This window comes from Podarcis raffonei, chromosome 14 (assembly GCF_027172205.1).
Source record: "Podarcis raffonei isolate rPodRaf1 chromosome 14, rPodRaf1.pri, whole genome shotgun sequence".
NCBI classification, from domain to species: Eukaryota; Metazoa; Chordata; class Lepidosauria; order Squamata; family Lacertidae; genus Podarcis; species Podarcis raffonei.
The window spans coordinates 34,023,493-34,084,440 of NC_070615.1; the positions used below are offsets into that span (position 1 = coordinate 34,023,493).

General features: G+C 45.7%; 3 protein-coding genes across 4 annotated transcripts; 2 read left to right on the forward strand and 1 right to left on the reverse strand.

Annotated features, from left to right (window-relative positions):
- Positions 1 to 22,810: 22,810 nt before the first annotated feature.
- LOC128402078 (ectonucleotide pyrophosphatase/phosphodiesterase family member 7-like) lies at positions 22,811 to 45,867 on the forward strand. The gene is made up of 6 exons (XM_053365895.1): positions 22,811 to 23,079; positions 27,820 to 27,965; position 28,041; positions 35,382 to 36,007; positions 40,966 to 41,297; positions 45,807 to 45,867. The coding sequence occupies exons 1-6, from the start codon at positions 22,824 to 22,826 to the stop codon at positions 45,865 to 45,867; spliced, it is 1,422 nt and encodes a 473-aa protein (XP_053221870.1). The 5' UTR covers positions 22,811 to 22,823.
- Positions 45,868 to 47,856: 1,989 nt separating this feature from the next.
- Positions 47,857 to 58,315, forward strand: EEF2KMT (eukaryotic elongation factor 2 lysine methyltransferase). 2 transcript variants are annotated; one of them, XM_053365177.1, is made up of 8 exons: positions 47,858 to 48,072; positions 52,065 to 52,127; positions 53,317 to 53,397; positions 54,329 to 54,430; positions 54,952 to 55,085; positions 56,196 to 56,506; positions 57,618 to 57,767; positions 57,995 to 58,315. In XM_053365177.1, the coding sequence occupies exons 1-8, from the start codon at positions 47,950 to 47,952 to the stop codon at positions 58,093 to 58,095; spliced, it is 1,065 nt and encodes a 354-aa protein (XP_053221152.1). In that variant the 5' UTR covers positions 47,858 to 47,949; the 3' UTR covers positions 58,096 to 58,315. The 2 variants fall into 2 exon arrangements, with proteins under 2 accessions (XP_053221153.1, XP_053221152.1); XM_053365178.1 differs by lacking the exon at positions 53,317 to 53,397 and having other exon boundaries at positions 47,857 to 48,072.
- A 700-nt stretch (positions 58,316 to 59,015) lies between these two features.
- LOC128401872 (olfactory receptor 2K2-like) lies at positions 59,016 to 60,614 on the reverse strand. The gene has a single exon (XM_053365423.1). The coding sequence runs from the start codon at positions 60,612 to 60,614 to the stop codon at positions 59,679 to 59,681; it is 936 nt and encodes a 311-aa protein (XP_053221398.1). The 3' UTR covers positions 59,016 to 59,678.
- Positions 60,615 to 60,948: the final 334 nt, after the last annotated feature.

Here is a 60,948-nt window from a genome sequence, read left to right on the forward strand (position 1 = left end):
GCAAACTGTGTTCCTGTTCCTTCAAGTCCCACCTTAAGGAACTATTCTCCTCCCACTGGATAAATTTGGCAGAACACATGCAAACACAGTCCACCAAATTTCTTTGCCTGCAAATAGGGTGGAAAATTCAGAGGGGCCCATTTGCACACAGATCTAGAAACTTCACTAGCAGAGTGATGGGTGCAGCAAGCGAGCCAGAAACCCAAGACACAACTTGGCCAGAGGTGCAAAGAAATGAACCTTAGACCGTAGTGCATTTACACTTACTGAAATCATGTCTATTATGTGATGTTTGGCTTCTGATCTGCAGTAATTAGGAATGTTTCCAAGGTGATATATTTGAAGCCAGAGAGAAGTGAGAAGTCTCGCTATGAGGAGATGGCCAGGCAGAGTGAAAACCCTTTGAATCTTCTCACACTGCCTGCTGCTTGGAGCCTCCTACAGAAAGACACACTTCCTTGGGAGGAAGCCCATTTCTGAGTAAGCATATTTCAGAGAGTGCTGTAAAGGGGGCAAAGAACCAGAGGTGGAATGCAAAGCATAAGGTTTCAGATGTCCAAAAGCAGCCAGATATAGTCTGGGAGTTGGAGAAGCTCCCCACAGAGGATATGTTACACTGCCAGACTCTGAACCCAGGACTGGCCGTCCAACTCTTTCAACGGAATAATCTGAATCAATCCGATCAGATCTGACCCAAGGGATTGTGTCCAGGTCTAGGCACCAATGTTTATGAACGATATCGACAAGCTAGAACATGTGCAGAGGAGGAGGGTGACCAAGATGATCAAGGGTCTGGAAAGCAAGCCTTATGAGGAACGTTTGAGAGAGAGTTGGGTATGTTTAGCTAGGAAAAGACTGAGGGGTGATATGTTAGCCATCTTCAAGTATCTAAAGGGCTGTCATAGAATCATAGAATTGCCAAGCTGGAAGGAACCAAAAGGACCATCCAGTACAAATTCTGCAATGCAGGAATAGCAGCTAAAGAATCCAGGATAGTTGGCCATCCAATCTCTGTTTGAAAACCTCCAAAGGAGAGTCCACCGCATTCCAATGTACTTCATTCTTTATGTATTTATTAAATTTCTATACCACCCTTTATCCAAGGATCTCAGGATGGTTTACAATATAAAAACACAAAAAAGCATACCAGAGTAACAAACAAAAACAATAACCCTTTCCCACACACACACATACAGTTTAAAAGACCATAGTTTAATTTAGCCAAAGGTAGTCCATTCTACTATTGAACAATTCTTACCATCAGAAAGTTCCCAGAGTGGTTTAACAGTCAATCGTGCTTCATGGGGAACTCTACAAATTGTAGCCTTGTGAGGGGAATAAGAGTCTCCTAACAACTGTCAGCACCCTTAACAAACCACAGTCCCCAGAATTCTTTGCAGAAACCATGACTGGTGTGTTGCAAAGTCCCTCATGGGTTTAGAGGTGGAGAGAAGACAGGACCTGCAGCCATACAGCCTCCCCTGACACCCACACATTTGGTGCATGCAAGAAGGGGTCCTACACAGCAGCAGTCAAAAGTCTGGGAACATTTGGACCTCTGCTTAGGGGAAAGACCACAATGGAGACAATACTGAACAAGATGGATCAACAGGAGACAAAGGGGTAGAGTGTCTGCTTTGCATTCAGAAGGTCCCAGGTTCAATCCCTGGCATCTCCAAGTAAGACTGGGAATGTCACCTCCCTGAAACCTGGAGAGTTGCTGCCAGTCAGTGTGGGCAATATTGAACTAGATGAACCAATGATCAGTTCAAGGCAGCGCCCTATGTTCCTATAGATGGAACAAATAAACAAGCTCACCAGTTGGTTTTGCCCTGTCCAGCCAATTGCTTCCAAAGCACAAATTGTTTGCACATTATCCCACCCTACTTCCAAAAGTGCAAATCTTAAAATAAGTACAAGGTCTCATTGCTTGAGCGCCCACAGCAGCAAACAGCTTTTGTCACTGGTGATTTGTCAAGTAAAGGTGAAGCGCACATAATGCTAATGGCTGTCAGAAGGATTCTAATTAACTCACCGGGTAACCTTGGGCAAAACACACACTCTCAGTCTACCCTAACTACCTGGCTGGCCTTAGCTACCGGTCTGTTCCAGAACCGCAGACCTCTTGGTCCCCACCTTGCTTGTTCCGTCACCTGCCCTGTGTAGCAGACATCATAATGGTTAAGGACAGTAAGAAAGTCTGAGGCATAGTAGACTGACCTAGGTCAGGAGTCGCCAGCAGGCCGCCTGTGGGCAACCACCAGCCCCTCTTAAAGTGCCTGCAAAAGGTATCAGTAAATATCCAGATCCACAATGCATGAGATAGAGGAAAATGCCTACACAGTTCTGTCTTTTTTAGATGTAGCAGTCATTGTGCACTATGCCACACACCCTGCAGCTTCCACTTTATGGCTGGCGCTCACGTTTTCCCAAACTACCAAACGCATATCCGATAGCTCAAAGAGTTGGCAACTACTAAGTCAACTACTCAGGAGCAGTCAGACGTTTCGGCACCTGAGGCAAAGTGCTTCATGATGTACGGGACAAACTCTGTAAGGGCTTCTCAATGAGTCTTCCCCACCGGGCCGGGGGAGCGGGGCAGGAGAAATATTTTCCATACTGCCCCTTCTGCAGCCCCACTTAGAATATGTACAAATCACACATATACACCGATTATGCAGCCAGTTAATGAGGTGGGGGAACTGGAGGCAGCAGTTTTCCGCTCCAGTCCTACAACAGTTTCTGCTCACAGTACATCCCAATTTTAAAGTCTACACTGTTGACTCCCCTCTCTGCCAGTTACCTCATACTTCCCGCATGGTGCTGCTATTGCATTCTTTTTATATTGCACGCATGATATGAAATACGGCTGCTCCCCACCCCCACCCCCATGAAGCACTATCCAGATCACCTTAGCAGAGCTGGGAAAGGGGGGGAGGGTTGCTGAGTTTTTGAACCGTACATAAATTCACACTGCAGGTGCCCATCAACACCACCAAACAGATGATTTCCCTCCTCCTGGCGCTTACAAATCTTTAAATACATCAACAGGAGGAGAAAGCTCTCCGCTCTCCCCATGCAATGCCATAAACTCAGTGTGCAGTCATCAAAACTCATTAAAGAGTCACCTTTGGAGAAAGGTGGGGTGGAGGAGGGGGGAGCGATGCCTATTAACAGCAAGAGCAATGTTCTGCTTGTGGTTTTTGTTCACAGATAACCATCCAGCCCTCGGGTCCTTATTCGGGTCAATTTCATGGTCAACCCAATGAAGGCCTTCTATTATCTTCACAGCATGGTGCCCCGTCAAGTTGACAACATCTAGAAAGATTTCCCATGCTGAAGGAGGAGTTGAGCTGAATTAAAGGCAGCGGCAGTGTGTGTGTGTGTGTGTGTGTGTGTGTGAGAGAGAGAGAGAGAGAGAGAGAGAGAGAGGACGTGGGAGACGAGGGTGCAAATTCCTGTTCAGCCATGAAACTCACAAAGTGGCTTAGGGCCAATCACTGTCCCTCGCAAGGTTGTTGTGAGGATAAACTGGGGAGGGGAAAGAACCACACATACCACGTTGGGCTCCTTGGAAGAAAGATGTAATATAAAATGTAACAAATACACTCCAGAGCCTGACATTTGGGAAGGGACCAAAGACTGGGAAAGGATCTGAAGCTCCACAAAAGCCTCTGTGCCGATTTTGCTGTGCACCCAAGAAAAAGGGAGGTAGCAGGGTATGATTTGAGGGTTGTGTACCTTACCTCTTGATGCTTAAGGGAAACAACCGAAGTGAAACAGTCCTGCTTGAGGACCCCCAACATTGTGGCGCCAACACTACCCTTTTTAACCTTATCTCCCATCCAAACACCAGTTTCATCCATGATGGAAATCAAAACAGCGTGTGCAGGAGTCCTATGTGATCTCCCATCCAAGAGCTGACCAGACTCAGATCTGCTCAGCTTTGGCAGACTTGTCATGTCATGTGCCTTCAAACCATGAAGCCCAGAGCTTCCTGCTGAAACAAAGACAGTGGGTTCTCTCAAATATTGGAATTCAAAATATTTTGAATTCAAATATGGAATTCCAAAATATATGGAATTCTATATTTTGGCCAATTCTGCCTTTTATTTTGCTTTGTAATCTAGTTTCTTGTCCTTTTACTATAAAGCTAAATTTGAAAATGCTTATATTTGCAAAAGATTAGTGGTGAAGCAGCTGGCACATTTGCACAGCTAAGCAGAGTTTGGTATGGTTTCAAACTGGATGGGGGACCACGTCTTGAGAATTCCTGCCTTGCAGAGGGTTGGACTAGATGATGCACTATGATTCAGGTGAACTCATCTGGGCTTTCACTAGTGAAAGAGTGGTGCTTTTCTCCCTCTTTTTGCAGTACTTGAACTTTTGGGGGGGGTAGCTGGTTATACACATGGATGAACAGCAAGGAAATGGCCCTATCAAAAATGGCAGTACTGTGTATTTAAGCCCTCTCTGTCCTGTGTTTCAGAGGGAGCCAATGAAATGGATCAGTGGTCCAGAAGGACATGATGTCAAGATAAGGCTGCCCTGCTAGATCAGGGGTGGGAAACCTGTGGCCAAGTTGACTAGGGGCTGTTGGGAGTTGGAGTCCAACAGCATCGGGAAGATTAGAGGCTGCCAACTCCTGTATTATACATTCCAGTAGGCAGTGGAGGCTTGTCTATTAGGGCAAATAGGACACTGTCCCTGCAACTTCAGTCTGCCCTCTGCCAACCTTCTTCCTTATGACGAGTCTAGGGGGTGGCTCTGCCCGCCATTGGTTTATATCGCCACCTACTGTTGGTCTCCCTGCCTTTCGCCCTATAAGTCCTAAGGAGGACCAGCCACCACTGATAGCAGTGGAGCTGGATTCATTTCATGCAACATCTAATTTTCCCCTCAACTCAACCTATCTCAGGGGCATTGTCGGGATCAAATGGGATAATGTTCCCGGTGTATGGTGTCAGGAGTGCCTTGCACCAAGGGCAGGCTAAAAATAATATTCTCAGGCCCAAGCAGTCCCCCTTTCCACAGTCCCCACTCCCTGCCAGTGCCCTCAACCTAAGAAAGTGTTTGCTTTCTTGGAGGACAGCAGTATTGCAAGAGGAATGCCTATGCCTCGAATCTTTGCATGCAAGAAAATATAATACCAGAAATAAATCTGCCAGATGTTCTCTCCCATTTATTTTTATTCTTGCCACATGGGGAGACATTAAAGTTGTCATAAATAAAAGTTACAAGCAATTGTGGAGGAGATGGGAAGAGGTTTGTCAAATTCATTAGCACTTTTAGAGGGGTCTCCCCCTCCTCCCTTCCCAAATTCAAACAATAGGATGTTGACACAATATTTTTTAACTACCCTGAGTATGAAATGCAAACTTTAGTATGAAATGTTCAGTGGTTCATGAGCACATATGAAAGTCCTCTTGGATCAAAGGAGAAGTCTACCTAGGCAGCATTTACCTGGGTTTATTCTATTTCCTTAAATCTTATATTCCATATTATTCCACTAATGGAATACAGTGCATGTTTAGTGCTCTATTTCTGTGTTATTTCATTACAGGGGGGAAAACCAGTTTGCATACCCCTTAACCCAGGAAATTGTGGGAGTAAAGTGATTAAATCTGAGGAGGTATAACAGCATATAGTTCTTTACCGTCATGGGGAAACAGAAGCAGGCATGTGAGGAAAGGGTGGAGGGCGTAGGGAAGTTGTCCAATGATGTTTGTTGTTGTTGTGCCACACCACACCCACCCGTGTGAATGAAATTTAGCACAACATACCAGTATATTGTTCAAAAAGCCACCGTTATATATACAACAGGTACTGCAGTGTGAAAGGAACATTATAAAGCTAGCACTTCTGTTCCATTTTATAATCAGGAAAACTAAGGCAATATACCCCACATGTGAATTCACCATAAAATGAAACCGTGGGGTGCAGGTTCCCTACCTGTACTCTTGAGCACAAATTGTTCTCTTGCCCTCTACTGATTGATTACCCCACCTACGGGATAGAGTTACGTAACGCCAATTAATGCTGATCGGATTTAAAAAGCAATAGCCTCTTACACACCTTGGAAAGCTGACTACTTAACATTTATCTGGCCATAAATTGGGGGGGGGGGGGAGGCTGTATTGTCAACTGTTTCAATCCACCCTACCAGTCAGCGACATTTCAGATAACACAAGGTTGACTCGTGTGCCAGATAATGATATTGCTGTTCGGCAATGTTAAGGAAGAGCTATAAACTACTCCGCAGCCAATATCTACTGGGCAAAGTCAGAGGACTGGTCCTTGGCAGAAGCTGAAGACAGTCGGAGAGAGAAGACCTTGCAGGGTGGAGCCAGTGGGGGGTGTTTGTTTGTTTGTTTGTTTGTTTGTTTGTTTGTTTTAAAGGAGCTGTCCTATTCAGACCTATCATATGCCTGGTAGCAGCTGGCAGCATTTCCTTGGCCCCAGTTGGGGCCCTTACCAATGCCTGCCCTGGACAGTCTAAGGACCACATTATCTCATGGACAACCTTGCAAGGGCCACATGCTAGAGGAAGGTGTGGCCAGAGACAAAAATGAATGGAGTAATTGATGAGACCTTTAGACAAGGAGTGGGAGAACCTCATGCCCTTTCTCTCTGACCCACATAACTCTCCCCAGCCATATAATTCTCTCCAGCCATACCCCTCACTGGTGCTCCTCATTTCCCTCAACAGTTTCCAATTGGCCAGAACATGTGTCCTTAGACTCTGATATTGCCTCTTACTTGTCTGCATCAGCCTTTTCCAATCTCAGGCCCCTAGCTGCTGTTAGACTACGGTACAACTCCCATCATCCCTAACCACTGGGCCTGCTGGCTAGTGATGATGGAAGTTGTAGTCCAACAACAGCTGGGGACCCAAGGCTGGATGAGATGGAGGATAGAGAAGGGTGTGCATGTAGAAACTAGTAGACTGCAATATTTACATTCATTGCTCCGCCCACCTTTGCCTCTGGCCCTGCCCACCACTGGCATGTGGCCATCAAAAGATCGCCAGAAGAGAATGCCAGAAGAGAATGACCAAAAAAGATTCCCCACACCTGCTGGATACAATAGGCAACATTCCAGTCACACAAAAGTCAGATTTCTACATCCACACATACCCATCTCAGAAGCCTTTATTCAGGCAAGCAAGAGGCATTGTCATGGTTAACAATACAAGGAAGGGGCAGAGCAGGACCAGTGAGGAGTGTGGCCTGGAGAAAGTCCCAAGGGCCAGACAGAGGCCCAGAGGGTTGCATTTCACTCCCGAGCCTGAGGTAAGAATCCACCTCACTTGGAACAAGCACCAGACCCCTGGGTCTGGGAGCTGCCATCTCATGGTGCCTCAGAAGGAGGCTTCATCAGAGGCACTGTGAGAAATTGCAACTGTGGTTGTCTGCTGCTCCTGCCACCACCAGATAAACCTGCTTAAGGGACCACTCCTGTTATGCCAGTTTGATCAAGCTTGGAGCTCATCCTGTGGGACATATATAAGGCCAGTGCAAACAGAGAATTCTTGCATGCTGCTTACAATCTTCTTGGATGTTCCATGCAAAATGAGAGCAGTGGTAATCTTGAGGTGCTGGCTCCTTTGCCAGTCTTGGGAGGGGGCAGCATGTGCTCAGCCATATAATTGTGGGGTTGGAAGGGACCACGAGGATCATCTAGCCCCCTGCAATGCAGGAATCTTGCCCATAGCCATCCCTGCATGCACTCAAAACATCCACCTTCTGGTAAAGAGCAAAACGCACCAACGCATTGTGCCACAGAGCCTTACGGTATTAGGGAGGTGGCCCTCAGCGTAGCCAGTGAGTTGTGCAGGAGCTAGACAGGTGGGTGGATACCTACAACCACCTTTGTTAGAAGCCAATGGCATTGCTGTCTGACGTCAGCAGCAGGATCTGACCCCTGTAACAAATCAGGCATGTTCCTAAGGCCACAAAGGCAAGACTCAAGACTGGAATCTTAGAGACCAGCTTGGTTGGGGGTTCACCATACAAAATCCACAATGATGACCAGGTCATCCTGTAATAAGGCATTCAGTAAAAGGCAACTAATAGAAATGTTTGGAAGAAAGACATTGTTGACCTGAGGCTGAAGTGGGTAACAGGACCTGCTGACCTGGTGGGGTGGAAACACTGACCAAACCTCCCAGCAGCTGAGTCACTACTACTTACCAGCAGGGAGAGGGGAAAGGTTGCAGGGAGAACACCATTGTGGGAGGGAGAGACAAGGCAGGAGTATTGGATTGGGTCTATTGATGTCTTTACATACCCCCCAACATTTCCCCAATGAAAATAGGGATGTCCCATCCCATAATGATAATTTTACTACTATTTATACTCCACACATCTTATTGGGTTGCCCCAGCCACTCTGAGCAGCTTCCAACATATATAAAGTCATCATCATCATCATTTATTTATACCCCAACAAAATATCAAAACACAGTAATGCATCAAACATTAAAAGCTTCCCTAAACAGGGTTGCCTTCAGATGTCTTCTAAAAGTCTGGTAGTTGTTGTTCTCTTTGACATCTGGTGGGAGGGCGCTCCACAGGGTGGGTGCTACTACTGAGAAGGCCCTCTACCTGGTTCCCTGTAACTTGGCTTCTCGCAGTGAGGGAACCTCCAGAAGGCCCTCGGTGCTGGACCTCAGTGTCCGGGTAGAACGATGGGGGTGGAGACGCTCCTTCAGATATACTGGACCGAGGCCGTATAGGGCTTTAAATAAAACATTAAACAAAAAACCTTTCCTATACAGTATTGCCTTCAGATGCCTCAGGGGTTGGATAACTCCATAACCTCCAACATTTCTCCAATGAAAATAGGGACATCCTAAGGAAAAGTGGGACATTCCAGGATCATATCAGAAACCGGGACGGCTTCTCTAAATCAGGGATGTCCCTAGAAAATAGGGAAACTTGGAGGGTGTCTGTTTACACCATGCTGGTCTCTTCCCCACTACTGTCATAAGCCGCAGAAATTCACCTGCCAAGATGTCAGGAAAGCATCCCCACCCCACACCCCCCTGGTGGGTAACCTGAACTCCCCTTTCCCTGGTAGAATGCTTACTTCTGGCACAGAGGTGTTTGTATCCCTGGGAGTGTGGAGTGCTCTTTGAATATCCTGGTACCACTCCCACCACTATAATCCCAACCAGAAACATCAAGCACGGAGCAGACATTGAACAGGCATTATTAGCCTAGAGATGAAGGCACATGCTAGCAACTTCAATTTTTAAGCAATATCATTAAAGCCAGAGCAGTGAATAAAACATGACGCAGTAATGATGATCATTGTGCGTGTCAACTCTGCAGAGGAGGTAATAATTGCTGGGGGGTGGGAAGCTAGACCCACTTCCCCCCCTCCCTGATTTCTTAGGCTCATTAAGAAATGAGCTAATGCTAGAAAGGGAATTTCCTCCAATGGGTGTGCTTTGTTTTCAGTTAAGAGTCCTCCCCATACAGGAATTTCACAGCACAGACTAGTTAACAAGGCCAATTCAATGCAGTGCCAATGCCTTCATGTATTGCTTTCAATGGAGTTTGGTAAAGATTATCATTATTATTATTAAATTTGTATTCTGCCCTTCATCTGTAGATCTCAGAGTGGTTTCAACCATGTGCAGAATGAAATAGTCTGATAAGACTGCTGGCTGGAAGGATAAAATAAACTTAAAGTTTATTACTTGTGGCCAACAATAGCTCTGTTGGTAGAGCATGAGACTCAATCTCAGGGTTGTGGGTTCGAGTCTCACTTTGGGCAAAAGATTCCTGCATTGCAGAGGGTTGGACTAGGTGATCCTTGTGGTCCATTCCAACTCTACAATTCAATGATTCTATAAAGTCATTTTGTGCATAGGTTTTACAAATGGCCAAGAGGAAAGTTAACACTAGCATATGCCAGCTCATATCAATGTGATACCAAAATTGGAGAAGATGCAGGAAAGAAGTAAAATATGAAAGTAAGTGCCAACCAGCTGTTGCTAAAAGGGAAGGAGTCAGTGAAGAGGAATAATAACAACAATGTTGTTGTTGTTGTTGTTGTTGTTGTTGTTGTTGTTGTTGTTGTTAATACCCCGCCCATCTGTCTGGGCTTCCCCAGCCACTCTGGGCGGCTTCCAACCAAATATTAAAAATTAGTAATGCATCAAACATTAAACGCTTCCCTAAACAGGGCTGCCTTCAGATGTCTTCTAAAAGTTTGGTAGTTGTTGTTCTCTTTGACAGCTGGTGGGAGGGCGTTCCACAGGGCAGGTGCCACTACCGAGAAGGCGTTCTGCCTGATTCCCTGTAACTTGGCTTCTCTCAGTGAGGGAACCACCAGAAGCCCCTCAGTGCTGGACCTCATTGCCCAGGTAGAACAATGGGGGTGGAGACGCTCCTTCAGATATACTTCCTGTCTATCACCGCCCCCCCAACACACACTGGTTCAGGTAACTTTTTGCAAGCACCATTGCTTACTCCTGACAACTTTAAGTGCCCAAGGAAAGTCCCAGAACAATTTACAGGGACAGCAGGGTACAAATTATATAGTAAAAAAAAACCCATTAAAATAAAACATCTTTAAAATTTGTTCATCCACAAAAATTACTCGGCAACAAAGTAACGACACACACCCCACCCAAGAATGATCACCAACAATCAGGGATGTGGAACTTCAGACCCAGGCGAAAGTTGTATTCCCACAGGGGAGTTATATACCAACAACTTATAGATTGTACTGCATTGGCTACTTCTAGCCTAGAGGTTTATCATCCAAGGTGACTGGTAAACATATATAATTAAAGGCCAAGGTCTACCCTGCCCCAAAATTTCACGACTCACAAAACACATCCCCCAAATTAAGGTGTAGGTGAGAGGAGACATTACTGCAACCCTGGACTTCCAATAATATTCATCCCTGCACATGAGCCCCCAATAGCTAAAACAGAAAAGGCTATTGAACATTTCTCTATTTCTTCCACTTATTCAGTTCCCCCATCTGTTAACAACACACGCCCTCTAGTCTACACACTCCAGAGATACTGTTTCTTATGAGCAGTCAAAGTGGAGGGGGGCATATTTGAAACAACGCAATCTGGGGGTGATCGGGTCACATCCTGAGCATGTAACCTTGGGAAAGAAAAAGATTCCTCCAATTTGCCAGACTCACATAAACGGTAATTTAAACCTAGTATTTATCGCCAACTTCACCTAAAATCTCCAAAGGCGTGATTTATTGAACATTAGCACGAGCTCGGATTCAATAAATTTCACTTTTTACATCATTAGCATTAAAAGAAAAAGAGGCCATTTGTGCAAGCCAGTCAGAAATCTTCACCGAAGAGGGACTTTATAGTCCAAAATCAGCTAAAGTGTACTCAGAATTACATTATCTGCATCTTAATGATTAGAAGTTTCATCCTGGTAGTAAATTAATAAAGATAATAATAAAAGGCTCTGACAATAGTTATATAAAAGTGAACAGGAGGGAGAGGGTCAAGAGCAGGGAAGACTGGAATAGCAAACACTCATCCGTATCAGGTTGGGACAATTCTGTGCTCCAGCGCAACACCCAACAACTGGGAACATTGGCAACCATCTTATACCAGGCATGCATGGCATGAAGAAAGTTTACAGAGAAAGGTTTTTCACCCTCTCCCTTAACACTAGAACTCAAGAATACCCAGAGAAGCTCAAAGTTGGAAGATTCAGGATAAAAGTAAGAAACTTGCTCCCATAGGAAGCAGTGAGGACCACCAATTCGGATGGCTTTAAAAGAGCATTGGTTAAATTAATGGAGGATATGGCTGTCAATGACTACTAACCTTTAGGGTTATTCCATTTCCAAGGTTGGAGGGAGTCAGGCTTTTGAATACCAGTTGGTGCAGGAGGAGGAATGCATTGTGCTTGGGTTCTGCTTGAGGGCATCTGGCTGGCTGCTGTGAGAACAGGATACTGGACTACATGGGCCATTGGCCTGATCCAGCAAGCTCTTCTTATGCTCATAGAATCATAGAATCATAGAGTTGGAAGAGACCACAAGGGCCATCGAGTCCAACCCCCTGCCAAGCAGGAAACACCATCAGAGCACTCCTGACATATGGTTGTCAAGCCTCTGCTTAAAGACCTCCAAAGAAGGAGAATCCACCACACTCCTTGGCAGCAAATTCCACTGTCGAACAGCTCTTACTGTCAGGAAGTTCTTCCTAATGTTTAGGTGGAATCTTCTTTCTTGTAGTTTGGAACCATTGCTCTGTGTCCGCTTCTCTGGAGTGGCAGAAAACAACCTTTCTCCCTCCTCTATGTGACATCCTTTTATATATTTGAACATGGCTATCATATCACCCCTTAACCTCCTCTTCTCCAGGCTAAACATGCCCAGCTCCCTTAGCCGTTCCTCATAAGGCATCGTTTCCAGGCCTTTGACCATTTTGGTTGCTCAAGTGAGTGCATCCAGCCGTCATAACTCCAGAGGCTCCAGTTACCCATTGCAGAAACTATAAACCTGAATGAAGTGCCCACCAATAAGAGGAGTGCTGTAGATGCAACACAGCACAAACAAACCAAGGTCAAATGTAAAGAGAGAAGCAGTCTAGGTCCAAACATGATCCAGAGGCAAAGGCAGGCAACAGTCCATGGTCAAAATCAAAGGGCTACGCACCAAGAAGCCAGGGATTTGTTTTAGTTCCAAAAAGCAGAAGGTTCTAGAAGGAGGCCTTATATACTCTGGCCTCCTAAACACCCTGATCACAGCTGCTGGCAGTTAAGGAGTATCAGGGATTGCCCTTTCACCTTGATCTGAAGTTTTTGGTGGCAGCACACCTGAAAAGTGTCTTCCTCCAGAGCTTCTTCATTAAGTACCAACCCAAAGATCAAGGGTATCTCAGCATTCTATTTGGGGGGCCATGCCTACTCAAGATTTTTTTACTTGTGTGGTATGCAGTTCATCCTCTGAGGACTCTGTCTGGTACCAGGTTGGGGCTAGGTATTGCCTGCACTGACTGGCAGCAGCCACCCAAAATTTAAGGCTAATTTCACTTCCAGCCTTTCCTGGAGATGTTGCAGATTGATCCTAGGCCCCTTTGGTGAGGACACCAGTGGGCTATGGCCCGTCTTCAAAAGCTTAGAGCCCAGCACAAAATCTGTGTCTTCAGCTAAAGCAAGGGTTGGGAAGCTTTATTGCCTGAGGGTTACAATCCCCTCTGGGCAACCTTCCACAGGTCACAGGCAGATCCAGAAGCAAAAGTGAGCAGAACAATTAAAGTTGATTTTGCCTTTGTACATACAGAGGACTAGTTTCTATGCACAATCATGCACGGCCCTCTCTATGTCATGGTCTGGTTCACAGGCGATCGCAGTCCCAGCTGGGGGAGTCAGGACTGGGGGCAAGGTGGTGGGGTGGGAGCAGGAACGGGAGTCCAGAAGCCAGGAGTTAGAAAGCCAAGGGTCAGGAAACAAGGAGTCATGAAGTTAAGGGCCCAAGGTCAAGAAGCAAGAAGTCAAGGAGCCAAACGCAGCAAGACAAGGAACATGTTGCTGTGGCAAAGAGCCAAAGGGAAATGCTGAACTTATATCCCTTCCCGGCTCTTGCCACCAGGTGCTGTGAGTTATCAATCGGCCTCACCTGTGCGGCTGCGCCTTGCCTCTTCAGAACAAATTTAGGAAGGCTCCAGTCCTGCAAAGTCCTGCTGTTGTTCAAGAATGCATCCCAGCCAAGCAGGAACACCTGAGGTACAAAACAAGGCCAAAGAAGGGTTGTGGCTTGGTGAGAGTTCCAAGGGCCGGAAAAGGAGGCCTTGAGGGCCACATTCAGCCTTCAGGCCTGAGATTTCCCTCTCCCAACCTAAAGTATAAAACTTTAGCTTATGGGAGGCCCTTTCTTTCTCTAGCAACCAGTGCGTGTGTGCACGCACACACACACACACACACAGGTGCAGAGGACTGGCGAAGAGGTTGTCTGTTGGCTATCACATACCCCTCAACCATCCAAATTTAAGCAGGACATTCTGGAATTACAGAAGCCATCCCGGCTTCTGATTGGATGTCCCATTTTTTTGTTCCATCGCTCTGGCATGAGTCACCTGGCTCACGCCAGAGCGTCAGACCAAAATAAGAGCAAGTCATCTGGCTCCCACAAGAGCTTGGGACCAAAATATGAGCCTCCCAGTTTTGATCAGCAAGATGTTAGAGGGTATGCTATCATTTTGCTAGTCAGACATGCTCATACCCACTTACTTTCACAGATCCAGCCAGACTCTCCTTATGTTCTTTTGAGGTTGATTATTGGGAAGAGTTGATGTCATGAGTCCTGTGGAAATGTCACGAAGGGTGTGGATTCTGAGAAGGAGGGTAAGATAGACATAGACGTAGAATCATAAAGTCAGAAGGAACTCTAAGGCTCATCTAGTCAACCCCCTGCAATGCAGGAATATGCAGCTATCCCTTACAGGGATCGAATCTGCAACCTTAATGTTATCAGCACCACACTCTAAACAACTTGGAACTAGATTGCCTGGGGGAGGGCCCAAGCAGGATCAGGGAGGCAAATGGAGACCTCAAGAAATGTCGGAGCTGTGAAGTGCGAGTATAATTATCTGAAAACAAAACACCAGTCCCAGCTCCTGCCCACCTAGCAGTTCGAAAGCATCCCTAAGTGCAAGTAGATAAATAGGTACCGCTTTATAGCAGGAAGGTAAACGGCGTTTCCGTGTGCTGCGCTGGTGCTGGCTCGCCAGAGCAGCTTCGTCACGCTGGCCACATAACCCGGAAGTTTCTCCGGACAGCGCTGGCCCCCGACCTCTTAAGTGAGATGAGCGCACAACCCTAGAGTCGGACACGACTGGCCCGTACGGGCAGGGGTACCTTTACCTTTACCTTTACCTTAAGTTTGTTCTTGGTATGAGCTTTTGTGTGCATGCACACTGAAGGAGAGAGAGAGAGAGAGAGAGAGAGAGAGAGAGAGAGAGAGAGAGAGAGAGTCCTATATTATGTTTCTACTGCGTCAGACCTACACGGCTACCAAGAGTATACTGTTTGTTAATGTAATGTTGGAAATATTGTGTTATAAAAGAAAGAGCTGGTGGAGGGGGCCAGTGATTCAGAGTGTCAAAAGTTGGATCCTGGAGAAAGTTCAAGCAGGGCGTCCCACTTCTGTGGGCACCTCCTAAAGGGTTCCTCCTATCACTCCTGTCACAGAAGGCAGCTGAGATTAAGCAGGCTACAAAACTGGCACTTCCACTGCCAGGCACGCAATGATCTTGCTGCCCTTTGTTGCTGTAGAGCAGGGGTGACAATGAGCAGTGTCCCTCCCGCACCCCCAGTGTTGTTGGACCACCACCCCTATCATCCTTTCCCATTGGCTGTGCTGGCAGGGGCTGGCGAGAGTTGTTCTCCAGCAGCACCTGGGGGGCCACAGGTATTCTCCACCCCCTGCAGTAGAGGATGTTGTCTCATTCACAGTGTTGGAGACTCAACTGGCAACCTTCTTGGGTTTGGAATGGGAGAGGGCAGCCCTGGCAGAAGAGCCCTCTTTCAACAATGCTGAGTGAGAATGTGCTTGGAATAATAGCAATCTTCTGGATTGGATTTGAAGGCTAAGCAGATATCCTTTATCTCCGTGATAATGAGAAGATCAAAGTCTGGCTCTTTATCAAACCGAGAGCTGAGGATCAACAACCGACACAAATTTGCTGGGTCAAACTTCACATCTCCAATGAACTGAGATAAGAACATGCAAAGATCCCGCAGGATCAGGCCGATAGCCCATCTAGTTCAGCATTCCCACAGTGGACAACCAGGCGCCTATAGCAGGACCTGAGCTTGCAGGTTCCTATAGATGGGGAACCTCAGGCTAGGGAGCCATAGGTGGCCCTCCAAGCTTCTCTATCTGGGCCCCTGGGACTCTCCTCATGTCACACCCCTCACCAGCCTTGCCTCACACCCTGAGTGAAGGATTCAGAGGGGTGCATAAGCACACATAAAAACTAGCCTACTCTATAACTGCTTTGAGGTTTTATTATAGGCAAGTGATATATATAAATGTTGCAAAGTTTAAAAAAAACATGAATACAGATGTCAAGGAAATAAACAACTATCTGACTTTTAGAAGACATCCTATAAAGGGAAGTTTTTAATGTTTGATGTTTTACTGTGTTTGAGGTTTTAATTTGCTGGAAGCCACCCAGAATAGCTGGCGCAAGCCAGTCAGATGGGCAGTATTTGAATAAGCAGGAAACATATTATTATTATTATTATTATTATTATTATTATTATTATTATTAGGTTTGCATCCATTGCTCTGCCCACTTTTCCCTCTGATCCTGCCCACGACTGGCATGTGGCCCCTGGAAGGTTGCCCAGAAGGGAATGTGGCCCTCAAGCTGGGAAATATCCTTCTCCCCTCTTTCTGCACAAGACCATCAAGTCCAGAAACTAATTGAAGCAATCTTGTTCAGAAGCTTCTTCCAATGTCTCAGGCTGAGTTACATCTTTCTTTCTTTCCTTCCCGCCCCCCCCCCACATCATCAAATTAGACCCAGAACCCTGTTTTAAGATTTACAAGTCTAATATTTAAAGAGAGAAGGGAATTGTGGCAGGTGGGGTGGGGGAGCTGGCTCGTCCTCAGAAGGAATCAATCACATTTATGAAATCTGGGAATGAGCGGCAATTTGGCAAAACAGCATTAAAATCAACAAGAGTGTGTGTGACAAGGGAGCTTTTGGAATAGGAAGGGCCTGGTGGTGGAGGTTAGTATTCTATTGCAAGATGCAAACCTTGGCAGGGGAGGAAGGGTTTTTAAAGACTTATTATACATACTTTTATTATTATTATTATTGGTGCCATGTCTGTAATATTTGTTTGTCCCCTGGTGCCACAGTAGGTGATATAAAAAGAGGGATGAATAATTTATAAAAAGAGCTCCATAGCCATCAAAGGATATCGCTTTGATGATGTAGTGTGCACATGAAGGCCTTGGATAATGGATTAGAGTCAAAAACATTAAAGAGATGCTTTTGGTGAAGAAGGTGGAGGGCTGCGCATGTGCTCTAAAGGTCCTTTTCCACATCCAGGAATTTCAGTAGGCTTTAAGCAGCGGCAAAGGCTGGTTCCCCTCATCCCCGTGACAACTGGAGAAAGCATCTCCAAGAAATCTTCAAAAGCTTGTTTCAGTTCTTTGCAAAGAAAGGGGGTTCGGGGTGGGAGTGGAGGAACAGATCAAAGGCAGCGTGTTGTTTTTGCTGTCTGGATGTGTGGCTGTTGGCACCGGTCATCTTAAGCAAGATCACATCAGCTATTTGCAAACGTTTTGCAAATAGCTGATGTGATCTTCCAGGAGCCAGCTCAAAGGGATTTGGGGATAGTGTTGGGATGGGGAACCACAGCCCTAGGTGGGGTCAAATGCAGCCGCCCAGGCCTCTTCATCTGGCCCTCGGAGCTCTCCCCAGACCACGCCCTTCACCAGCCTCCCAAACCCTGGAGTGTTTTTCCCTGGCTGGCCTGTGTCCTCAAACTCAGATAATGCCTGGATGGAGGATAGAGAGGTATGTGGGAGCACATGTAGAAACAAGCCTAGAAGTGGATGCTCTACTAGCTTCCTAGCAAGTTGCTTGCTGGATATGAGAGGAGGAGTATGCAGGTAAGTTCAGCGTGGTGCAAACACACTAGCAGGAGCACTGTCTTAGCTCGGCTGATATTTTGGTGCTGTGCTGGCTTCTCTGCCACTTTGACCCTCTGCTTTCCAGTAAGCCTGATGCGGAACTGGTATAGTGGCTATGCCCCACCTTCTGAACAAATTTACGGTACAAAGGTAAAATTTGCACTTATTGCCCTGCCCACTTTGACTCTTCATAGGAGATGGCACACAGAAGTTTGCCTAGGAGATTGTTGTTGTTGTTGTTGTTACTATTATTATTATACTCGTCCCATCTGTCTGGGTTGTGTAGTTCTTTCTCTCTTTGACATCTGATGGCAGGGCGTTCCACAGGGAGGGTGCCACTGCCAAGAAGGCCCTCTGCCTGGTAACTTCACTTCTTGCAGTGAGGGAACCGCCAGAAGGTCCTCGGACCTCAGTGTCCAAGCTGAACGAAGGGGGTGGAGATTCTCCTTCAGGTGTGCAACACTCAGGCTGAAACGGTTCCCACAACTGGGATAGCAAGACGAGGAGTCTCTGCCTTTTCTGGGTGTTCTGGTCTCTTTCAAACTCAGTGGGGAAAAGGATGCTGGCACAGCAGTGCCTACACAGATTTGAAGCAGTTCTCCAGGATTTCAGAGTCTTTTCCAGCCCTACCTGGAGATGCCACAGAGTGAACCTGACACTCTCCCCCAGATGCTCCACTACTGAGCTATGTTACTCTTCATTCATTCCCAGAGACATACCTGCAAATTCAACAACGAAACTTTGAGTTGGCCTCAGACTCCCCAATCCAGCTTGGAAGTTCTCTCTGGCCCATGTTCACCTCCCCACTCCCTCTGAATTCAGCTGGGCACGCACTGAATACAGAGGTAGCTCTCCTCCTCCCCTGGAACAGGGGTGGCATAACAAAGAGTGACAGGTTAAATGCCTTGATCTATGCAAAATGCAATCGGGATGGACAGGCCCATCTCTATTGATGTCAGGCTTATTGTCATGGATAGAGATGGGGCAGGGAGAAGTCTCTGTCTGCCTACTATATCTTTCCGGAGGGGACAAAAGTGTGACCCTTTCATTAATGATTAACCATGAGGAAGGCTATTTCGAAACAGATCGATAATCTCTGAAAAGTGACACTTTTGCCTCTGGAAAATCCAAGCACCATCAAAGTAAAGTTAAAGCTGCATTTGTTTCCCTTCGCTAAGTAAATTAGCAGGCTCCTTGAAGAGAACCTTGAGAGAGAGAACAGGCTGTATTTTAAGTTTAATTAAGGTCAGTTTCAACATCCCAGTGATGACCATTTGGGCATTGCTGGTGCAGCCCTGAGTTTGGAGGGGCTGGTTACATCTCAGCCCCTAAGGAGGAAAGGAGGAATCCTTGGTGGACCACATAGGACAGTTTGCAAAACACTTTACTATAGAAGCTGCTTTCATATTAATATATGACCATTGAAAGAGCCTGTCTTATCCAGCATTCTGTTAAACTATGGTAATGTTTTATTTTTCATTTTATATATGTGTGTGTATTTTATTGGTTTTCAACAGTAACACCATAAACATAACATAAAAACAAAGACAACTCATGGAGTACATGTTATTGGATTGTCAGCAATAAAACGTAACAGTAAGGAACATGCATAATAGGTTCACTGATTAATTAGTCCTCTCCATAGAGATACATGTGTTTTGGGGGCCGCAATAACTGTGCTGACTTATTGATGTGATCAATTGATAAAGACCACAAAAATTTATTATTTGTAACATGTATATCCCACCTTTCCTCCAAATACTTCAAGGCAGTGCACATGGTTCTTCCTCAACCTGCTTCCATTTTATTCTCACAACAACCCAGGAAGGTAGGTTAGGCTGAGAGACAGTAGCTGGTCACTGAGAGAGCTTCATGACTGTGTGATGATTTGAAGCCTGCTGGTCAAAGCCCTAATTCAACACTCCTAATTCAACACTCATGAGGTGCCTCTGGGAATTTCACAAGCAGGACATGAGTGCAACACCCCTCTCTCCCTTTTTGCACCCCAGAAACTGATATTCAAAGAAATTCTGCCTCTGATCCTGGAGTTTATATATAGTCTTCAGGACCAGTAGACCTTCATGGCTCAGTGGGAAGTCAGAACTTAGTCTCCCTGGTCCTAGTCCAACCACAATCCCAAACTGAACCTCTTTTTGCTAGCCAAAAGCTAGACTACAGTAAGATGTTCTCTTTTGGGGTTGTCCTTGATGCCTGACTTCAATTCCACAATGAGAGCAGGTTCTAGCAATGCATCATTGGGATTTGCTTCTCCTGTTTTGATGGCTTCTCAGCAGCTGATATTTACATAGCACAATGTTAATTGCATTCATGCAATGAACATCACATCTTATTGGGTATTTACTCAACCCTTCTTTATGGGTTGGAAAGGCAGGGTTATGCTATATGATAAGTCATTTGATTAGCCCCTAATATTTTCACTGTGATCAGCAGACGGCAAGCTAATGCAAAATGCTCGTGCCTTCTTGGTACATATAGCCAAGCAAAACATTACACAGATTACAAAGGATGGTACATATTCACTTTTGGCAAACCATACCAAATGCATCTGGGAAAAGCAATCCATAATCTACATGGATGCTTCATCTTGGTCTTCCATCCTGTTCCCACTGGCAAAGCGATAGTGTGCTTTCAGTTTGGTCTGACAGTAATGGATACATAGCACAACTCTGCTGGCTAAGGTGGCCGGGGATGATGGGAATAGTAGTCCAACAACATCTGGGGAATTCAAGGTTGATGTATTTGAAGGGCTGCCAGAGGACAATCCTCTATCTGAAGGAGTAATCTCTTTCAAGGACTGCCTAGTACAAGCCCAGTTTAAAAATAAAGAAAGCTAAGAATGGAGAACCAAGAGGGCTTTGAAGTTGCCTATCAACAGTGAGCAGCCGGACAGCAGAACAAAGAAGCTCTCAGGTCACCTGGCTGCAGTCTTCCTCACTAGGGTGAAATGGAGTCTATTTCTTTTGAAAGTATGGTCAGTGATGGGTGGAAGACAGAGAGCCAAAACAGTAGGTGGAGCCAGAGCCAATGACAGCCAGGGCCAACTAATTCTAATATTGTCTTCCTCCTTGCTACTGACTTCTACAAGGGCAACACTGAGACTTAAGAGGAGGATTCTGACAGGCACTGCCACCAGCCCCCGGGGCTCATTGGAAGTAAGGAAGGTGGCAGGTGGGGGCCAGCTGAGCATAGTAATTCTTTCTAAATGTGCATCCATAAATCCATTAGTATGTGCAAATTTGCGCAAATCCTGTGTCCTCTGTTGTCCACTATTTCAAGGCTATTGATGACTACCAGTGATGATGGCTATGCTCTGCCTCCATGGTTGGAGGCTGTAATGCTTCTGAATGCCAGTTCCTGGAAATCACAGGAGGGGAGAGGGCTCTTGTGCTTGGCTCCTGCTTGCCAGTTTACCAGAGGCATCTTGGTGGCCAGTATTAGAGCAGGATGGTGGGAAAGATGGACCACAGCAGACTTCATTTGCCTGTTGTTGTTGTTGTTGTAGTTGTTGTTGTCCTTCTTCTTCTTCTTCCTCCTCCTCCTCCTCCTCCTCCATGCTAAAGTGGCTAACCTATCAATTCAACTGTCCATATTGTCTTCTCCAAAAAATATCTCCTGCCCAACCCATGGTTCTTCATCTTCAGAGCTGGATTCTTCTTCTTCACACTTGTTCTTCTCTCTCTCTCTCTCTCTCTCTCCTCTTGTTCTTTCTCTGTTAAAACTTTAGGCTTCAGAGGAAATAAGGAAGCATTAAGCCCCTGTTCAGCATCACTAATTCCATCAAAGATTTCTCATTATTCATTGTTGGCAGTTTAATTTTCTTCACTCTCCTTCCCTAGAACAAGTGATTGCCTGAATTACTGACCTTCCCATCTTCCAAACGTGGGAGACTCTCCCCTGCTCCCCTGGAAGGCCCATTTGGCATGCAACTGGTGTAGCCAGTCAATGATGGGCTGTGGTGGCTGGCTAAGGCATCAGGAATCAGAGATGAAAGCCTGGGGGGTCAGAGTTCCAGAATCTAGAGAGATCTGGAGAGCTAAGAGAGGTCATGGCAATAAGAGTGTGCGTTCTCAAAAGGCCAAGCTTAATTTTGGATAACTGAAAATCAGCTGCAAATCTAATTTTTCCCAAATGGTTTATGCCAATCTTCAATAACCTGCTGCCTTCTAGATGCTGTGCACACCATACATTTGAAGCCAATGAGTTCCCCTAAAAATCCTGGAAGCTTCAGTCTGTATAAGGTACTAAGCTATACTTCCCAGGATTCTTTGGAGGAAGGCATGGGCTTTAAATGCACTTAATATACATGTAGGTAGCCGTGTTGGTCTGACGCAGTCGAAATAAATTAAAAAATTAAAAAATTGTCCACTAGCACCTTAGAGACCAACTAAGTTTGTTCTGGGTATAAGCTTTTGTGTGCATGCACACTTCTTCAGATACACTGAAGGGTGAGCTTCTCTGGGGAGAGCATTGCACTAAATAAAGCTTTTTAAAAATGCTGCCCAATTAATCAGGACACCCAGCCTTCACCAACGTGATGGCCTCCAGAAGCTGTTGGGCAACACTTAAGAACATCAGAAGAGCCTGCTGGATCAGACCAGTGACCCATTTTGTCCAACAATGCTCCACCCCCAGATGCCTGTGGGACACTGGCAAGCAGGACCCAGGTACAAGAGTACTCTCCCCCACTGTGATTTCTAGCAACTGGTATTCAGAAGCATTACTGCCTCTGACTATGCAGACAGAGCACAACCTCCATCATGGCTGGTATCAATATAGCCTTCTCCTCCATTAATTTGCCCAGTCCTCTTCTAAAGCCACCCAAGCTGGTGGCCCTCACTATCCCCTGTGTCATCAGCCACACCCAGCATGGCCAATGGCCAAGAATCCATCCTTACTAGCAGCTTGCTAGTATCATTTCAGATTTCAAAAGATACTTTTTTATCTCGTTTGCATTTGGCATGGTTTTCATTTCATAAAAACTGGTGATAGTAAGAAGATGAGGATGCAGCTATGAATAGTCTTATCTGTGCTGAACTTTACTCTGATCAGCTCTAGATATATGTAAATAGGTATGTATTTTTAAACCATGCTAGAAAAGCAGACGGTAAGATAGAGAACTTTCTTTCGACTGCTGGACATCTCAAGATGAAGATCACAAACTTCCTTGCTCTGGTGTTTGCCCTCTTGACAGCCACTGCTTGTTACCCTGTTACACAGAGCAAGGTGAAAGCAAATACCCATAAACTCCTCTTGATCTCCTTCGATGGATTCCGGTGGAATTATGACCAGGATGTCGACACTCCAAACATGGACCACTTGGTCAAAGAAGGGGTGAAAGCGGAATATGTAACTCCTCCCTTTGTGACCATGACTTCACCATCCCATTTCACAACCATCTCAGGTAAGCCCATCCCATATTCCCCAGCTATCTGGCGTTCATCTTTAGTAAAAAAATGTCTATTCCATTTATGTATTATTTTGTTTATGTAGCGATGGCAATCAACTTGGATGGCTTTCGAAAAGGTCTGACAAAAGGCTATCAGTTGCTACTAACCACAATGGCTATGTTCTTTCTCCGCTGTCGGAAGCTGTTGCACTCAAATCTTGCTTGTCTGCTTCCCATAGAAGCATCTGGGTGACCACTGTGAGAACAGATGCCATCAGGCTCTTCTTGTGTTTTTAACTGAGTATGTGTCAGAGACTGGGCAGAGGAGAAATGGTGGAGACCACCTCCCCAGCCTGACTCTTCCAGAGAAGATGACAGTTCAGAATTACAGCAGGGCTTTGAGAGAGGTCACAGCTCAGAGGCAGATGAGGGGGAAAGCTGGGAAATAATGGGAGAGGAAAAGGAAGCACCAGGAGGGCAACAGCTGATGGACACAGCGTCTTTAGAAAGCATTCCAGACACCCCTAGAAACCGGCAAGCCTTGAAAGTAGTAGAGCAAAGGGCTCAGAAGCAAATGGTCCTTAACGCCACCCCTAGAAGAGATGATGAATGAGGAATTGGGAGGGAAAGGGGGTGGAGAGTCACTCAGGACAATGCCATTATTACGAGAGGCTGCATTCCCAAGCCTCTTTCTGTGAATATTGAATAAAAGCAGATGGTAAGGACTTTTCCTTGTCGCATCCGTTCCTGGCAACCTGCCATGGGGGTTGGTTCCTCTGCCGCCTGGCAGTATGCCTCTGAATGCCAATTGCTGGGAATTGCAAGTTGAGGAATTCCATTTGCTGGGACCAGCGAGAGGCTTTATCAGAGTTCAAGGGCACATTCCTGCCAGGCAAAAACACTCAAGGAGGGGCAAAGCAGGGCTGCTGAGGGGTGTGGCCTGGGGGGAAAGGTGTGGTTGAGAAGGGGTGTAAGTTCAAAGGGATAGAGAGGTCTGGAGAGTTACACTTGGCTCCCAGGCTCCAGTTCCCCAAACCTGACATAGATGCTAAAATAGCATTGTTCTTGCATTTATAGTTCACCTTTCCTCAAAGGAGCTCAAGGTGGTGTAAATTGTTCCCTCCCACATTCATTTCATCTTCACAACAACCCTGTGAGGTAGTCTAGGCTGAGAGGCAGTGACTGGCTCAAGGTCATTCAGTGAGTTCATGGCTGACTGGGGATTTGAACCCTGGTCTTCCTGGGTCTTACACCCTAGGCACTACAGCATACTGGTATCAGAGATTTATATCAACTGCTGTGGTGCCACATAGGCAATTGCTATGGGGTTCAGGAAGAGCTCCACCTTCTGGAAATGTTCGTCCAGGAAGAACTGAAACCATCATATAATCAATGCTAGACAAATGGTCCAAAAGGATAACAAAATCAATGGCACAGCATCAAAAACAACCAAGGGGTCTAGAAGAACTAACAGGATCACAACCCTGCTGTCCGTTCTCCAGTGTAACTCATCTGACAGGGAGAGGTCATTGTTACAGTGAAGCTATGTGAACAGAACAGGTAATAGAAGCAGGGGTTTGGTACAGGGAGACAAAACACTGCTTCTTCTACTAGGAGATCTAGATTCAGGTAGGTAGCTGTGTTGGTCTGACGCAGTCGAAATAAATAAAAAAATGTCTAGTAGCTTTCTGAAGAAGTGTGCATGCACACAAAAGCTTATACCCAGAACAAACTTAGATGGTCTCTAAGGTGCTACTGGACAATTTTTAATTTACTAGTAGATCTGTTCACATAGCTTCACCATTCCAATGAACTGATTTCACCAATAAAACAAGAGTGGGGGGGTGGAATAACGCTTCTGGTATATGACTCCTGTGACTGCCTCCGAGGAAAGAATAATCTGTAAAGGGTGTGTGTATGTGTGCATGTTAATCAAAGTCCTTATCAGATACCAAGAGATAAACCTTACATAACTCAAGATAAAATCTTATCTTCAAGTTCAGGGACCAATTAAGCAACTACCTTGTAATGATCCTTCTGCTCTTTGCAAAAAGAAAAAAAAATGTTAAGAAAAGGGGCATCTCTTACAAAGGGGGATGGTGCAGTCGTTCCAGAGGCCCCCAATTCAACTTTGTTTCGGCTTCAGCTTTGACTGACCTTGCTGCAGTTGAACACCTTACAGAATTATCAATGGGGAAATTGTATAGTCTTTTGGAAAAATCCTTTGGGAAAGAAGTTTAAGTTGTCATCTTGTTTAATTAGTGTTTATATTATGTTATTGTTAGATGTTCCATCACAGTAGTGAGCCACCTTATAAGGTCCGTTTCCAGGACGGGAAGGTGGGTGCTTTGATTAATTAATTAATCAATCATTGCCAACAAATAGCTTTGAAAGCTGAGGAAAATTGATAATTCTTATTGCACATAGATATGCTGGAAGTCAATCCTAATTAATTGAAAGCATTCAAGGCTAAAAACTTTATGTGTGGGGTGGGGAGCAGTCAATGGAACCCGTGAGGCATTTCCTCTGTGCCTACAAAGCTCAGAACCCTACTCAGACGCATGACTGTGTGTGGATTTTAACCCTGGTCTCCTGGGACCTTGTACAGCACACTAACCACTACACCACACTGCCACTGTTCTGGCTCTTGATTCAAACCTGGCAAACATTTGCCTCTATTGCCTGTGCCATTTGGTTGGCAAATGGCCCAATATCATGGGACGTCTATTTCCAGCTTCAATATTTGTTGCTTAGAACTTTATTCTCCAAGTCCAAAGCTGTTGTTTTCTCTCTTCCCTGCCAGATCCTGTGACTCATTCTCTGGGTAGATCATTATTTATAGTACAGCTGAATACTATAAGCTTTGGCCTTTTGCTAAGAAGTCTATCGCTCAGCAGTTAATTTAGCAGAGGCAGTGCCCTGTGCCCACAATGAATCTGAACTCTCACTTCCCTCTGCTGATTTCTGCCAAGGCTGGTCCCAGGCTTCTCTCCCCACTACCACCACTTTCTTCATGCTCCTCTCTCTCAGTTTTTAGCCTTTTCTGTTATTTCAGACAGAGCCTCTCTCACCCTGTTCAAAGCCCAAATCGAGGGTGCCCACTTACTCATCTCCAAAAAATAAAGAGTGCATCACTAGGGATCGAGAGTGGCATATAGAGTTGAGCATGCTAATCTGTGAGAGAAGAGGAGCCCCGCTAGATCAGATCAAAGGCCCACTTAGTCCAGCATCCTCTTTTCACAGTGGCCAATGAGATTCCTCCAGGAAGCCCACAGGCAATAGCCCTCCCCTTGCTGCTACTTGTAAGAACACAATAAGAGTCCAACTAGATCTGGCCAATGGCCCATCAAGGCCACCATTCTGTTTTCAGAGTGGCCACCCAGATGTCTCCTTGAGAAACCCAGAAGCAGGACCCAAGCACAAGAGCAACTCTCCCCTCCTGTGGCTTCCAGCAACTGGTCTTCAGAAGCATTGCTGCTTCCAACTATGGAAGCAGAACATAGCCTTAGTGGCTGGTAGCCATTGATAGCGTCTCCTCCATGAATTTGTCTGATTCTCTTTTAAAGCCATCCAAATTGGTGGCCATCATGACACAGAAATTGCACACACACACCTGGTCTCTATTCTTATAGTTCTTTATTATTAAACAAGGCATGGTCCTGAAAGTCCTACCAGCAGGGGGACTGTCCTCTGAGGTACCTTCCAATAGAGGACTACCATCTATAAAGTAGATCGCATGACCACCCAGGTCTGAACTCAAGGCAGGCAGCTGTGGTTCCAGGGAGAGTATCTTTGGAAGTTGCCTTTCTCCATGAAGAGGAGAGCCCAGGAAGTCATGGCTGAAAGCATCCATCCTATGGTCATAAAAGAAGTCCAGTGTGACCAAGTGATGGCCAACCTGCCTTATGCATGTTGTTGATATTTCCAGGAAACATCCATGATTATGATATGGAAGACTGATTACACAGGGATAACAGAAGAGCACAGGAAACTGCCTTATACCAAGTCAGGCCATTGGTCCCTCTAGCTCAGTATTGTCTACACTGACTGGCAGCAGCTCTCCAGGGTTTTGGGCAGGAGTCTTCCCTTGTCCTATCTGGAGATGCTGGAAACTGAACCTGGGACTTTCTGCCTGCAAGGCAGATGTTCCACCCTTGAGGTTTAAAACTCAGAAACAGAAAGGTTTCTCCCATATATATATATATATATATATATATATATATATATATATATATTGCTATGTTCAACACAGCTCTAAAAATCTGTAATTCAATTACATGTTTATATGGTCTCATTATTTACTGGGAATTAATTAAAACAGACAGGCAGATATGCTTATATGCTTACCAGCCATCCAACAGGTTTTAATTAATATTCCTCATTAAAAAGAACTTCCCGTAAAGTAAATACATTACTCAGATAATGATTTAATTAGTATCTGAATGTGATTGGTTAAAAAAGATTATCTTTGCCAGAAATTCATTCTAGGATGCAATAAAGTGTGCACTAATAAAGTGCGGAAGTGGTGAAGTGTTCAGAGCCTGAAGTCTCTCTCACTGGCTCAGTATCAAAAATTCTTCTGTATTCAAGATGGCAGCAGAACAAATAGGTCTAGAACACTCAAGTAAGTGAGTCAAGTATCATAGTATCACAAGCAGGGGAGATACTATCAGGAGTCCAAGTCTCCTATGGGGCAGTGAATCCACAGTCACAACAGGACACCCACGTTTCATCCTTTTTCTTTTCCAAACCTAGGCCGCTGGATCGAAGACCATGGTGTCATCCACAATATGATGTTCAACACAGAGACTCTGAGAAAGTATGGCCACAAAGAAACACAGAACAAGACCGAATGGTGGGACAATGGAGTTTTGCCACTGTGGATCACAGCTCAAAACCAGGTACTGGATCCAGAGCAAGGATTATATTGCTATAATGAATTGTCTGAGGGCATCCTCGAGTTTCTCTGGATCAAGGGTTGCATTTTCATGGGGAAGCTATGTTCTGCCTCCACTGTCAGAGGCATTAATGCTTCTCAATATGAGCTGCTGGAAACCACAGGAGGAGAGAGGGCTCTTGTGCTTAGGTCCTGCTTGAGGGTATCTCACAGGCATCTGACTGTTTGAACAAGAATTTGGACCAGATAGGCTTTTGACCTGATCCAGCATGATCGTCATAAGTTCACGTGATGAACAAGTGGATGCAGACTGAAGGATGATCAAGGTTAAATCAGCAAAGCCGTTTACTCTGATGGATGGTCAGAGGCGATCAAAGGGTAACCGGCACCCAGTGCAGGGTGTTGGGGGCGGGGCAAACAGCCCGGCAGCTCATGCGCATGCGCTGTACATACAGAGCATGTGCGGCTGCACTACATACAGTGCATGTGCATGTGCTGTACATAGCAGCATTGCATGTGCGCCGCCAGGCGGTTTGCCGACAGCGCCGCGGTGGGATCCTCTGCTCGCGGTGGCGGTGGAGGGGTTCTCCGCTTGCGGCTGCAGCGGTGGCGAAGGGATCCTTTGCACATGGCTGCGGTGGCGCGATGGTGGCGGCTCGTGTCGCCACTCCCAGGACAGCTGAGCAAGTCTCCCACAGGGTGCCTTCTTGTCACCCCCCTCAGAGATGGCACACAGGGTGGACCGCCCCCCTTCCTCCACCACTGTGGATGGTGTTCACACCTTTCTATACAGATAAACCTAAGTATCTGTAAACAGCACGACTGAATCAGCATCATTGTGGCGTGTCTTGTTTTTTAATGAAAAACTCTTGTGTTCCTTAACCTATAAGAAGAACCTATACATACAGATGGCCTGAAAGAATCTTTATGTGGATGTGGTCAGAGGCAGTAACACTTCTGAATACCAGTTGCTGGAAAGCACAGGAGGGGAGAGTGATCGTGTGCTCAGGCATCAGGGTGGCAACTGTGAGAACAGGATCCTGGCCTAGGCAGGCCACTGGCCAGATCCAGCATGTTATGTTCTTATGAACTGAATTTCTCTCCCATCTCTACACTCAGTTTTTTGGCCGATTTCTTGCCTCTGACACAGCTGAGCTCCATATTTCCACCTGAATCCCTCCTCTTCTTCGCTGCTGAGCTTGTAAACACTTGTAAAGAAAGCACACTTAATTCTGGGTAAATCCAGCTTTCCAAAACCATCTCTCATCATTCAGTAGTCCAAAAGATTGTCATTACTTCTTAATCACATTAACAATGACTAGGCAATGCCCATTTTAGGAATCCCAAGAGGTTACAGCCTGCTGATAGATGAAGATCAGCAAAGCGATTCACCTTATATGGCATCACCTACATCATTTTCAGAGAAATGTTGACTTTGCATGCGATTTGGACAAAACTGGGTTTATTAATCATCAAGATACCAGTCCCTCCCACTCTGCTCCAATTTGGGCATGTTTCTGTGGAGATAAATGTGTTACCCTCTAGCCACGTCTAACGGTTTTTCTTTGACAGAATCCATGCTGCCAGGATTCCATGGGAAACACTGGAAAAGAAATAGCTTGGTGTGGACTCATGTAATGAAGGGCTAAGTTAACCCAAAGAGGGTGATCCGTTAGGGTAAATGTGCCCTCAGCCAGTCCCCACCTTCCTACCTTCTTTCTTAACTTACAACTAGTCATGTAGTGGCCAAATCAGAAGTGCAGGGTTCCTTCACGATCGTCACAGCCACACCAGAGGCAGCCTCTTCCACTGTAAATTGCACTTGCCATTAGAATGCTATTTTGCAGTTTGCCTCAGGGGCCAAAATGTACTGGGCCCTGATCGCTGTGGAGATCTGATTCCTCATTCTGAGAACAAGATGCAGAACTAGATGGGTAACTGGCCTGATCCAGGCAGGTAGTTCTTTTGTTCCTAAACCTACACAGAGAGTCAAGAACCCAGGTTTGGTTGCTAGAATTTCCTGACCACATACTATTTACCTCTTGATCGACTGGTTGGTTGGTTGATAAGTTCAGAGGGAGACAATGAAATGGCTGAACATCCCTTAGTCCGTTGAAAGCCCATGTACTGATTGCTTTGGAAAAGACAAAATGTGTCTTGAATTCAAGGCAAAGGAATTTGGTCTCATCAAACGTCACTCTAGCAACTCAGAGATTAAACATAATACATCTAATTTCTTTCTTCTTCTTTTTTGAAAATGCATTGATATATGAGAGCCTTGAAGTATTTCTCTAAAGATATGTTACGCTGTTTAGCAGAAGACTAAATAGAATGTCAAGAGAAACAGTGACCTTGTAAATCTCCAGCCAAACAATATAACTCCCTTTCTTTTCTTTTTCTGTATTTCCACTACTTCCACTCTTTCTCTTAGCGAAGGAAAATGTAGCTACAGTTTCTTTGCCCTCGCATGGGGGGGGTGCGGGGAAGAGTGATGCTAATTCGAATGACACATGGAACAGGAATTTTAAAGAGCTTGTGCAGCTAAAGGTTAAATCTAGCTTATGTCAAATTGAAAGCAGCCTTCAAAGTGAAAAGCAGGAGAAACCAAAATTACAAAGCACTTTAGTTTAAGCAAAGGGTACGATCAGGAAAGGGGGTGGGTGGAAACAGCCCCGCAAACCTGCCAGCTGCCTCAATTCACAACTTTCAGGAATAATAAGAATGTCTGTGATGCTCTGCAATAAAAGAAAGCAGCAATATTAACAGAAAATAACATTCCCAGTAAAACTGGTAATAATCGCAAATTTTATAGCTGCTAGTAAAGTTGATTATGTTAATAAAATGGGGAGGCAAGAACAGTAAATACCCTCTTGTTTCTACATAATTATATTTTTATTGAGCTTTATTAAATTGTTTTGTTGGAAATAAGAACAGGAGGAATTCCCCTGCCAGGTTTTGACTCAATGTGAATTCAGCTACTTGGGTTAAAAAGATCTGGAGCCAGACGTCAAAGCTCTCCAAGGTACAATTCTGGGGATAAAGAGGGGGAGGAAGACAGCATAGTCACTGCCCTCCATCGGGCCTGTTTATGCATATAAGTTGGAGGGAGATGAGCCTCAGACTCCAGGCTTCTCTAGTTCACCCGCAGAACTCTCCCTAGGAGATGGTCCCTCACCAGCCACACCCTTTCCCCCATGTCAAACCCCTCACCAACCCTGATTCACACCCTCTTGATAGTTTTTGGCAGGCTGGAAAACATCATTGAACTCTGGTGATGCTTCTGGCTTGTCTGCATGGAGGACAGAGATATATGAGTAAATAAACATTTGTTGCTCCACCCACTTTTGCATGTGGCCCCCAAAAGCTTCCCTAGATGGGAATGTGGCCCTCTAGCAGAAAAGGGTGCCCCGTCTTAATATAGATGTATGTACACCCCAGTGCCTGAAATTCATAAGTCATTTTATGCAGTGATAGTTGGGATCAAGGGGTAAACTGTTCTCAGGACTCTGCCAGTTCTGGTAGGGCATGGGTAGCAAGTTTGCAGATACAGCTCCTTGTGCATTGAAATTTAGCACATTAGGCTAGCCATCACTTTGCCATGTTTTAATTTATACAGGGAAAGTATAGATTGTAAACTCTTTGGGGATGGGGATCTGTCTATTCCCACCCCCACCCCACCCCGGTCCTGTAACTCTGTAATGTTCAATGTAATCCCACAACACCCAGAGGGACAACCTTGAATGCTATGGCACTTACTTCTGAGTAGAAATGTATAGGGTTCCATTTTGAGATGACAATCCCGTTTGCATTCAGCTGTAATTAGCCTTCATTGTGCACAGTGGGACTTACTTCTGAGTAAACATACTCAGGATTGCACTGTGAAACTACAAAAATGTGGAACTGGTATCCCAAAGTGTGCCAGATATCACAATGGAGATTCTGATGTTACAAGCTGGACTCTGTCCTTAGTACAATCATACCTCGGGTTACAGACGCTTCAGGTTGCGCGTTTTTGGGTTGTGCACCGCGCCGAACCCGGAAGTACTGGAGTGGGTTACTTCCGGGTTTCGGCACTCACGCATGCGCAGACACACTAAATCGCGTCATGCGCAGAAGCGCCGAATCGTGACCCGCACATGTGCAGATGCGGCGCTGCGGGTTGCAAACTCTGTAGGTTGCAAACGTGCCTCCCACACGGATCACGTTCGCGACCCAAGCGTCCACTGTACCTGGACAGTATTATGAACTCAGATTGATCTTTTCATTCCTTGGCAGGATTTGCCTGTTTTGTGAAGTTGGGTTTTAAATCAGCTTTGACCTTTTCTCAGCCCCAAAATGGCATATTAAATGTCAGTAAGAACATTATGATAAGCATAATAATGATAATAATAATAATCTGGCTGGTGCTACTCTGAAATTAATTGAATTGATAAAATTACTCTGTATAATTTATGGCAGAAGTTACCTCTGATTTGACAGGCATTTCATATGTGGAGGAAATTTCTACCTTATGGCGTAATCCTATACGTGTTTATTTTTTTAAATATAATTTTTATTATTTTCAGTAATAAAACAAAAACATAAAATATAACATTATGATAGCTATTCAAAAGCATTTACTCCGCCAAGCTCATGACTTCCCTCCCTCCCTTCAACTGGTTTCCAATTTCCTAAAAAATTGTATACGCATTTCTGCTGTCAGTTTCTGTCCTTCAATATATATCAAATCCTTCTATTATCCATGTTCAGATACTATTTTTATATTGTGTAGCAGGATTTATGTCAATCCTGCTAGTGTCTTCACATTTTTGCAATGGTCTCTCAAGTACTCAATAAATTTACTCCAATCTCTCTGGAATTTCTCGTCACCTTGGTTCCAGATCCTCACAGTCAGTTTGGCTAGCTCCGCATAGTCCATCATCTTCATCTGCCACTCCTCAATCGTTGGTAATTCTTGTGATTTCCACCTTTGGGCTAACAAAATTATTGCTGAAGTGGTGGGATGCATAAATAGTCTTTGGTCTACTTTTGCAATCTCTTCTACCATCGACCCAAGCAAAAACACTGGGGAAGGTACCGGTATATTTTAACATCTTTTTTAGTTCATTACAGACCATTTCCCAAAAAGTTTTCACCTTATCACAAGTCCACCACATATGGTAAAAGTCTCCATCCTTTTCCTTGCATTTCCAACATAATTTATTTTTCATCCTATACATTTTGGCCAGTGACATACCACCTATACATCATTTTCATTACATTTTCTTTCAATGTACCATACATGCTTTAAATTTTAAATTCTGATTCCATAATTTTGACCAAGATTCATACTGGATATTATGCCCAAAGTCTATAGCCCATTTCGTCATTACTTCTTTCACCTCTTCGTCTTTAGTATGCCATTCTAACAAAAAGTTGTACATCTTTGACAACAGTTTAACTTTACCCTCCAGCAGTTCAGTTTGAAATTTAGATTTCTTACTTTCAAATCCGCAATTCCTTTTGTCAGGACTAAATATATCATTTACTTGGTAACATTGCAGCCAACCAGTAAACATTTCCCCTATCTGTTCATGTGGTTTGAGTTTCCATCCTTTCTGTTTCTATCAACATTTCACCATAGGTGGCCCATTTCTCTTCCATATTTAATTTTTTAACAGTCAGTGCTTCTATTGGAGATAGCCACAAGGTGTTTTCCATTCTAACAGATTTTTATATCTAATCCCATACTTCATAAATTGATTTCTTATCATGTGGTTTAGAAATCCTTTATGCAGCTTGGGAGCTACCTTTAGGTAGCTTGGGAGGGAGAACCCAGGTCAGAAAACACGTGGGTTCCCGCAGAGGCAATCAATGACGGGTATCTTGTGGAGGAGTTCCACAGCCTGTTCCCAGATAAACCAAAACCACTAGCGAGATTCTGGGAGGAGCAGTTTGGAACCACAGATGACGAGGAGGACTTTGTGGGTTTTCCTGCCTCCGAAGAGGAGGGAGGAGAAGCCTCAGAGGGAGAAGAATCAGACTGGGAGGCCCACCCCGCGGGAAGAGATCGGAGCGGGTGGGAAGCGGGTTTTGAATCCTCAGAGGATGGTGACAGCTCCTTCCAGGGATTCCCCGCATCGTCGGCCGAGGAAAAGGACGAAGTTGGATCAAAAGGTCGGGCTGGGGGTGGAGGGGGTCCTGGGGGGGGTGGATGTCAGGGAACTGCCATCGGAGCTAGAGGCGGAGGCAAGGCTCCAAAGCGATGCTGGAGAAGGGCCCAGCAGGGAGAGAGGCAGCTCATCGGCTGGGGAAGGAAATCAGCGTGACACTAGGGAGAAAGGGGGGCAGATGGGGGAATCGGCGAGGGGGCTCCAGGACTCCTCGCCGGAGACCAGCGGGGAGAGCACGGGTCCTCCGCTGCCCACACCCACCCTGCGCAGAAGACTTCCGCGCAGGGAGAGTAGGCGGAGACTTGGCGTCAAAGAACTTCTATGCTGGAAGAGGTTCAAGAAACGCCCACTGACGGATTCTGCTAGCGACTGAAGCAGCCATGAAGTGAAGGGCTGTCCAGACAGAAAAGGTTTAACCAGGCAACCTAGCCAGGAGTGGCGGCAACTTACACACAAGCAACCCCTATAACCATTACAGGGGGTTAACCAAATTCCTACATATTTAGCTTTTTTGACTGCTGTAATTCCAAATTCCTGTTGCAACTCATCTATATTTCCTTTATTCATATCTTTTGCCAACATTTTTGTCTTTCCTTTATTTAACTTAAAACCTGCCAACTGCCCAAATTCTTCAATTTTTCCCAGTGCTTCCCTTACACTGGTTTGTGGCTCTTCTAAGGTTAGGACCAAATCATCTGCAAAGGCTTTTAGCTTATACTTTTTTACACCGATTCTTATACCTTTCACAGTTGTAGATTCCTGCAGGTTTTTTGTCAAGACTTCCAGGACAGTAATAAATAATAGTGGCGACAACGGACATCCCTGTCTTGTTCCTTGAAACCCTATACGTGTTTAAGCAGAAGTCGCACTGAGCTCAATGAGGCCTACGCAAATGTCCATCACTGTCCTAACAGCAAGAGTCCAATTTAAAAAAACAAAAAGTGGAATTGTTACACCAGAGCACTTTAATTCACTATAATTGTGTGAATCTAAATTTACAGTATTGCAGCTGAATCCCTTCCACAAAACACTGATAGTCTGGAGGTGGCATTTGCGCTAACAAACCGGGGGAGATGTTCAATAAACAGAGTGTCTGGAAGCAGCTTCAGAGTGTGTTGAAGTATGTTTGCATTCAGGTTGCAACAACGAAGAGAGATGCTAGGTGTAACTGGCCCTTTGGCTTGATTTTTCTTGTCCTTCACAGTTAAGAATATTCCCTGAACTCCCCGTTTTTTAATTTAAAATACCCCTCATTTTTTCTCCACTAGGGAAGAAAACAGCTTCATTTCACTATCCTGGTGGAGGTGCCAATTACAGTGGCCAGGGAGTCCAAAGGAGTTTGGTTGAGTCCTTTACTCACCCCGACAGCAACGAGACAGAGTGGAGGGAAAACATTGATATCGTCATGAAATGGTTCACCGAGGAAGATTTTGATTTTGTCACACTTTATTATGGGGAACCTGACAAGGTGGGGCACATGGTTGGCCCAGAGACTGAAGACAGGAAAACAATCATCCGACAAATTGACCGGACCATCGGTTACCTCCTTGAAGTGATTGAAAAACACGGCTTGAAGGAGACCCTCAATGTCATCATCACGTCTGATCATGGAATGACCACGGTCAAAAAGAAACCGGAAGTTACTGAGATCATGCTGAGCAACTACATTAAATTCAGAGACCTGGTGAAATTTGACATTGTAGACTATGGTGGCTTTGGCATGATCCTCCCAAAACCGGGTAAAGAAGAGGAAATCTATCAGGCATTGAAAAATGCCCACCCTCATCTCAAAGTGTATAAAAAGGGAGAGTTTCCTGAGCATTTCCATTACGCACAACATGAACGGGTTTTGCCAATCCTGGTTTATGGAGATTCGGGTTACAGTGTCAATGGGGTAAGTTCATTATGAAATCATGGCTTCCGCATACCAGTTGCTGGGGGTCCTAACAGAGGAGAGGTGCTATTGCACTCAGGTCCTGGCTATGCCTTCCCACTGGGGCATCCAGATGTCCACCCTGAGAACAGGATGCCGAACTAGATAGGCCCCTGGTTTGATCCAACTGGAGTATCCTTATGTGGTTTCCACACCATGCAATAATACTTGGATCTTTTCAAGGTAAAATGCCATATTAACACATGCACATGCTGGGCGGCTCACAACAGAATATTAAAAATACAATAAAACATCAAACATTAAAAACTTCTCTAAACAGGGCTGCCTTCAGATGTCTTCTAAAAGTCAGATAGTTGTTTATTTCCTTGGCATCTGATGACAGGGCATTCCACAGGGTGGGCGCCACTACCAAGAAGGCCCTCTGCCTGGTTCCCTGTAACCTCACATCTCACAGTGAGGGAACCACCAGAAGGCTCTCAGCACTGGACCTCAGTGTCCAGGCTGAACGATGGGGGTGGAGATGCTCCTTCAGGTATACTAGGCTGAGGCCATTTAGGGCTTTAAAGGTCAGCACCAACACTTTGAATTGTGCTCGGAAACGTACTGGGAGCCAATGTAGGTCTTTCAGGAACGGTGTTATATGGTCTCAGCGGCCACTCCCAGTCACCAGTCTAGCTGCCGCATTCTGGATTAGTTGTAGTTTCCGGGTCACCTTCAAAGGTAGCCCCACATAGAGTGCATTGCAGTAGTCCAAGAGGGAGATAACTAGACCATGCACCACTCTAGTGAGACAGTCTGTGGGTAGGTAGGGTCTCAGCCTGCGTACCAGATGGAGCTGGTAGACAGCTGCCCTGGACACAGAATTGACCTGTACCTCCATGGACAGCTGTGAGTCCAAAATGACTCCCAGGCTGCGCACCTGCTCCTTCAGGGGCACAGTTGCCCCATTCAGGACCAGGGAGTCCCTGACACCTGCCCACCCCATCCCCCAAAAAGAGTACTTTTGTCTTGTCAGGATTCAACCTCAATCTGTTAGCCACCATCCATCCTGCAATCGCCATAATTCAGGGGAAGGGAACCTGTGGTCCTCCAAGTGTTGTGGAACTAATTGTTTTTATATATGAACTTGGTTTGTTGTATGTTTTTGTTCCCGATGTTTTATTGTTCTATCCCTCTAAGATGTTTCATAGGAAATGATTCATAAATGAAAGGGAATGAGGAAATAAACGGCAGCACCCACCATACCTGGCCCATGCAGGCAGCCCAAAGTAATCCTGGACAGAAGCTTTACATGTTGAGGTGCACTGTTAGACATGTCAGGAGGCAGAGATTTCCGTCTCGTCTTGTGTTCATTGCACTCAGCACTTTTAACCTTCTGCAGCACTTTGGCTTCCACTAAAACCTACATCCCACTATTCACTGTGGCCGAAACTATTTCAATTTCAGTGGAAGGGAAACATCAGATGCAACGTAAAGAAATAATATATTATTTAACATAAAGACTATGGACTAAAAGAAAAAAGCAATACTGAACACTGCTCATATTTGACTGTGTGATTTCCATTGCTGAATATGCAAATCGTAGCCAATTTATGCTCCCATTTCAATTTCTGATGGAATTCTCCCTATGCAATTCTCCCACTGGCTGTGATCTTAAATGTTTGTTATTCAGAATAGTGGTTAAAATTCAAAACATCTTAAAGACTAGTACAATTTTTGTGGGGAAATGACAGTAAGCGCACAGCATGGCTTTTTACTCTCACTTTCGCCTTGGGATCTTTTCCTTCTGATTGCGCCCCCATGTGGCAAACTCTCAGGCATGCTGCAACCTGGAGAGACAAGAAATTCCAAAGATCTGCAAAGTGGAATACCTGGCAAAGCTCACCACCTGGGCGTGCATCCTATCGAAATGTTTCCATTGCAAAATGGTGCGCTCCACTGAGCTTGTTGTATCCAAAATGAAAATGTGCATAGAACCTAAAAACATATTCAGAAAAAGTACCATATTTTTTGCTCTATTAGACACACTTTCCCCCTCCTAAAAATTAAGGGGAAATGTGTTTGCGTCTTATGGAGCGAATACAGGCAAGAGGCTCTGCTCAGCGCTCCCTTTAAAGAGCTGTGTGGAGTGTGTGTGCGACTCTTCAGGGCTTTTCCCCGAGGAGGGAGAAGGGCTGCCCTTCTCCCTCCTCAGGGAAAAGCCCCCAAGAGCCGCACACACACTCCGCGCGCTCTTTAAAGGGAGCGTGGCTCTTGGGGGAGCCTTAGTCGCGCGCAGCCTGTCCTGGGCAGGGGATGAAGGGGAGGGGAGCCCCTTGCCCGGGAGAGGCTGTGCCCCATAAGCCAGGACAGTCAGCGGGATCGCTGTGCTGTGATCCTGCTGGCTGTCCTGGCTTCTGGCTTCTGGCGCGCCTCTTCCGGGCAAGGGGAGCCTTCATCCCCTTGCCCGGGAGAGGCTGTGTGCGGCTATCCCATAAGCCAGGACAACAAGCGGGATCGCTGAGCAGCGATCCCTCTTGCTGTCCTGGCTTCTGGGATTCAGAATATAATTTTTTTCTTGTTTTCCTCTTCCAAAAACTAGGTGCGTCTTATGGTCTGGTGCGTCTTATAGAGCGAAAAACACGGTACATAGTATGGCCCTCATTGTATGGAAGGGGTGAGAAGGGGGAATGGATGCACCTCTGTTTTAAAAACTCCCCGCTAGCATGTCAAGGAAGTGACCAGCCTATAGCAGAGGAGGAGATGGGACTCCAGGGTCTCTCCTCCCTCAGCTGTCACCTGGCAGGAGACCCTGCATGAGCCAGCAGCAGACTGAAGAAGGGAAGGGAAGCAGGTCCATTCCCCACTCAGCAGAGAGCTCATCAATGTTTGCTTTCTCCTCTCCTTGCATGCCCCAATCCACCCACATTTTGGTTAGTCCTTACAAGAACTCTGTAACTAAGAATTAGTGCCTGAGTTTGCTTCTTTCCTCCTCTCTCCCCATCCCTTTGCCATTTATGTTGCACCTTTCAGAGTGCAAGTCATTATTTATATTCGTAAGCTGCTTGGAGGCAGAAATGATTCTGAATCCCAGTTGCTGGAATCCATAAGAGGAGAGACTGCTCTTGAGCTCTGGTCCTGCTTGCCCTCAACGGGGCATCTGAGTGGTCACTGCAAGAACAAGATTCTGGGCTAGACGGACCATTGGCCTGATCCAACAGGCTCTAATTGTGCTCTGCAGGCCTTTTTTTTCAGCTGAAGAGCACAGTGAAAATAGTATCAATAAAGATAAAGAACCATTTCCCCAAACAAGCTAGTTTTCGGTCATACAGGTGCCGGCCTGCGTTCTCAAGCAGTGCAATCTGCAGTTCCACAAGCTATTTCTAAACATGTAGACTGATCTTCAGACCAAGTTAACACATTTCATGCATCCTGAAGCATGAAAGACCTCTTCACACATCATACTTTTTTTTTTTTAGGTGTACGTCTGAAGTTTTCAAAGCATAAGGCTAGAATAAGCCACGGATGTGAACTTGGTGCCCAGTTTCGAGTGGAGCAATAGTGACATATAGTGGCTGATGCACCAAGTCCTAAGGCTTCCAACATTTGGAAGGCAGTGATGAGAACTGAGAGGTTATGAGAGGTCATGCTTTGTATGAACCATTTTGACATTGCACAACTATTTACCTGTCTATCTGTCTATCTGTCTGTCTATCTATCTAACTATGTATCATCTATCTATCTATCTATTCTTTGCACACAACATTTCCTCGAGTGACATGTTTGCAGAGGGTTACACATGGCATGCTCATGGCGCATTTTTAGATCTAGATTTAATATTAATACATTTTTCCTGTTAAAATATTCAAAGGGCTTACCATGAAAACCAGTAAAAATACAGTATAAAACACTCAACGTGCATATTTTCAATACAGTGGTACCTCAGGTTAAGTACTTAATTCGTTCTGGAGGTCTGTACTTAACCTGAAACTGTTCTTAACCTGAAGCACCACTCTAGCTAATGGGGCCTCCTGCTGTTGCCACACCGCCGGAGCACAATTTCTGTTCTCATCCTGAAGCAAAGTTCTTAACCTGAAGCAATATTTCTGGATTAGTGGAGTCTGTAACCTGAAGCGTATGTAACCTGAAGCATATGTAACCCGAGGTACCACTGTACTGTATTACAATCATAGGCCCCTGCTGCTGCTGCTGCTGCTGCTGCTGCTGCTGCTGCTGCTGCTGCTGCTATTGCACAGTTTCTGGGGCTGTTTTGCAGATCCCCAAAGAATCCATCCAAAGGGTAACCTTCCTTTTGGCAGCTGCCTTGGATAGTGCTGTGCTTAAAAGAACCCACCCTGTGTACTCCCCCACAAACTGTTCATCTAGTCAGCAGAGCATGAGGCTCTTAATCTTAGGGTTGTGGGTTCAATCCTCACGTCGGGCATAAGATTCCTGCACTTTACGAGGTTGGGCTAGATTGACCCTTATGATCCCTTCCAACTCTATGATTCTATGGTTCTGTTAATGAGAACGGGGTGGGGGGTGGTTTATACTAGTCCTGGAGCTGATCTAGTTTATTTCTCTCTCTTTGAAATCAATGGGAAGAAAAAAGTGTCCCCCCAAAACAAAATTAGAGAAAGGGTCTGGGAGAACTGAAAGAAAAATGTCTCCTCCACCACCAGCACCTTCTGCTCAAACACAGCAGGGCATAGGAAAAGGCAGATTGTCCACCTCCACTTCCCACACCCACTTTATGATTGCTGTGTAGTATCCCCCCCCCAAAAAAAAGACATCTACGCTGCTACCCATCGCTACAGCTTGTGGTTACAAATCCCATAATTTAATTCTGTGTTGCTTAGCTATGCACCCAGATGGAATCGTTAAGGAAGCACTTTCCTCCAGAAACCTAAGAGCACTTCAGGCACGCAATAAATATAAGTGCACAAACCATTGGAAATGTGCTTACGTTCTCTTTTCAGAGGTTCATCCTCTACGTCAACAAAGGTGACCATGGATTTGACAACGAAGACATGGATATGAAGACCATCTTCAGAGCTTTTGGTCCAGATTTCAAGAAGGGCTATTTGGCAGAACCCTTTGACACCATTCACATTTACCCGTTGATGTGCGAGCTCCTGGGAGTCCACCCCGAACCCAACAATGGCTCTTTGGCATTCACTCGCAACATGCTCCATTCAGCACCACCCAGGAACATCCTTATTCCCATCCTTGTAGGAGGCATCCTGGGAGTCCTGCTTCTTCTGATACCCATCTCCATAGTGTCCTACAAGGCTAGTCAACGTCAGAAGGGGTAAGCCCTGTTTCCTTCTTTGTTCTCTAGTTCTGGAATGGCATGTTGTGGAAGGAGGAAGCAGGGGTAAAGAAGGCCAGTGTTGGCACCTGGCACCCTCAGGCAGCTGACAGGATCCATTGCTACACAGGAACACAGGAAAATAACTTATTTGGAGTCAGACCATGGGGTCCACTATTGTCCACAATGACTGACAGCAACTCTTTGGGAGTTCAGGCAAGGGACATTCTCAGCTCTGTCTGGAGATGCCAGGGATTGAACCTGGAACCTTCTGCATGCAAAACAGATGATCTACCACTGAGCTATGGCCATCTGCCCTTTGGGGAAGGGCCACAGTTCAGTGGTATAGCATCTGCTTTGCATGAAGGAAGTCCCCAGCATCTCCCAGTTGGGGAGGTAAAGACTCTCCTACTTGAAATCCAGGAGAACCTTTGCCAGTCAAAGGGGCAAAGGTAAGAATCACATAAATTGCCCTGCCCACTTTTGGCTCTGGCCCCACCCACCACTGAGGCAATGTGTCCCTCAGGCTGAAAAAGGGTCTTTCCACTCATAATGTACTACATAAGGCAAAGGACAGGAGTGTTCTTATTCCTGAGAGGCAGATCAGCAAACGCCAGCTAGCAAGCCATTCACTGCAAATCCTGTTTTATTCACTCCTCTAAGAAATAAATATAAAAATCTGCATCTTCACAAATCACATCCGCACTCTGAAACCACAATAAAACACCAGCATGCTCTTTTCCCGGTCGTAATTTTGTCATGTTTCACTCACACATTGATTATTCGGCAATGAAATATCAATGCAAGCCTTATTACACCCTATGAAAACATCCTAGTAAACAACATGTATCTGTATAAAACTTTCACGTGGATTCAATCAGCCGGCAATTATGAGGGCCATTTATTTCATTTATTTATTTATTTTTGCTTGCGACACTATAAAACATCTCTCATGCAATGTTCATTTCGCCTTCTAAATTGCTGGGCCCGTAAAGAGACATCTGCACTGCAAACTATGGCTCAGTAAAATTCACAAAATGCAACCCGCATTCATAGAGAATGCAGTGAAAAACACAGGAAGTTTCTCCTTTGCCTGCTTCATTACCCTACCCCACTCCCGCTTGCACAGATGCAGCACAGAAACACAATACAAAAGATCAGAGAGGCCTAACTGCAGGGGTAGGGATCCTTCTTCAGGCCAAGGGGGGCCACATTACCTTTTAGGCAACCTTCTCAGGGCCAGACACCAGTGATGGGCAGGAGCAGAGGCAAAAGTGAGTGCCAAAGATAAGGTTCTTAGAGGATAAGGTTATCCATGGCCAGTGTGGTGTAGTGGTTAAGAGCGTAATCTGGTGAACCGGGTTTGATTCCCCGCTCCTCCACATGCAGCTGCTGGGTGACCTTGGGCCTCTCAGCCTCACTCGCCTCACAGAGTGTTTGTTGTGGGGGAGGAAGGAAAAGGAGATTGTTAGCCGCTTTGAGACTCCTTAGGGTAGTGATAAAGTGGGATATCAAATCCAAACTCCTCCTCTTCTTCTTCTTCTTCCGAGGATAGCTATGCTCTGCCTCCATGATCAGAGCCAACACATCTAAGTACAACTTGCAGAAAACCGCAGGATGGGAGAGGGCTCTTGTGCTTGGATACTGCTTCAAGATTTCCCACCAGTATCTGCCTGGCCACTGTAAGAACAGGATGCTGGACTAGATGGGCCACTGGTCTGATCCAAAGGCTCCTTTTATGTTCCTAGGCTATTTTCTACACACATCCATCCAGAAAAGCACTGCATTGAGCTAGATTGACCAGTGGTCTGATTCAGCATAAGGCAGCTGCCTATGTTCCAGGCACCAATCAAACCAAGACCCACTGGGCTTTAGCAAGGGCCCCGTGGTAGCCTTGTGTGCCTTCAGACCATACTGAGAGCTTTGCCTGCTGGACAGCTACATCCCAATCCATACATTCATCTTGAGATGTGTAGATGAGTGGGAGCCAGTGTGGCACAACAGAGCCACCCTGCCAGCTCTGGCATCACTGCAGCTTGTTGTTGTTGTTTAGTCGTTTAGTCGTGTCCGACTCTTCATGACCCCATGGACCAGAGCACGCCAGGCACTCCTGTCTTCCACTGCCTCCCGCAGTTTGCTCAAACTCATGCTGGTAGCTTCGAGAACACTATCCAACCATCTTGTCCTCTATCGTCCCCTTCTCCTTGTGCCCTCCATCTTTCCCAACATCAGGGTCTTTTCCAGGGAGTCTTCTCTTCTCATGAGGTGGCCAAAGTATTGGAGCCTCAGCTTCACGATCTGTCCTTCCAGTGAGCACTCAGGGCTGATTTCCTTAAGAAAGGATAGGTTTGATCTTCTTGCAGTCCATGGGACTCTCAAGAGTCTCCTCCAGCACCATAATTCAAAAGCATCAATTCTTTAGCGACCAGCCTTCTTTATGGTCCAGCTCTCACTTCCATACATCACTACTGGGAAAACCATAGCTTTGAGTATACGGACCTTTGTTGGCAAGGTGATGTCTCTACTTTTTAAGATGCCGTCTAGGTTTGTCATTGTCACTGCAGCTTATTTGGATGCGATAAGGTGGCAGCAGGGTTAGGACTCTATGGAGGCACCATCAGATTGGCACCCGCAATGCCTCCATGCAGCCCATACCTTCTTGCATAGCAGCCAACTCCTAGGCGCCAAGGGGTCTTTGGGCCCCCCAATAAAATATTTGAGGGGGACTGGGCCCCCAAAAGTTGATGGGCATTGCCATTCAAATGGTGTGCATGCACCGTGTCATGTGATCGATTATGGAGGGTAGGGCTTACCTGGGCCCCCCATATATTTTATTCAAGTTGGCACCCCTGCCTCTTTGCCAGCCAGGAATTTATTATTAATTATACACCACCTTCCCCTCCCCAATGGCAAGGAGTTCAAGGTGGTGTACATGGTTCTCCCCTCCCCATTTTAACCTCACAACAACCCTGTGAGGTAAGCTAGGCAGAGAGACAGTGACTGGCCCAAGATCACCCAGTAAGCTTCATAGCTGAGTAGGGATTTGAACCCAAGTCTCGCAGGTCATGGTTCAACAAGAAACATAGGAACAGCCTTTGGATCTTGAGAAAGAAACGCTTGTGGTCAGCCCTGAACAAGTCCACATTAATAGGCATGCGTTTTAGCTGGAATACTTCCTGCATTCCTGAGTGTGCCAGGATCCGATCAAGACTACAGCTAGTTGCCATCTCATTAAATAATGATATTCCACTACTCCCTAACTTGAAATATATCTCCAGTTGTGGGTTCTTTTCTTTTTCTTTCTCTCCCTTTGCATAGAAACCATTTCCAATCCCTAATTAACAATAGCATAGCAGATGTTTTATTAAGCATATCATCTATCTCTGGATAAAAAGCATCTAGAAACGACTTCGGCAATCTGTTAGAAACCAGAACGCTCTACATAAACAGCGGCAAAACGCGTCCATTCAAAACGCATTTTCAAAGATTGCACATATGTTTTTTTGCTGGTTTTGTGGGCTGTGAAATGGGAAAGCAATCAGCTTTTTGTGAACAGCTTTGCCAGAGCAGAGGAATATAAAGTCTCTTTTTTAAAAAACAAAAAACCAATTTTGTCAATTGTTATGCTTCTAGCTCAGGTATAAAAATCTATTACCTAGTACTGTTGCTCATTACCCCAATATCCAAGCAGCAAGAGATTCTGGGGGGTCCCAGAACGTACCCAGGGTTCGATTTCCTTAGGATGACGGTCAATAGAGACTGCAATGTCTATGGGATATATGCCTTTATGTACACCTATAAACAACCTGAACATAGGATGGAGAGGCTCACAGCATTAACACTGCAACATCTTGCTTCCCCATGAGGTTTCCAGAGAAAGTGTGCTCTGCAGCATGCCACTGATGCCATAATAGCACATGAATTGATACAAAGCCATCCATACTTCATTCTGCTTTATTAGTTGCTCTGTGCTGCTTCCGCAATGTCACCTCATTATCATCATTGTCCGACAAAAGCTGGACTAAACAACAACAACCAGAACATCTGATGTATAAAAGGCTGTGGGATTTCAGCAGGAAGGTAAGGGGCATTGATTGGAAACCAAGCAGTATGTCTGCCCCAAAACTTTTGCAGGTGCAAACAGTATTAAAAGCAGGATGCCTATAACTACCCCGATACCATGAGCACAAATAATCATGAATGCACAATAAAAAGAGATGTCTGGATGGGGCTCCCAACCTGCAGCAACTAGTAAAAGTTTCAGGTTCCACTCGCAGTTCTGTCTTTGCTGTGCCCCTAGAGGAATCTTACCTGCTCTGAGCTGTTAAGAGGTTCTGCGTCACCTTAAAATGACAGTTCTCAAATTTAGAAACCCTGCTGTGTGCAATGAAACACTCCCCTCCAAAGGCAAGTTAATTTTAAATGCTATTTGAATACCAAAAACGCTCTCCAAATCATATCTGATTTTCTCTCTCTCTCTCTCTTTCCAAACGCTCCCATCCATTACAGGAAGAAAAATGAGCATCCCAAAGAAATGAAAAAGACAGCGCCGCCGTCAACTGGCTTATGATGACTCACTTTCATGTTCAAAGAAGGCACTCTTGGAATGACGTTGTCCAAGGCTTAGGTTGCACACCCTGCAGAATGAGATGCTCATGAGGTGTTAAAGGAGTCCTCTGAGAGGTTGGATGGACTGTACCATGTCAAACCACAACAGGGCAACAGAGGCTGGTCCATTAGAGAGAATGGGGCACTGCCCCACCCTCCCTTTCCATCAGTCCCCACCCGCCCTGCCTTCTTACTTACAGCCAGTTCATGGGGGGCTGTGGCCCTGGCTGTCATCTCCATCGCCCATAGCCTCAGTGGTGCCCTTGTAGACTTAGTTGGGGGGTGGGGAGAATGGGCACAAAACAAGCACTAGTTGACTCTGCCTATCATTGGCTTTGGCACCAGGTGATCTGGCAAGGTGGACAGGGTGGCAGGAAACACCCATTTGCCTTTCGGGGGCGGGGGGGAATTGCAACATCAATTCTCCCAGAGAAGCAGCCTGGTTCCACATCCTTGACCAAAAACAGCAGCAGCAGAGCCCCCATCTCAGTGATTCAATGCTCCAAGTAATATTCTTTTGCTACAGACTTGACCTCATCCCCAATAACATTTTGCTCCTGAAAAAGTAGGGGTGCACTTAAAAACACCCCCAAAGTTATCTACACAAGCTCCAGGGGTGTCGTTAGGGGCTGGTGTAGAAATCTTTGGCACTGGCCCCCAGAACCTCTTGCCTTCCCTCCCCCCCCCTTTTTGGTAGCCATACATTTTTTGCTTACTGAGCAGCTGGGTGAAGTGAGATCTCAGCCACTGGGGAAGGGCTTTGGCTCAGTGGGAGAGCACCTGCTTTGCCTTGGTTCAATCCAAGACCAAAATTTGTGTTTCTATATAAAGGGCTGATTTGACAAGGGAACATAGGGAGGTGTCATCTGCACCCACATTGTTATATTAACATTTAAGTGCACCCCACAATAAGGGATGTCTTGCTGCCTCTTGGAATAAAAGAGATTTGAAAATCAGTACGCAGTGCTTTTTTTTCTTTAAAAAAATGTTTAGGGGCACTCTCATTTTCCTACTCCTATTGAAATACTGCCCCTCAATGAGGCCAAACTTAGATTCACAAAATGTTTAGGGGTATGCGTACCCCTGCGTCCCCTCAGAAGAAAAGTACTGTCAGTATGTATGTATGTATTGCATTTAGTGCATTTGCACCCTGCTCTTCAGCCAAAAATGCCCCCAGAGTGGCTTACATACAACCCATTAAAACAAAGTAGTCCCTGCTTGCAGGCTTACAATCTAAAACACACAACACACAAGGGGAAACGGGACAGGAAGCGAAGAAGAAGAAAGCAAACTCATAAACCGTCTGTTGTTTCAACACACCAGTTGAGCGCTATCAACTGGTTGCTTCCTTTGACAGCAGCGGTGAAAGCAAATATTTGCATCAAGCCAGCAATGGGAGAGAATTTCTCATTAGTTCACATTTCACATCAAACCTGCCTAATCTGCACTACCCAATGCAATAAGCGAACCAAAACATGGCAAGCCTATGGAACTCCCACTTCTTTGATTTTTGCAATGCAGTTGTCCAACGAACCATATGCGCATATTGGGTGGGTGGGTGTGCATAAAATGCACATACCCGTCAAAATAATGTACAGAGGGCCCGTGTCTCCCGCCCCCAGGGTTACCCAATAGAAGGGCTAGGGCACACCTTTTGGGGTAGAGGTCTGACACCCGAGACTACACGTGCATAAACCCGAGACTACACGTGCATAAACATTTGGCACTTTGGAGATGGGTAGTCTGCACCGCGCAAGTATAACTATTATTATTATTCACGAAATGCCACTCTGCGCATGCCCCGAAGCACTCTCTTCCCTATTTACTAGCCGCTCGCAAAAGGGGAAAAAAAACCTGGAACTAAAACAAAAACCTGGGGAGTTTTACACGCCGCTTTAGACAGCCAGCCAGCCCACAACCGGGGTTGCCCGGCGATCCTCCCTCTGTTCCGGAAGGCCGGGCTCCGGAGCCCAGGAGGCGCGGCTACGAAGCCCGCCCGCCGGCGCGCACGGAGGAGGAGCGGGAGGAGGAGCGGCCGCCGCCGATGGAGGAGCAACAGCAGGAACGCGCCGCGTGCGAGCCGAGAGAAGCCCCCGAAGAGAGCGTGGCGCTCCGCTTCCAGCGCGGCTTCCTCGCCGGCAAGCGGCTGCGCGATTTGCCCTGGGAGGTGAGGAGGCGGAGCGAAGGACGCGCTGCCGGGGGCTGGCCTGGGCGTGCCTTGCACGGAAGCAGGGGACCGGGCGAGCTAGCCCCATCGGCTAAGGATGGGACCGGGGGAGTCTGGTTCTGTTCGGGGGGCGCCAGAGGGGCTTTGTTGGGGGGCAGAGGAGCAGTCCTTTGCATTAGGAGAAAAGCCTCAGACGGAGCCTTTGGTCTGCTACTGGCTGAAATAAGAATTCGGCCGCGTGGGCAGAAGTGGTTTTTTTTAAAAGAAAAAGAGCAACGGCTGAGAGCATGCACAGAGTAGTTTTCCCCGGCCACAGTTTAATCCCAGCCAGCATCTGCTGCTAAGAGCCTGACTGCTGAATCAAGCCAAAGGCCTCTTTAGTCCAGCATCCTATTCTCACAATGGCCAATCAGAATCCCAGAATTCCTGTATACAAGAGCACACTCTCCAGCAACTGCTATTCAGATACATACTGCCCCTGATACGGGAAGTTGCAGCCATCATGGCTAGTAGCCACCGAATTTAAATGCATCAGAGAGTAGATACAGTGTTACCTCGGGTTACAGACACTTCAGGTTACAGACACTTCAGGTTACAGACTCCGCTAACCCAGAAATAGTACCTCGGGTTAAGAACTTTGCTTCAGGATGAGAACAGAAATCGTGCAGTGGCAGCAGGAGACCCCATTAGCTAAAGTGGTACCTCAGGTTAAGAACAGCTTCAGGTTAAAAACGGACCTCCAGAACGAATTAAGTTCTTAACCCGAGGTACCACTGTACTTCTGTGGCCTACCTGGTCCAGCATTCTATTCTTACAGTGGCCGAACAGATCCCCTGGTTGGGACGCCTGCAAGCAGATCTCTCCCCACCTGCAGTTGTCAACAAGACTCTCCGTACTGCTATGTGGCTACTGGTGGTGGTGACCTTTGCATAGCTGTAGCTTTACACCTTCTTTGCAGATAGTTTCATTTTGCACTTTATTATAAATTGTCCACCCGGAACTTTAGTTGAAGGTCAGGCAGGAAATTTTTTGACAAATAGATAATGTGCCCGTTCGATCCTAGGTTAACCTGAGCGTGACCTGCCTTGGCGTCTCTCCCGTTTTGTGAGATACACTACCTAATCCGCTCCTGGAAGAAAGGCTTAAAATGGAAAAGCTATTCTTAATCCATAATTGGACCGTCTACCCAGGGGTTTAATTAACCTGGACATGAACTCAACGGTGGTTGAGTTGCAGCCAAATCCAATGCAAAAACTTTTGAACTTCCAAGGGAAGGGCTAGAAAAATCTCAGGTCAAGCTCCAGCATCGCCAGTTAGTGGTGTGAAAGATTCCTGATCTGAACAGTTCCTGGAGAGCCACTGCCAGTCAAGGTAGACAGCACTGAGTTTGATGGATTTGAATGTATAAGGCAGTTAAGACCATTAGTCCATCAAGCTCAGTATTTGCCTACCCTGTGTGTCAGTGGCTCTCTGGGGACTCCGGGGTGAGAGTAGCTCAGTCAGTAGAGCACGAGACTCTTAATCGCGGGGTCATGGGTTTGAGCTCTGTGTTGGGCGAAAGATTCTTGCATTGCAGGGAGTTGGGCTAGATGACCCTCTTGGTCCCTTCCAACTTTACAATTCTATGATTCTTCAGACCAGGAACCTTTCCCAACCCTAACTAGAGATGCTGTGGCTTGGACCTGGGATCTTCTGCATGAAAAGCAGGTGCTCAGCCACTTATAGCTTGCTCAGCTCATTCTCTGTGAAGCAGTACGTGATACTCTCAGACCTTCCTTTAGGCTGGAATCCTAAACATAAGAACCTCAGAAGTGGGAGGCAGAGGGTGCTAGAGCTGCTCCTGCGTTTGACCCGTGTGGGGGAGGACTGCTGGTTTCTCCCACCTCTTTAGGATAACCAGGCAAGAAACAAAAAAGACTCGTATTTAAGGCTGATGAATGTTCTGTAAGCATCCTTGTCGCTTTTGATCAATGCTCGGGTCTAAAAATTCTTTCTTCGTTCAAGCGTTCATATGATTTGCAACAAGCTCATCTCAGCAATATTGAATGTGACAGCTTACCACTGTATTATTTTATCACTAAATAAGCGGATATGAAAATAGCTGCCAAAAGTAGCTCCTGACCACCTTGAACACAACCGCTACTTCTTTAAAATGCTCCAGGGGTCCCTGCACTGAGAAGCCTGGTGTTGGAGGGGTTATTGAATGCAATCCACCCACTTGCTCCATGCTGGAAATGTACAGCTGGCACATCCCCAATAGTTAGCAGGTTGACACTCCTTGAAGACTTCCAGTTAGGGAGGACCTACCATCTCTAAGGATATAAGACCCATTGAACACAGTGGGCCTTCCTTCTAAGTAAAAATGCATGAGATTGTGCTGTTCAGGGCCATTAAAGTTAAAGGTAAAGGTACCCCTGACCATTAGGTCCAGTCGTGACTGACTCTGGGGTTGCGGTGCTCATCTCGCTTTATTGGCCGAGGGAGCCGGCGTACAGCTTCCGGGTCATGTGGCCAGCATGACTAAGCCGCTTCTGGCGAACCAGAGCAGCGCACAGAAACGCCGTTTACCTTCCCACCGGAGCGGTACCTATTTATCTACTTGCACTTTGACGTGCTTTTGAACTGCTAGGTTGGCAGGAGCAGGGACCGAGCAATGGGAGCTCACCCCGTTGCAGGGATTCGAACCGCTGACCTTCTGATCGGCAAGTCCTAGGCTCTGTGGTTTAACCCACAGCACCACCCGCGTCCCGTTCACGGCCATTACTTGGTACTTAAAAAGACTTGAGCCACAGGCCCGTGACACAGATTTGCATCCTGGGAACTGAGGTAGTTGCCATTGGTCCATCTAGCTCAATATTGTCTGCGCTTACTGGCAGAGGCTCTCCAGGAGTTCAGGCAAGGAGTCTCTACTAGCCAAACTGCTGCAGATTGAACCTGCAATCTCACTCTTTTAAAAAGAAAAAACCTTACCCAACAAAATGCAGTGTTGCATCGGCTGAGAAATTCCACTAGCCCCTTATGCCTGCACAGAGCTCTGCATTTCTTGTGCAGTATGCTAGTAGCAGAGTGTGCTGCTTTAATTTAGTTTTTTAATAAAGTTGTTTCTCCCCTCAAAGTAAAATTAAATAGGGGCGATTTCTTCTTTCCCAGAAAGTTCTTTGCCTGATGCTTTCATTCATCTGTTAACAGCATTTGGTAATTTAAAGCAGCAGCAACAACAAAAGAGTTTAATTTCAGCAACTGAAACCACCAGAGAATATTTCCAACGTAGATCAGAAAAGCAGCATTGCAGCAACTGCTGTTACAAATGCACACAATAAATAGAATTAAATATCACTCTGCTAATTGCTACATTTGCCTTTCCTGTTGCATTCCATTATTTCCTAGCTGCTTTGGGTAGCAAGAGGCCATAGCTCGGTGGCAGAGCCTCTGCTTTGCATGCAGAAGGTTCCAGGTTCAATCCCAGGTAGGGCTGAGAACGATTCCCTGCCTGAAACCCTGGAGGGCCGCTGTCAGTCAGTGTAAGATGGACCAGTGGTCTGACTCATTATAAGGCAACGTCCTATGTTCCATGAAGCAACTTCCAAACATTCCAAGCAGTGTGACCAAGAAGTGGTATCTAAGGCAGAGCTATGCAAATGAAAGGTTGGGGCTTTGCAGATGGAAGTGGAGCAGATTCTAGTGGCTAGATTCACTGTATACAAAAGGCAGCATTAGCCCAGAGGTGTTTTTGAGGGGGTCTCTCTCTCTCTCTCTCTCTCTCTCTCTCTCTCTCTCACACACACACACACACACACACACACACACATTTGCAGAGGGACAGTTCTCAAAAGTTGTCCAACTGTGTCCATAACTTATACAAAGTCTTAACCCACTTTCTAGTCTGCAAAAGCTTGTGCCATAATAAAATTCGTAGTTGGGGTGCCACAATACTTTTTTGCCGCTCCCCACACACACACCTTACCTGATCATTTATGTTTCTTGTGATCTAGGATCTTGAACAGATACTAAAGAATTCAGAAGACTCCTCACCACTGCTGACTGTTTTACAGAAGGTAAACATCTATGGATAACTGAATATACTTCATGCTCCATATGCAATTAGATACTGTGAAGAAACTGAGGTGGTGGGGCAGCTGCGGGTGAATCTGGCCCCTCACAGACACTCTACCGCTTTTTCTAGTGATGAGTTTTTCTCTTTGGGTTTTGTTTCGGGGGCTTTGGGAGGACGGGTGACCAGTTTCATATTGCAAGCAACAGTGCATCTTCACACTGATCTACATCTTCAGAAAAAGGCATGCGGCAGAGCCTTTCAAAGACTCTGCCGCCAGAAAACAGGTGGGGAATTTGATTTTTTGAGGGTTTTTCTCTGTAAAACAACATGGGAAATAAGCGTGTTGGGTGGAAAAGGGGTCCAAAATTATCATTTTTCTGAAACGCTTGCTTTCAGTGGGCAGTGAATCCAAATTGTGAGGCAGCAGTCAGTCACCCAAACTCCCACCTATTATAATAGTGTAGGTTGGGGGGGGGCTGCCTGGATTATATCCATGGGTCTGTTCCAGGCCTGTTATCCTGCATCTATGAGGTTTAGACTCTTAATAGAAGAAGAAGCTGAACTGGTTGGATAATATAATAGTGTTAGCTGGCCAGCTAAATCCTGCCAATTATATGTCCAAAGAGGTTTCCCTTTTGCTTTAAATTACAATGATTACATCATCACTTTTCCAGCATGTTTTGTAACATATACAGTGGTACCTCGCAAGACGAATGCCTTGTAAGACGAAAAACTCGCAAGACAAAAGAGTTTTTCATTTTTGAGTTGCTTCGCAAGATGAATTTCCCTATGGGCTTGCTTCGCAAGACGAAAACGTCTTGCAAGTTTGTTTCCTTTTTCTTAAAACCGTTAATACCCAGGGTGCATTGCTTGAAGAGGTGCAGTTCCGTGCTTCGCAAGACGAAAAATTCGCAAGACGAAAAAACTCGCAGAACGAATTAATTTCATCTTGGGAGGCACCACTGTAGTTGTGTGTGTTAACTTTGGCCCAAGGGTGGTCAACTCGTCTACGACTACAACTCCCATCACCCCTGACCACTAGCTATCTGCAGCTGATAGGAGTTGGAGCCAAGAACATCAGGAGAGGCGGCAGATTGGCTACCCCTACTTTGGCCTGGGAGTTTTCTAGCTGACACACACAGTTATTTCAATGTGTTGCATTTATCGGCTGTTGCGTTTATTTGTTTCAGACTGTTTTTCACCCGCTGTGCTTGAAGTACCCTCTCTCAGTGAAGTATAGAAGATGCTTCTTATCAGAGCTTATTAAGAAGGTAAAAATATGATAGTAATATGGCTTATAGCATTGAAGTTCTGATAGTTCAGTCCTTCATGGTGTCATCACCTGGAGATTAGACCACTCTAAGCCACTCTTCGTGGGTCTGCCCCTTGAAGACAGTACAGAAACTTCAGCTGGTTTTAAATGCAGCTGCCGGACTGCTGATTGGAACTAGTTGATCCTATATTTTTTATTTTATTTGCAGAATTTTATACCCACTCTTCAGCCAAAAACGCTTCCTGCCTGTCAGTTTCCCATAGGCACCCAGTTGGCCAGTGTGAGGGCAAGATGCTGGACTATTTGGGTTATGTGACTTGTTGGAAAGCCCTATATGGCCTATGACCCTCGTACCTACGGGACTGCCTCTCCTGGTATGTCCCACAGAGGAACTTACGGTCTTCAAACAAAAATATCTTGAAGGTCCCAGGCCACAGAGAGGTTAGGCCTGCAAGACAGAGCTGTTCCACCAGGCCTTTGGCCAGGGCACAGCCTGACTCCCTCCTTTGGCAATCTCCACAGAACTCTAGCCCAATGGTTGCCATCAATTTGATTTGAATTAATTTTATAATGAAATGATTTTGGAATGTTGTATTATTTTATTGTCGTTAGCCACCCTGAGCCCGGCTTTGGCTGGGGAGGGCGGGATATAAATAAAATGTATTATTATTATTATTATTATTATAGGAAAGAACCCTCACTCTGGGGGTGGGAGGCTTGGAACCTCCCCAAAACAGCTCAATGAGGACTGAGCATGCTCAGTATGCATGGAATGCTGGTGCCCAGATGTGGGAGGGAGGATGGAACGGAACAGCTGGAAACCAGAACGGCTGCACTCTGCAATTGCAACATGAACCCACGACTGTGTTTGCTGCCTGTGTGATATTCAAAGATCACTGGACTTCTGGTTCTTTCTTTTTTCCATGCAGCATGAGTCTATGGGTGCTGAACCTCTGGAACAGCTGTACGAAGCGATTGGGGATGTCTTAAACACTGAAGAAACCACACAGTGTTATAAAAGCTATTTACTGGTAAATAAGAATGTCTTTATTCTGTGTGTACTGTGGGTGACCTTTATTTATGGATTTGCATTGATACCCCTCTTTTCCTCCAAAGTGCTCTGGGTGAAATATGTGGTTCCTCCCCCATTTTGTGCTCACAACAACCCTGCGAGGTTGGTTAGGGTGAGAGACAGCAATTGGCCCAAGATCAACCAGTGAGCTGCATGACTGAGTGGGGATTTGAAACCAGGACTGCCAGATCTTAGCCGGTGGAGTAGTGGCAAAGTCAGAGGTGCGGGGTTCCTTCATGATAGTAACAGTCAACCCCCCTTCTAAGATTATGCAACCTTTATAAGACTATTGCATAATTATACAATAAGAATAATTGGGGATGAATTGCAACCATCAGGGCAGAACTCTATATGTGTTACCTTTCTGTTAGATCTACTGTTTTCTGTGCATTTTACATGGGGAAATGATTTGGAGTGCTCAGGTATTTAAGTGTTTTCTTAAAATATTATGGTGTATTGCTGTCTTTTCTTTTTTGGTAGCCCTCTGGAGATGCCATTACACTTTGTGAGAGCGTAGCAATTATTTCACGGGGAACCACAGGCCTTGTCACGTGGGATGCTGGTCTCTTCCTGGCTGAATGGGCGCTAGAGAATTCTGCAGTTTTTTGCAACAGGTAGCTATTTCTTGTTGTGCTCGGTCATAGGCAGACCCCAGTGCTGGTCAGAGCTTAGCCTTGGGATCCATGCAGAGGTTTGTGAGGAACTGTTGGAATGCAAACCAGACGGCAGTTTAGTTTTGCCGTTGGTGGTATTGACATTTTTTCCCCACGGTGGTATTGACATTCTGAGTCATTGTTGTTTCTAATGCTGTTTTACTATATCTTGTCAACCACCTTGGAACTGATAAGGAAAGGTGGTGTGTGCATGTCTAGATAGATTGATATATTAATAAATTTATGATTAGACTTAAATAAATAGTATTTGCCGGTATATTTATTTATTTTTATTTAACAGGATTTATATACCAGTTAAAATGTCAAAGCCTTTAAGGAGTTTTCTTAGGCCAGTCATTTTCTCAGCCTAACCTACCTCACAGGGTCGCTGTGAGGATAAAATGGGGAGAAAGAGAACCACCTTGAGCTCCTTAGAGGAAAGGTGGGATATAAATGTAATAAATACCTAAAATATAAAATATCCATTAAAATGTCTGATGAAATTGGACTTTAAAAAAAAGCTTGCCTAACTTTTTTTTCAAAATCAAAGCATTTTTAAAAATGTATGTTATTAGATAAAATTACATTTTAAATACACGTAAAATGTACATGTCTAGATAGGCGTGGTCAACCAAAACAAAGTGTAATATTCAATGCATTTGTTCTTTCAGTGCAAGGACTTTTGGCTGTGCAACACGGCTTTCTCTCCCTCCCTCATCACCCGCTTCTCAAGTCCCCTACCCCCCCCAAGCAAATTCAGGGAGGGTGAAGGGGAAAACAGGGAGAGAAAAAGAGTGGAGTTCTGTTGTGCACACAAAAGTCCTTGCATAAGTGCATTGGATACGTCCCAAGGTTTATATATATATAAAAAATTGTATATATGTGTGTGTGTGTGTTGTATATTTTGCTCCAAAGATGCTTGAAACCCAAAAATGATTTGAAAATGTGGGATCTGAATGTATGGAAAACCTGCTTTCAGCTTAGCTACCTCCCTGAAACCTTTAGCTTCCTACATTTTTTGCTCATATCCTCGTCTTCTTTAACATGATTTGCTGCTGTTCTCTTTTTTAGGAGTGTTTTGGAACTAGGAAGTGGAACCGGACTGACAGGCATTGCAATTTCCAAAGCTTGCTGTCCCAGGACATACACGTTCAGTGATCACCACGAGTGTGTTCTTCAACAGCTGTCGGAGAATATCCGCTTGAACGGCCTGTTTCTGCCACCTGGAACTCGCGGTCATGGCGTGGCAAAACAAGAGACCTGTGAGGCTGAGCTTCCTAGAATCCAGGGCCCTGAAATAACCGTAGCAGAGCTTGACTGGAACCTTGTTACAAAAGAATGGCTGGCAGAACTTCAGAGCCCTGATGTCGTCATTGCTGCAGGTACAGTACGCTGAATGCAAGTGTTATGTTTAGACCAGGCATAGGCAAACTTGGCCCTCCAGATGTTTTGGGACTACAACTCCCATCACCCCTGACCACTGGTCCTGTTAGCTAGGGATGATGGGAGTTGTAGTCCCAAAACATTTGGAGGTCCGAGTTTGCCTATGCCTGGTTTAGACTACTGTAATGTGCTGTGGGTGGGGCTTCCCTTATGACTAGTCTGGAGCTGTAGCTGGTGCAAAATGCCACTGCCCAGTGGTGACTGGTTCTCCATATCAGGCGCAAATCTTGCCAGTCCTCAGGGATCTGCATTGGTTGCCCGTTAACCCCTGGATCCTGTTTTTTTACATTGAGAGTCCTGAAGATCTCTGGAGCATATTACCTGAAAGACTGTATTCACTATCCATTATTATATGTGGAACTCTGCTGTTTTTGCCACAGCTTAATGGTTATCGCCTTGCAGTAAAGCAGAGGTGGGCTTTTTTACGAGTGGCTCCAATGTGGTGCCTCCAGCAAGACCAGGCAGTTAATTTTTTTATCCCCATACTATTTATATAATCTCGACAACATTCCACTCCAGATCAGCCTTTTCCAACTTGGGGTCTCCTGTCTTCTAATTTAAATACGTCCTACTCTCTGGAGCAACAGAAAATAAGCTTGCTGCATCATTCATGCAGCAAGCCTTTAGATATTTGAAGATGGCTATTGTATCCCTTCTCAGTGTTCTCTTCTCCAGGCTAAACAACCTCATCTGTTCCTCATAGGGCTTAGTTTCCAAACACTTAGATCATCTCAGTTGCCCTCCTCCACACACATTGTCAATATCTTTCTTAAAAATGGTGGTGCCCAGAACTGGACTCCAGGGTCTGACCATTTGGGGTTTCAGAGAGCAGTGTCCTCTGATGTCACTATGACACCAGGAGACTGACAGGTGGATGACCCTGCCCACCTCTCAATGTTGGGGGGCCCAGGGGTGGAGGAGATAAAAATTTAGTCTGCCAGCCAGTAAAGACTCTATCCAATAGCTTTCTCCCAGATTTTCCCCCATGTACTTCCTGCTTTCTTCATTTTCTTTGTGTGTCTGTTTTTTGAATGCACCTTTTCCAAGCAGATGTGGTATATGATCCTGAGCTGACACAGTCCCTTATTGGCATTCTGCAAAAGCTTTCCAGCTGCAACAGTGATGGGGAAGCCCCAGAAGTCTACATCGCTTGCACAATTCGAAACCCAGACACTTACTGCCAGTTCCAAACAGAGCTTGGTAGGTGTCCTTACTCTCAGAATCTTGAACCAGCTATAGATCCCAGAATATATTGGCGGGGGGGCAGGAGCCGTGACTGTTTAAGTTGGCATTGTAATACTTTAAATGTATGGAGTGCATGTGGTCCAGGTAATCTGAATCTCTAGGTTCTGCAGATAAATTGGGATGAGGAACATTTTGGCAGCCTTGCTGAGTGTAGCCCCTTTTCTTCCTGTCTCTCATTCCAGGTAAAGTTGGGATCAGATGGCAAGTTGTCCCCAGCCCTCAGAAGAATCTTTTCTCTTATGACCAACATGCTAATATAACAATTCTAAGATTGCATGTTTAAATTTATGGTTTCTCTAAAACACTCATTTTATCGTTAATCCATCAAATTTTATTATGCCGTCACAGACCTGTTAAATGTCTGCATACAGTTTCTACCAGAACTGTTTGATATCTCATACTAACTTTTGTATTTTCTTTCAAACTTTAATAAAATCTGTTGGGGAAGGAAAAAGCAAATTCTACCAGAATATGAGTTAAAACAACATAGTGCATTTTTAAAAGATTAAAAAGAGAAGAAGAACTCAAACAACACTTTTGAACTCGCAAAAGTGGTTTACTAAGCTTTGCAACAGAGCGAAAAATCCAGCAACTGTGACTGTACATAACCGAGGTGCTGTTCGTAAGGTGAAAAAAAGCAGCCTGCTGGAATAATTGTTTAACGGCAAGTGAAGGATGTCAACTGGACTCTAAGTAAGAAATGTCGCAGCAATGGAAGGAAATGATGATGGTGATCATATGTTTGAAACAGGAGCGGGAAACCTGATTTTGAGAAATTGTATTAAATTAATTTGGCTTCATTTGTAATAATTTGGAAAATTAATAAAAATGATTTTTTTAAAAAAATCCAACAACTGTTTCCCTGCAAAGGTCAAAGTTAAATTTATTGCTCTGCCCACCACCAACGTGCGCCCCCAGAAGGTTCCCCAGAAGGCAATGTGGCCCTCACCTGAATAAAGGTTCCTTGCTCCTAATGTAGGTCTTCTCCCCAGTTGCTACCACCTTACCCTCAGCATCCGGATCACCTAGAGGAGTTACTCCCAGCAGGTGAGTGTCTGATATTATTGCAGCCTTTGCGTCCTGTCACATTGACCACCACAGAGGTTCCTCAATGAGAAAAGAAAGCCAAGTAGAAGTTGTAAAAGTGCCAGGAGAAGGAAGGAAGGAAGGAAGGAAGGAAGGAAGGAAGGAAGGAAGGAAGGCCAAAATCATGCTACCAATTACTATAGCTACTTATTAAAGTTACGTTTCAGGGATGCTAGCTAATTAGTAAAATAATTAAGACAATAAAACAGCATGACAAAATAGACTTCACATAAGAGTTCCATATCCTCCAAAGGCACACGGGAAGCTGTGTTGCACCGCTTCATAGAATCATAGAATTGGAAGGGATCCTGAGGGTCATCTAGTCCAACCCCCTGCAATGCAGGAATCTCAACTAAAGCATCCTAGACAGATGGCCATCCAACCTCTGCTTAAAAACCTCCAAGGAAGGAGAGTCCACCACCTCTTGAGGGAGTCCACTCCACTGTTGAACAGCTCTTACTGTCAGAAAGTTCTTCCTGATGTTTAGTCGGATTCTCCTTTCTTGTAACTTGAAGCCATTGGTTCGAATCCTAGCCTCTGGAGCAGGCTAGTTTCTACACACATGTCTCTCTCTATCCTCCATCCAGGCATGCAAGAGGCACCATCAGAATTCAAGGATGCGTTCCAGCCAGGCTAAAATACTCAAGGAGGGTGTGAAGTAGGGGTATGATCTGGGGACACGGAGAGGGCATGGCTTGGGGAGAGTCTGAAGGGCCAGACAGAGCTGGAGGGCCACATTTGGCCCGAGGGTTCTGAGATGCTCCACCCCTGTCTTCTTGCTCAAGGTGCTTTGGTTCTCCTCAGCAGTTTCAGGAGGGCCTCCTTGACATCGTTGTTCCTCAGACTGTAGATGATGGGATTCAGCATGGGGTTGATGACTGAGTAGAAGAGAGAGATCAGCTTGTCCTTCTCAGCTGAGTAACTGGCCTTGGGCCTCATGTACATGAACATCCCACTTCCATAGTAGATGGTCACCACGGTGATGTGAGCCGAGCATGTGGAGAAGGCCTTCCGCTTCCCATCCATGGAGGAGATTTGGAGGATGGCGAAGATGATGCGGACATAGGACAGCAGGATTAAGACAAACGGCATGAGCAAGGTGAACGTGCTCCCTGCCACCATCATGGTCTCATTGAGGGATGTGTCGTCGCTGGGACAAGCCAGCTGGAGGAGGACAGGAACTTCACAGAACAGGTGGTCAATGACGGAATTGCACAGAGACTGCTTCATGGTCAAGGAAGGGACCACGGACATGAGGAAGCTGCCAAGCCAGGCCCCGATGGCCAGAGCGAGGCAGGTGCCCTTATTCATTGCCATCGTGTAATGCAGAGGGTTGCAGATGGCAACGTACCGGTCAAATGCCATCACCAGAAGGAGGAGGCACTCAGCCGCCCCCAAGAAGAGCGTGATGTACACTTGCGCAGCGCACAGCTGGTACGAGATGGTCTTCCTGGCCACTAAGAAGTTGGCCAGCATCTTGGGGACCACTGCAGATGTGTAGCAGATGTTCAAGAAGGCCAGGTTGCTAAGGAAGAAGTACATTGGAGTGTGGAGGCGAGAATCCAAACAAGTCAAAGTCAATATGGAGATGTTTCCAAAGAGGGTCACCGTGTACATCACGGACACAAGCACAAAAAGGAAAATCTCCAGTTGGGGGTGGCCCAGAAATCCGAGGAGGATGAACTCGGTGAAAATAGTGAGGTTCCTACTTTCCATTCTGGTCACAAGTATCTACCTTAAAAAGGAAGAAGGGAGAAGTCACATTTCCCGTAGGACCAAGCTTAGATATTCCAGAAGAACATAAGAAGCTGCTTTGGTGGACCTATCATTGCTCCATCTAGCTCAGCATCGTCTACACTGACTGGCAGCTGATACCCTGGTTCAATCCTTGGTACCTCCAAGTAAGTCTGGGAGAGATCCCCCTGCCTGAAACCCTGAAGAAATGCTGCCAGTCAGGGAAGACAATACTAGGTGGACCAATAGCCTGACTCAGTATAAAGCAGCTTCCTATGTTCAATGTTTTACTCAGTCCACTACCTGGAAAAATTCT

Bases quoted from the DNA above. Each gene is read 5' to 3' on its own strand.
- LOC128402078 (XM_053365895.1), top strand. From the start codon at position 22,824: ATGAAGATCACAAACTTCCTTGCTCTGGTGTTTGCCCTCTTGACAGCC. The intron at 36,008-40,965 runs GTAAGTTCATTA...TTCTCTTTTCAG, and splicing joins CGGGTTACAGTGTCAATGGG to AGGTTCATCCTCTACGTCAA. The intron at 41,298-45,806 runs GTAAGCCCTGTT...CATCCATTACAG, and splicing joins GCTAGTCAACGTCAGAAGGG to GAAGAAAAATGAGCATCCCA.
- EEF2KMT (XM_053365177.1), top strand. From the start codon at position 47,950: ATGGAGGAGCAACAGCAGGAACGCGCCGCGTGCGAGCCGAGAGAAGCC. The intron at 48,073-52,064 runs GTGAGGAGGCGG...CTTGTGATCTAG, and splicing joins TGCGCGATTTGCCCTGGGAG to GATCTTGAACAGATACTAAA. The intron at 52,128-53,316 runs GTAAACATCTAT...TATTTGTTTCAG, and splicing joins TGCTGACTGTTTTACAGAAG to ACTGTTTTTCACCCGCTGTG.
- LOC128401872 (XM_053365423.1), bottom strand. From the start codon at position 60,614: ATGGAAAGTAGGAACCTCACTATTTTCACCGAGTTCATCCTCCTCGGA.